This window comes from Convolutriloba macropyga, chromosome 3 (genome assembly GCF_964194025.1).
Source record: "Convolutriloba macropyga chromosome 3, txConMacr16.3, whole genome shotgun sequence".
Classification (NCBI taxonomy): Eukaryota; Metazoa; Xenacoelomorpha; order Acoela; family Convolutidae; genus Convolutriloba; species Convolutriloba macropyga.
Genome location: NC_134470.1, coordinates 22080030 through 22146219, shown reverse-complemented (window position 1 = coordinate 22146219; position 66190 = coordinate 22080030). Strand labels below are relative to the sequence as shown.

Genomic DNA, 66190 nt, shown 5'->3' with positions numbered 1-66190 from the left:
GGATATCTGCGATTTCTGAGTTTTTAAGCTCTTTCATTGTTTCCTTGCCGCAACAAAAAACTTTTGGCGAGGTCGCTTTGGCCTTGAACGTTTGCATAATGGGGCTTATAATATTTTCAGTGCATAGATTATCAAGTCAACGGCTGCAACACCAGTTTCTTGCTTAAAATATTTGATTTTTTTAAAAAGAAGTATTGTCAGTTTTTGTTTTTCTTTTTGTAGTCGTTAAACATTATGTGGATAATGACAGGTCTGAATGGCTTCCTTAAGAGGTATAACTCAACAGGTTTCAATTGCTTCCTCAATTATACATCATGAAGTATAAATGAACCTTTTCAATGATTTGTCGATACCTAATTGTTTTAATCGCTTAGAAATAGGTTTTCAAAACTCTTTATGGTTTTCCAAACAAATTTATTTTTGAACTTCGCATTTTCTGCAGTTATTTTTGTAATTGTTACGAGGTCTCATTAAGGAGAGGTTTCGCCTTTTATTAAGCAATGTAGGGGTCAATTTGTTTAGTTATGGTTTTATCTAGTGCCATTTTAATTTTGTTTTCTGAAATATTCTGTTTTCTTTTAAACATAGACATCTAGTTTTCCAGTGTAATTAAATTTTGTGTTCTTTTATTTTGCGTTCGTCATGTCTCGTAGTCCCATCAATCGCAGGTTTTATCAATCCTCCAAAACGGCCTTATTTTCATTGAGTTGTTTGTTTAACAATATGTGACTCTTGAAAGTTCTCTATCTTTTCCTCATTTGGTAGACCATTATGTCGAAAATGCAGATGAGCGGGGTCAGAACATTATGCGCAAACGCACATTACCGAGCCTCCTTGTTAAGAATTATGAAGACAATGATCAGTTTTGCAACTACGACTTCACGTTTCAAAAGATTAATTTAGCTCACGTAATTACCAATAAGATTCCAAGAATAAAGTTTTAGGCTAATTGAATGCTCAAAATCAAACAATGGTTACGAGACCTATCCGCCAATACAAGTGGCAAATTGTGACATAAAAGTGCTTTGTCCTGCCACTTCTGTCCATGGCTAACGTAGAGCTTTCTTATCGTGCACAACAATTAAGTTAGATGAGAATTTGGCGAAGTATTGTCTCTGCTGTCGACAAAATGCCGCAACAAAAATTCTTTGTTGTCTCAGTTCAAAACAAAAGATATAACTTCTCAACAAAAATATCCAAGGTTTGTCAAAGTTATGCACAATGAAAAAACAGTTGTTCAGCTTATAATTGATATAGTCAGAGAATAAATTACTTCGCGGAAATTCACTCGATCAGCGAATTTTAAGATAACAATTCGATGGTTTGGTACAGTTCAGTCATAGTTAAGATTAAACTAGCGATGTTTCAGATTAAACAAAATACAAAACCAAAACACAAAATTAATCCTAGAACAATTTTAAAAACTCCCTTCCAATAACCATTTGTAATAAAATTGGTCATTCCAATAAAAATTTGTGAAATGCCGTTTCTCAGTGTATTTTTCCACCTATTGTATGGAATAAGATTGCTAAAGGTGTCCCCATAGTAGGAAATAGAAATGCAAATACGCACACCATTAAGCAATAAAAAGATTGTAAAGAATGATTTGCCGATGGATTTAGATGAGTGATCTCGAAACATGCTGAAGCATTGCGATAAAAAACTTATTAACTTTTTATAGCTTTTCAAACAATTGAGCTGAGCAGGCATCACATAAAGCTGGTAAGCGCTATATCACAAACAATTGGGGAAAACTCGTTGGGATCAACAACTTTGTTGGGAACAACAAAATTTCGAATAATTTTGTCCTGATACAATAAAATGATGTTTCATTAGGAAACAGAGTTAAACAAAAACAGGCACAAATTAAGCTCTTTCTTTGTGAGAAGCTGAATTTACTTTATTTGCTTTCCAATACACCATTATTTGTTGAATCCTTTGGTCAACGTTCAAAAATCTTGCCCGAAGAAAAACAATGAGTATTTTTCTTTAAATATATATTTCAACAGTTCTTATTCACACCTCTTCCACTACCCCTTTTCCGCGCAGAACTTTTGAATTCTCTCAATCTAGAGCAGATAGAATGCCCTTTATGTAAATGAAATATATGTCAGTGCGTAAAACTATACAATTACAATGAAAATGATATCCAAAAAATTTCAGACTTTTTTTCACAGTTTCCAATATTCAATTTTGACATTTTTCGCAGAGAATTTGTCAGCGGGTTGCCAATATAGCTTTCATGCAAATCCCGTATTTGAATCGACAATTTAAACTTTGCAACAATATTTTCCATGATCTGTAGCTGCAAATTAAGTTGGAATGTTCGCACAGAAATTAAAATTGCGGTAACTTTTATCACTGTTTTATTCTTGTTATTCTAAATGATGTCACAAATTTCTCAATTCAAACTAAAACAGCGCAAAATTGTTGCGTAGTAGAAAGTTATACGAGTAAAATTTCCAGCTGGATATTGTTCTTCTTGATCCATTCCAACTTTTTGAGAGAATCTCCCCCAATTTAACTGCTTACGTTGAAATAGTTATTTTACATCGACTGTTCTGTTCCAGGTTCAGTTAATATCAAATTATTTGGACAGAACAAAACTACCGTTGCAAAAACCTGTTGTTCTTAAGCAAACCTAATGTCAAACATCTCAACAAATGGAACCAAAAATGCACCAACTCATCAAGTGTCTGATGTTTAGAATTGAAGTTTGAAAATTGAAATAAAACTGTTTTATCAACACGTTTTCATTGCTTTTTTAAAGAAAATAACACAGTTCTTCGTGAAAAAATGCGTATCATCCATTAGTTTTGAGTTCCACAGTTGCAATTGGGTGGAATAACAAAAATTTAAAAGATGAATTCAACAACAGGAATAACTATAGCGAAAATATAAAAAGGAAAAATACTGAAACTCATTGAGGCTGTAGTCTTAAATATCATATAATCAGAGTAAAGGCCTTAAAACCAGAAAAATTGCGGAGATCTTGAAAACATTTTTAAAAAACTATGATTAAAAGGCAGAGCAATTTCTCTGAAAATAAATCTGAGTTTAAACTTACTGAAATCAGGGCCAATGAACAATTGCTAACTAAAACAGACTGTTAGCTTGTTCTTTTTATAACCATAAATCTGGTACCAGGAAACGCCATGTTAATATAATTAGTCTAAACGTCATCGTCATGTTAATAGGCAACTTTACTGGTCTCTCAACTAGTCACAGAAAGCAATACAACTCTGCCAAATCATTATATAGAATGATCTAATTTAGAACTTTATGTTAATTATTATCACTACGCATAATAACAAAGATCTGCAAATTCAAACAACGGATTTCAAGAGAAATCATTATCAAAATAATAGTAGAATGAGTCTATCCAAAAACCTTAACTTATAATCGAAAACAAACAGCAATCAGGGGGGGGGGGGGGGGACGATTTGCTCACTTGGATTTTTTGTTCAAAACTCTTGGCCTATCGACTCGTCTCAGAGAGTCATGGGTGGTATCAAAAGACCATACAGCATAGAATGTACAATTTTGAATTAATACTTTCCAGGCAGTAATCAAGGTTTAGAGTTAAATAAACATTTGAACGATCTCCGTACTTTTGCTCACACCCCGTAATTTTTGTTCAACTTTTAGAAACATTTTAGCATTTAGATTTTAGCTATACCTTGATAAAAATGTTAATATAATGCAATTGGTCTAGCCTTAAAGATATGGAATACTACTGAACTGTTCGATCCGACTTTTTTCCAAATGTATCAAATATGCTTCTTTAGCCCACTGTTTGCAAAAGTACAAACCCAAAACATGCAACAATAATGAAAAACTCAGATTAAGGCTAATTTTGTTTCTGTCAGTTTTACTCAGTACAATCGAGTTTTCGCTAATTTAAATCGATAATTATCCAAAAAGCATCATTTTTCGTTTAAAAAAAGTTAATAAAAGTTTTGCACCAAACTATCTACTACGCTAACATTTGGAACAATTACGCGTAGCAATATTAAGGCTAGTTTTCGTCCAAGAGAGGAATTTGACAAAGAAGTATTCGAATTGTATTGGGGCACTGTTTTTTTTTCAAATAATATTCTAGCATTTTTCATTTTTATGTAAATTCCGGATCAGAATAATTTTATATCAAGGCTCATTTAATGACAATAAACAGATTTTGTTTTCAGAGAGAAGCTCAAGAATTCAATGGCTTACAAGCTGTTATCGTAAACCTTAATTGACTTCTTGTATTTTGCCCGCAATTTTTGTTTTCTGCCCTTGCATGACATAGGGTCAAAAATCAGAGATCTATTTGCATTCATTAAGTGGTACAACAAAACTATAAATCGCTTTCAGTTGATATCTAATGGGTCTCAGCACTGAATAACACTTGTTGAAAATATCAGTGAATTTGTGAGCATGACTATTTTTTCTTATTTCTTTTATTGCAGCCCAGTCTAAGTAAAGACAGGTATCACCTTTTTTAAATGCATATCTAAAATTCAATCTTCATAGCAGTTTCGTTGTAACTAATGGTGTCATTGCTTTGATACTTGTTTCTTGCCATTTTGGAGGTCCTTTTTTGTTGTATTGTAACGTCATGCCAAAAATGACAGGTCTCATTCTCAAAGAGGGCGTTGAAAGAGCGCATAATATACAGAGGGCGTTGAAAGAGCGCATAATATTCAGACTTCCTATGGATGTTAAATAAAACTGATTTAATGACTTCAATTGCTACCTAGTGGTTTTAATGATCTCGAAGCTGATTGCTTTCAAAAATATTGATTTTTTCGTTTGACCTTTTTGTCAACTTGTAATTTAGTCTCCTTTATAACCATCAAATTCCGATCAAATTTAAGGTGGTTTTATGGCTTCAACGCTGTTGTTCATTTTAGAAAATACAATCTCTTGACACTGGCCAATATTTGTGATTCTTCTTGTTCTCTTTTTCACATATTTCTGCTCAAATGGGGTCCATTAATTTTCAAGTGGACAAAAAAGAACATTTTTAAAATCTTTCAGTTTAATAGCTTAGTTTAAAGGCTTAAAATGGATTCCAAATCTTTGAGTTTTACCTTTATTTGTTATTTTGAAGTCCTTGGATTTAATGTCAAAAATTACAGGTGAAACTGGCTTTATTTTACACTTTTTTGTTACTTCTGTCAACTTGTATGCCTCCTGTGGAGGTATAAATGAAATTATTTCATGACTTTAGTTGATAGGGGATGGTTTTAGTGACTTTGAAACAAACGTATTTTTGAAATGAGCCTATTTTGTGCTTTTTTATTCACTTCCTACAAACTCTCAGTAAGGAGAGGTCACAAATCTTTTCTAGTGTATAAAAAGCTATTTCTTTTAATTTAGGTTTTATCTGATGCTATTTTGACTTTCTTATTAAGTGTTTGTTAGAATATAGACATAAGTTTTTGTCGTAAATAATGTTTGTCTGTTATCAGATTTTGTTGGTGGTCCTGTCGTTAGTCTCATTAATGGTAGATCTCATCGGTCCTCAATGCTTTATTACTAATTTCATACAGTGGTACCTTTTTTACTCATACTAATTTTTTCCAACAGTATGTGAAGTTTGCTAACTCTTCCTCATTGGTTAGACAATTAGGTAACAAAATGAACAAAATGTGGATCACTGAGGTCGGAACTTTATGTGAGAATGCACATTTACACACCGAACCTATTCATTCTACCTTAACATTCGATCTCTCATTCCATCTATCCATTAACAAATTGTTATTCTTCACGTAAGTCTTTTTTTCAATATGTTTACATTGTACAAGATAAGCTTTGCATCGAACCCGAACTGACCATTTCTAAACGCATCAACAAAGAAACTCGTTGCTTTCCAACTTCATTCCTCTTTATTTTTTAATGCAAATTTATAGCTGAACAGATCCTCATTAGCAAAACAAAAACGGAGAAAAAGTCAAAAGACCGGTAAATTTGAGTTTTAAAAAAACTTGTTGTCATTCAAGGATCAATTTTCTTTTCCAAATGTGCTTGTATTTCCAATGTGCATGACACTCAGTGAGTACTAACAAACTATTAGCTTCCAAAAATTAGTAAGGAAAATTTTTGGTAATCGAGCACAGAAATTGAGAAATCTGTCTACCCGTTTTATTTGTCGCCATCAACCTTTATAGTAACAACTTGATAATCTATGCGTGTCTTTATTCACTGTGAGCTGAATTATTTCAGAACTCCACTCTCGTCTAAAGTTGTTTTCTAAGTTTGCACCGCCAAAATCAAAGCTTCTGATTGCTTTCCTTAATTAGGTAACATTTTCTGAATTGGTAAATTGTTAATTTCAGCCTTTGTTCAAGATTCCTGTTGTTGGAAAGAATAATCAAAACGACAATCACGCAATCCTTGATAATTTGGTAGAAACAGAGAACCAAAACGAAAATCATGCAATCCCTAGATAAATTGATGCGAAGAAAAAAAAGGTGCCAAAGAATTAAAATAATTACCTATTCAACTAAATTAATGACGTTTCCTCGTAACTGCAAAATGTCTCGTAAACCTACTAACGGTAAATCCATTGCTCTCAAACGACAGGTAGGGTACAATTTAATTTAGTGGTGTAGCTTTTTATGGGTGCAAAAACTCATAGGGGTTCAAAGCCCTATTATAAAAGCTCAAGGTCGCTTTTATAATAGCAACAAACGAGGAGAGCAATTGAGACCACTCAATATTAAACTGGGGCGTGAAGGCAAAAAAAACCTAGAAAAAAGGGCAAAAACAGTCAAGCATAAATTTTGCATTAAAAAAACACGTTTACAATACTTGTCCCAAACATTTTTCGAGAGCAATTACTAAGCACACTAAATTTTTATGCATCCAACTTCATTAACAAATTGCACAATTTCGCAAAAATCGCATTTGTCATTGTCTCAAATTTGATTGCTTAATTCAGAGTGCACTTCGGCCAATCATTTTATGAAAGAATATAATTTAAAAATTTAAACATTAATGAGTATAAACATTAAACATGTTTAGGAGAATTTCGTGATTTATCGAAAACCACTGACCGTAAACAATTGAAAACATAGGTCGTGTGTTGCGGCGCCAATTCGTAACGTGCCGTATTCTTAATTTGAAACTAGTGAACCGGACGCACTTTTGAACTCAAACATTGACAGAAATGGACTATTTGATATAGTTTTTCTCATATTTTATTAATTCGATCTCAATTGTGAAACGCGAAACGGATCAAACAGCTGAAAATACACATGGAAAATTTGCATAAAATAACTGAAAATGATCAATAAAGCGCATCAAGAAAGACGTCAAATAGATCTCTTCCCAATTGTTGATCCCCTCAGAGGCGGAGAACCATTTAAATTGAAACAAATTAAGTAACTCTTAATGGCCCTGTGTTCGGAAAATTTCATCCTGGTAAAGTTCCAAGATTTTGAACCCACTGAATTAAATGTTGTACTTTTTCTCTGGATAATTGTTGCAGGATTATTCAAGCAAAATAGAATCTTCACAATGGCTCCATTCCACCCGTTATTAAGAATTTCCAGACCCCCGAGTTGTTGAGTGGGACCAACTGAATAATGCATTTAATTAAGAGTGCCGACCCCCTATCAAGTGAGGATGGTAATTCTGAATAGCATTCCTAAAGGAAACTACAAAGTCCAGCAAGTCACGGCATTCACGCAAAAAATGATGTGTTGGAGTACGAACAATTTGTCCACAGCTTTTGCTATATTGGCATTGGGTATAATGGCATTGGGTAAAATGGAAATGGGTAAATTGTCCTGACACCGCTGAAATAATTGGTCTTAATTATAACTTTCGTGTGAAAGGATTACTATAGTTGTATTGTGAAATGTGTTCAGCGGGCATGCGGAAATTTTGCTCTTATGGGGAGATAGATAGATAGCTGTTGGACTTTGATCTAATTGGTTGAGCAATTGAAAGCTTGGATAGACTTGTTCAGTCTGAACAATAAAATACGCATCCTTCAACTTTATTTTGCTTGGTTGTCAGTAGAAGGTTATAGTTTTAGATACAATCCAATTGGAATTCTGTTTATATTTGCTTTAATTACAGAGTAATCTTTCGGGAACATCTAAGATTTCTCAATTAAAAACTGTTCTTTAACCATTTTCAGGCATTGAAAATCTTGTTTCAGTCACCATATAATTTGAACCCGTAAGTTTCTCTCAAAAAGAAAACTATAATTTGATGAAACCTAGTGTTTAATTAATGGAGCTGACAATTGCTGCGAGAGTAATTTTATTGATGTTAAGTAATAGGGAGTTGCAGTAGGGTTTGAAACAACGGGACACAAGCCAACATCACATTGAAGTATCACAACAAGAATCCCGACATCCATCTTTTTGGTGCCACTCTCAAAAACTTTCAACAACTCTTTGCATTTCAAATCTACACGAGAGGAGCTTTTTATATGGCACCGCCGTTTTTCTAGGACTTGATAAGAATTGTTTTGTGAAAAACGGCCATGTATATAGATTGCCCTATAGCCGACAAAAATGAACATCTACAATACGCTAATTACGTCGTATCCAAACTTTTTGTCACTTTCTTTGACGTAGACTGCTTTGCAAAACTTTACTCCTGGTGGTTAACTATACACTTACCATCACTTGTAAATTCTTTCATCACTTGTAAATTCTTTACAATTTTGGGAATTGTGGGAAAACGATGGCTCGTAAAGTTTGTATTTTGAAAGAAAAGTGTAATGAATAGGTAGCTAGCTAAATTAACCTAACTTACATAAATAATTTCGTTACTACAAGTGAATAAATTATTGGACCCAAACTGAGTGGGAGGAGCATTGCCTGCAGGTACACTAACTAATAATAACCAATCTATCAATCAATTATATCTAACTGCTGGATGGAAAGTAGCCACGTTTGGAAATAACCATAGAGAAAAGTAACAGAGTAACTAACCAACATTAAGTATCAATACACATTAAAAACCTATACACTCTAAACTAATCTAAACATATTGTTATATAATAGCCCCAAACTTTTACACTTTGTTCTGCAGTTGCGATTGAAGAGGAATAACAACGCATAACTTGCGTTATTGTGTCCATTTTCCATAATTTTAAACCTTTAAACCTTTTTAAACTTTTTCAGAATAAACAGGTTTTGAAGTAAAAACAAGGAATATTTTTCTATTTTTATCTGTCCAGCAAAATCGAATTAAGTCCATTTGCTTATTAAATCAGAATGTGTGTCAAAAAGTTCAAGTTTCTTCAATTTGATCTGGCCATAAAGATGAACAGACAAATGTATCAATAATTAGTACATTTATTTGAACCATGTTTTTGCCAAAAATTGATAAAGTTTTTTTCGGAAAATGGTAATAAACAGTTAACAGTTTTTTACATTAAAATACACTTCAGCCTATCTCATTGTGAAAAAACTGTGGCAATGATTAGAGTAAAAATAGGCAAACCAATCACTACGAAGTAGAGCAGCGCTTGCAAAATTGCCATGTACTTCTTCCTGTGTTTGGACGCGTGAATGTAGGCAATACAACAACAGATTTGGTACGAGTTCCTCCCTGCGTGGAATCCAGGAAACGGGAGAGAATCCAAGTTGGCCACTGACGGAGTGCCGGAGAAACTGGAATTTCTACTTTGGATCTGCTTGGCGCGCTTGCGGTATGCATTAGAGAAACACTCTTTTAGTTTGGCAGTTAAATCATTCAGCTCTACCACGTGATGAATATACGACCTGCAAACTGCGCACTTGGTTGTTGTTGCTACGCTCTCACAAGCTTGTGTCTTCAAGCAGAAGCCACAGAACTTATGATGGCATGGCTTGCAACTAACCGGGTAGTACATAATGTCTAAACATATTGGACATTGGTGTTCTCGAGCTAAGTCTGTGGAATAGATTTCCTCGTCCGAGCTGTTTGGACTGTCATTGGATCCTGCTTCTGCTGATAAAGAAGGGTAACTCGCTGTTCCACTTGTCTGTACCTCCTCCGAGTTCTGAAGCATTCTTGGGTGACCGAGAGGACGACGTCGAGAGGAGGGTGAGTTGGAAGCGCTAACCGCCAGATCGGCGTTTCGTCTAATTCGCCTGTTCAGCTGATTCATTGTTGTTTCGTGTGTCGACACGAAGAAACTTGTGGTTGTTGTTGCTTCCACTCCACCGTGACTGCTGTTACGGTGTGCATGATCGGAACCAACATGACTCAGAGCCGCTTCAAAACTAGATAACGACATGCTATGACGACGCTGATGTGAAGACGAAGGAGCCGACACGTTCGATGTCGGAAAACAGGAGCGAATTGAAGAGAATTCCGGAGACGCGAGATGATCAGAATCAAAGTCGGATAGAAACCGAGATAGAATGATATCGGTTTCATCAGCGACTGCTTCATTGCTGCCTAATGACACAAGACTGTTTGGAGAAGACCTGACTGGCCTTAAATTATGCGGCAAGGACTCGTCCGAAGATATGCGTAAGTTGTCTGGGTGTAATGGATCAATGATAAGACTCAACTCCGCACAAATTCTATCGTAATTTTGATCAAACGTATCCGCATCACCAGTTGCTAGGTTGAGAGTACTGATTGTCGGTGATTCGGGGTGGAAAGGATCGTGCAAAGGTGACACGTTGGGCGGATTCACAAACGGCGATGTCGAATGGTTCTGATGGAATCCAAAGTTGCACCCAGACGACGAGGAGGACGAAGACGGAAGGCTGGATGGTGGCGGAGGTTGTTGACAAGGAATCGGTTGACTTGCCAACATCTCGCTTCCACTTGGCTGCGATCCAATTTCGGGGTTGCTGATACTGTTATTATTGCTATATGTGATGCTAACATTGCCACAAAGAAAGTAAATTGAAGATCCAAAAGTCTGCCTGCAATGCAAACATTTCATTTCGTTTGTAAAATTGAACGACCCAATATGGAGTTGGCATTTTTGACAGTAAAGCTTTCCTTTTGTCCAATTGCTATGCTCCAGTCGCTCTTTGATCCAGTCAGGCAAGACCGTCGGACTTGCTACGAACGCAAACGATTCGCGCATGTCATCGCCCCATTCGCATTCCTGCCTCTGGTCCGGGTCCAGATGTGCCGGTGACAAGATATAGACCCCTTCAACTGCAATCAGTTTGCAATGACTGCAGGACACATCGGCTGTCAAATGACAATCCTTCTGCAATTCGTGATCACCCAAACCAGTGCTCATTTTTCTGACAGGAATGCGACAAACCCAACTTCAATGCAACTGAAATTAATTCTGGGCGATTTATGCTAGTCGCAGCATTTACCACTGTTAAAACAAGCGACCAATAAACTTCAGCTCTCGGTTGACCTTCTAGGGCGTAACATTGGTCCTACATGGATCTGTGCAGGTCGAAATTAAAACATCTCGCTCTAACAAGATACCATCTAAATCTAAAATTGGAGATTGTGGTAGATAGCTGAAATAGATCCAGGCATTAGCAAAACATTCCAAATAGCTAATGCAGTTAGTTCTTCAGCGTTATTCAAATGTACTTAATACGACATTCCAACTAAATTTGGAGTAGCTCGAGACATCTTAGAGGCGTTACCCACTTTCTTTTAAGGTCGCTCAGACAAGAATTGAATACCAAATGTTTACAAGGCTGTGAACAAATGTTGTACCACACACAGCGAATAAAGCAACAAAGCGGATGACACATTAAAAGGTAACATGAAAGAATTCACAAAAATGCATAAGTGAGAGTAATTAGGAACATCTTGATGCTTTAACAAAGGAGGAATTAAGAAAAGAATATGTTCAAGGAAATGTTGAATTGTAACTATTTATGAGTGGTAAGATTACCATATAAGCTTGCGGAAGCTGTAACAAAACATTGATTCCGATGTCAGAATATCTAGCAGAGATATTACAATTAATACCAGCATGATACAGCGGGAAAAAGGGAGCGAGAAAAAGGAGAAAGCACCTTGATATAATCATGGTTTATTTATGCTTTTCGACAGCAAAGCCTGCGGCTTTTGTCGTAAATCCATCACTCCAAATGCCTTTTGCCATATCACGCCTTCATATATTCTCCTCTCTTCTCAATCCCACTCAAAATTGATGACGATGACCATTTTGGTACTGTTTCTTACATCACAATCACAATCACAACCGCCAATACCATTACTGCCAATAGCGAATAGCAATATATCAAACCACGGGAGTAATGGTAGATATACAGCTCAGTTATAGGTTTTGTTTGCAAACGTCATCACTACTATTACGTAACCTTCATCCAAGCTGTTCAACTCAGGTTAACATCCAGTGCACTGCAAAGTTTTGCAGACATAAGCTTCAATTATTAAAAGCTCCGTATTCGTTTCAGCATGCGTCTTGAACTTGGCAAGGAATAAGTACAGTGTCTGAACTTTTACGTTGTCATATGCAGTATTCATTTTCTTTATTGTTGTTGTAAATATCTCAATGGCATGATATAAACAAATGTTGTTCACAGTTTGCTCAGACGATAGCAGACTGCGCTGAAGCTCAGATAATGCAAAAGCAAGTCATGTATCATAAAAGCTTTCGCTCAACATGCGACACTTGGCAAAAACTTTCTGCAACTCTTTGACCCACAAAAGCACTGTTTGGTCGATAGCTTTTGACTCGGGGCACCACTGCTGAAATGAGTAAAAACATTTTCTTGATCCAATGCATGCAAAACAGCGAAAGAAGCAGCAAAAACGAAAACGCCAATAGGACCCATAATTATTGTGATAGAGTGACATCAAGAAGAAACCACAAACATCAGCAAATATCCAAAAATTACAAAAATGCTATGGAAACTCATAGTACCGAAGTCATAAAACCATTAAAGCATACCCGAAAGATTGCCGCAAAATAGCCGCCGATTGGGATTGAGGGAACAAAAAACATAGCTGGCAGATTCCCAGAAAATAGCCGCAATAGATTCGTAGATCGGCAGTCTAAAAAAACAGTAAAAAAGACAGACCAAAAAAATTTGTCTTTTCATCGAAGGCTGATCTGTTATACATTCATTATAAATATGTATTATTGCTGCCTCTATTAGCTGATCTCAAATAACCTTCACTTAGAGTGACACACACCCAAATGACCTTATCTGTTTGAATTAAAGTAAATAAAAGTCAATTTCAAAGTGAGGAAGTCAATTTTGAGAGCGAGGTAAGTCAAGTGTGACCAAAAATTTAATCACGCGAATGAACAAAAAAACTTGCTCCGCTAAGAGCGAAAAAGACGTCACGCATGCAATTCAGTTGGAATTGCATGAACGAATGAACAAAAAGTAGCTGTGACGTCATATGGTCGTAACAAAAATCAAGACGACGAAATAAAAAAACCAAGAGAAGGCCCATAATAGCCCAAGCTATAGCTGTGCGGCTATTAAAAACAATGATAAAAATTGATTGTTGTACAAAAACATTGCGAAGGTGCGAGCTATTTTGATTGGATCTTGTATTTATGCATACTCCTGTTTCTTAATAAGAGACTGCAGGGGCTAGTATCAATGCCAAAACGCATTAGAGATGTCATCAAGGACTTATAAGAACAAAGTTCAAGTGGCGGGCATCTAAAATTGGGCTTAATGGGCTTATCCCGTTTCTATTTTAGACTCCGTTATTCTAGACTCCGTTCATTTTAAATTGTTGAGCAACTACTGTTTAAAAACATTTTTAGCAGACTGATCAAAGAATAAAACTAGCCTCGAGAAGTCAAAAAGATTTCATGCAAAAAGGCGCGGCAACGTGAATAAAAAAAAGATTTTTTCTCGACAGTAAAAAAAACTTCGCAGGACATGTCCTGAAATACAATTCAGAGCATTGAATTAACAAATGATCCGACAATCGAAATTCCAACAGCAATATGAGGATAAGACAGTCAGCAAAGCCCCCGACCCCATATTCAGAAATATTAAAAAAGATCCAGAAACAACAAGACAACTTTTCTAAGATTTTAGTGTTTTAAAAATCCCTTAAATAAACGATAATTTATGAAAATAAATGATAACTTATGTGCCCTTAGAATCAGTAAAAAAAACAACAACCTTGTGGGACTCAATGACAGATAAAGGGAAAGAGGCGAAAACTGAAGAAAAATAGCAACATCGAATAGACAGACTATTACAACTGCAAACCCTCAACAACAGCATATGATACAACTTTAGAAGTAATCAAAATAATTTCTAATGGCTTAAAAAGGGACAAAAGAACTACAAAGAAAGGCAAGATTCACGAAATCAGTTGAACCTTACATAAACAAATGGTATCTCAGTGAATAAAAATAATAGCTATAAGTTGGAGATAAAAAACTGACTAAAATTAAGCTGCATTAAAAGACCAATAAGAATTTTTTGTTGTTTTTGAGACAAAGCGATAAGACCACATGAAAAACAAAAACACCGAAGACCAAAAAAAGATCTTTTATGTTTCCATTTGCAAGCGTCACAACATTTAAACAACTGCTCTGAAGCGCCTCATTACACTCAACTGCTTCTCGTTATCAATCGATGAAATTTGCCATTAATAATATTAAATCATAAAACAGCAATAAGTACAAATATAACAAAACTCAAAAATTCAGAAAAATTTTTTGAAAGCCATCAGCAAGTAAGTTAAAGACAAAAACAGCCAAAAACTGAAACGATTAAACTTAATTGAGGCATCCTTAGCAACCGATGACATTTGAATTTAAGGAGACTAAGAGAAAAGACAAATTGAGCAACAAAATCGCGCGCACGTAACAAATTTGTAATTCTTAAAAACAATGACAGTAAAGGTCATAGAAAACTTTTCTTTGAGCACAAGCAAATAAATCGGTCGCAATAATTCATATTTGTAACCTATGATAGGTGTCACTAATGAGATTCAATGATAAGACAGCAAAAAGTACAACAAATACTCTCAAAAACTTAAAGCATTAAAACATTGAGAAAGCGAAAAAGTCATAAAACCACAAGCTATAAACTCAAACGATTAATAAGGTCCATTTAAGTCTCATAAGCAACCAGTGATAATGTCATTAATGATACTAGCTGATAAGATGATTATAAAAAGGGGCAAACATCAAACTTTTAATATCATTTTATGACTACAAAGTGTCAAAGTGAAAAAAAGCATTAGCTGCCCGTCAAAAATTTGCAAACAGACACCATTAGAACACAGGTACTCATAGGGAATGACCATTGCAAATCACTTCCGAAAACATAAAATTTGTTCAAACACAAATTTTACTCCACTTTGAAGGTACTTGAAAAACGATTCAAACCTACTAGCTTATCGAAAGCTTTCAAAAGAACGTGGGTGGGACCTATTATTAGTGAAACCAAGCTACAAGTGGAAAAAAATAAGAACAAAACAGGTCTAAGTTCAAAAACCTTTGATTTTTTGAGAGATTTTCAAAGTAATAACAACTCGAAGCGTTAGATAGAATCGCTGCTTCTTTTTTTAGAATTCCAACTAAACTTTTGAGCATTGAGACAAAGTCAAAAGACTACGAAAACAGGAACAAAAGCAGGCAAAAATTTTCACGAAAACACAAAGTCGACGCCATGTGCTCTTTTCTTAAAATATAATTTTATTGATCCTCACATGAACGTTAATGGACCTGTTATTAATTCAGCCTTGATACGAAATTGACTGGTCTGAAATTGACAGAAAAAATTTTGAAACAAATTTATTCATCAAGACAGCGCCCCAGAACAATTTGAATCCGTTTGATTGCACAAATGCACGATGCGACCAAAACTTACTATCACTCCGCTTATCTTGAAATCACGTAATTATAATGTATTAACATAACCGACTAACGTCAGGCCAATTGCTCTCAAACGCCCGGCGAGCAGTCGGTTTCGTCAGTAGCTAGCCACTGTTTAGTCAGGCTACCTTTAGCTTGATTCGACTCCGCAACTTTTAGTTTTCTAGCCTTGTTAGTAAATAAATCAAATAAAAAACAGATATTTAAAAACTTTACAAAATATTGCAAAATTTCAAACAAAAGCTTCCAGATTTTGCAATGAAAATTTCCAAAAAACATTATTTGTCTCTGGAGTTATGTCAAGTAATCCACCTTCAGGACTTGAAAAGCTTCGTTGGCCAGTAGTGATAGTTAAAATCAGAAAAGGACAAAAATATTCAAAAATTTTGAAAACAACCGCAAATTTTAACAAAACCTTGCAAAAATTCAATATATTAAAATCTTCAAAACAAATTTATTGTCTCAACAGACTACCCAGTATCCCTATTTCAAGTCTTGAATAGTTTCATTGGCTCATAAAGATCCATAAACTTGAAACATGATAATTTTGCGAAAAATTGAAAAATAAATTTTAAAAAAAAGTGCTAAAACTGGAGTCATTAAAATATTGATAACCTTTCTATTAACGTTAGAAACTATGCAACAGCTTAACATAAAACCTTGGAGGAGGTCCCTAGGACCCTGGTGCCGGAAAAATGATAAAATTCAAAAGCTTAAAAAAACTTCAAAAAATTGCAAATATTTTTAAAATAGCTTTATGAAAAACATTCCATTACATCTAGAAACTATGCAGTAACCCATATAAAACACTAGAGGAGGTTCCTTGACACCTAGGGCTGAGAGAACTCAAAAAATGACAAAAAAAAGTTTCGAAAAAGTTGAAAAGAAATTCTGAAAATTAGTATAAAATTACGTGTCTTTAGCAATCGGTTGTTCGAACGTAGCCACGGGTGGGGGATGCACCGAGGGACTGATGGGGAGGGAGGGTGGGCAACAGTGGGATGGGCGGCAACAGCGTGGTGGGGCAATAGTGGGGGGTCAACAGTGTGGGCGTCTTCAAACTCCCGCCCTTCACACCATAAGTATAGATCTCCAAAACAATTTGAGCTAAAACAGAGCTGAAAGGCTCTAAGAACACTTAATTCCCACTGGGCGCTACCTGTTTATCCCGTTTTTGAGGACCAAAATTCAAAAGCGTCAAACGAAAAATCGGTCGAGCGAAAAATCGCATAAAAAGACCGACAGGACTAATATAATTGCTACAACTTCGTTTGAGAGCAATTAATAAATAATATAACGCAATTTACAATCCACATTGTAGCGTAATATATTAATTAAAACAGCAATGAGATGCAAAAAATCTTAAATTAAACAAATATGACACAAAAAATCACAATAAAAGTGAATAAAAACAAGTCAAAAATCAAATGTTCACAAAAACTTTAACCTTGATAACTCCTCGAAAAAAAAACGAAGTTCAAACATTTTTAATTTAAAATTCAGCGCCTGAAGGGATTTCTTATAATATCACTCTTAAACAATGAATGTATCGATGGGCCAAAATTGATTGAACAAAAAAAATTCGAGAAAACATTCATTCTAATTGAAGCTGTTGACCACAAAGGCCCCAAAGTGCAAGTTTAAAGACGTAATATCAATTAATTCGAGTGATTAATATATTTACGGCTAAAAAATTATAAAAACCAGCGAATCCAACGCATTCGGCAAAAAACTACTATAAGTATTTTTGTAGAGAAGTTTGTAATTTTACCTAACTCTTATTATCTAGAATACGTTTTATAGTACCCATACTTTTAGCAAATCGAAATCTTCCACTGATTGTCCAAAATAAGTTTTTCAGATCACTTTCTACGAAACTCTGCCGCTCCCCAGTCTGTTTTCACACGCCCTGTGATTTCAATCAACAAGTTTTTCAACTTAAAGTCAAATTTTCATTGATCAAACTATCTGTAATAGGATGACCGGACAAAAGATCGAAAGGACAACAGATCGAAAACAGAAAATTAGGGACATTAGATCGAAAATAAATCTCTGTTCTTATTGGTTGAAATTAAGCACTATTTGCGAGCTGCAATATAATTACCACATTATAGCAATCGCGAGCCATGGCCATGCCTTAGCGACCTGTGGGACTTGATGAATCTATCAAAACCGAACCAAATATCACAACAGAACATGTTATATGCTGTATAACAAATGAGAATTATATCTGATTGGCCAATACTCAACTAGAATAATTTAAATTTCGATCTATTGTCCCAATTTTCGCTTCTGATCTGTTGTCTATCGATCTATTGTCCCAGCACCCTGTAATAGAAGGTCTTCTGATTAGGAAAAATTCAAAGCTGACAGACGGCCGGAAAAAGCTTTAATTTCTTTGAAGGCATGTAGTTTCAAAATGCGCAGGACAATGAGACACCAAAACACAAATTTCAACTTTCATAATATTTGCTAGAATGTCTCAGCATTATTTATGGTTTAAAAAAGCTGCCCTTAAATAAATTTTATGTGGAATCGCATATCATCTGATTATATTGACACATCCAAGTTTAGTACTGAAAAGTCGTTTTCAGATTTAGTAATTTATTCTGAGAGAGAACTAGATCTTGTAGCTGAGAGTGAGCTAGATTATCACAAAATAATTGTTCCAACCCACATAGTGGGGAGGAACTATATACTTAAATAAGTTTTTAAATTTCCTTTGTTTCGAGGAGTTATCAAGGTTTAAAGCTTTAAAGAATGTTTCACATTTTTTCACTCTTGACATCCTTTTCGATCAATTTCAGATTTTTTTGTATCAAAAAATTAATTAAAATTTGTTTTTTTACGATGAAATAAGGAACAATTCGGTGTTCCTAAAAGACGAGCAGCCATTAAAAAAACAAGCTGTGGTTTCATCCCGAAGTATACAATCTAAAATATTCGAATTATATTGGAGAGCTGTTTTTTTTAAAATTTGTCGGCAAGTTTTTGTTTTTTGTCATGTCATTCAGAGACAAATAACTTTTCACATCAAGGTTCCATTAAGTGTTTTCCTGATTTTTAGTGAATTGTCGTGTTTTGCTGCATTTGTTGCATTTTTGTAGTCCTATGGATTAATGTCGTAGAAAAAAGTACAATTGCCTTCCCAAAGAGGACTAACTTAACCCATCTATTGCTTTGAATACATTCCTAATGGTTGTTAAGTCTTTGAAACGATTTTTCCAAATAAAAACCTTGACCGCTTTTTGTAAATTACCCTTTAAAAATAAATCATTTCTGTAAATTCGTTGGTATTTTCTGAATAAATCCTCTCTGTAAAATCCACTATTGACAGGCCCCATAGGCCTAAAAATGAATAATTGCCTTATCTGGTCAGCGGTTTTATCCTATAAAAAATGATTTTATGACTAACGTTACGAGTTTTAATAATTTAATTTGAATTTTTCTTTGAAGGTTTGGTTCTTTTTTGAATTTTTATCACGTTAATGCAATAAAGAAAGTTAACATTAGCGTTGAAAAAATCTTGGGTGAACAAAAACAGTTGCTTCTTACACTTTTCGTTTGACATCTATTTTTGCCTGTATTTGTTCTTTTTGTAGTCATAAGACTTATTTGATTAATCATAAATCTCAATGGATTTAAATTGAGACAATTTAGCATATCCAAACCTTTCAACTGACTGAAATTTTCAATAACTTCGACGGTTCTCTCGCATTTTTTTCCGGTTTTTGCCTGTAATTGTTTTCTTTATGTAGTCGTACCAAATTTTCTGATTAAAGACAGATCAAAATGCTTATATGCAGGGAATTAATGGAGTTATAAAAGGCCGTCAGGTGATAGCGAATGGTTTTCGATGATTTTGATCTTTTTCAAAATCTTCAGATTTTTTCCAATTTTTCCAGTTTTGTTCTTTTTGTCAACTTGAAACTTAGTCTCATCAATGAGAGGTCCCATCAACTTTCTCTTTCTTTAAATGTCAAAACCCTCTGTGAGTCTTATGTTGCAATCGATTTTCTATATCTTGGACAGCATACATCAGTAGATTATGAACAGTTGAGCATGAAAATTTGAACACAACCGGCAGATTACCAAACAACCGCAGCGAAACGGATCGTTGCGACCCGTAGTTAGAAAAATTACCCAGGCATGACACAGAAGCGTGGTACTCAAAAACGAGGTTCTGATTTTGAAATTCATCCTTATTTGCAGATTACATATCAAACACTATTGCTTCAAGTTTATACAGCGTCATACAAGCTAATTCGAATGACATCTATTGAATTTCAATTACATGACATTCTCAACTTAAATCTAATATTTGGGTTCAGGCAGGTACGATTATTTTTTTAAAAAACATTTAAAGTTACCGAAATTCCCATATCGAAGAAGGTAATAGATGACGTCATATGCATATATGCAGCTGCAAAAAAACCCACGAGGACACAACATTTGAAAAACAGCATGACAAGCCCTCAATCTAGCGAAAATAATGTACTAAGTAAGAGAATGATCATCAACCTCATTTCATGGTGGGCAATGAAAAGTCAGTAAAGCTTATAAACTTATATACAGAAAAGCGCTTACTCAAAAACAATTTTTTCAGTGTACGCTTTTTCGTTCAATTACTTGAGTTTTCGTAAATCTTAAGGCGCGATTTCAATCTGTTCACATTTTTCTAGAAATCAGATAATGGTTTCAACTGGCAACTTTTTTTGCAAGAATTTCTTTACGTTTTGTTATTAAATGAAAGGTCTACGATCAATAATTAATATCGGAAAAAGTTTTGTAGTGGTGAAAAATGCATCAAAACCAATCAATATATGTCAAATAAGCTTTTAGAGCAAGCGCCTTTAGAAACCATACGCAATCTAATGTTAATGAAAACATATATGGAATAATAATGAGGACAAGAACTGCTTGCAGAAACCGTTAAGTTACTAAAACCTTTGATGAAATGATAAAATATGTGAGCAGATTAAAATCGGCATTATTTGGCTAGATCAAACAGCCAGACATAAAATTGATTGAAAAGTTAAAATTAAAAAAAAATGCATGAAAGAGACAGACCAAAAAATTGCTTAAAAAGACCCAGAGCATCCAAAAAAATTGCTACAAACATTGTTCGAGAGCAATCAGTAACATAGCTAGCAGATTGCCAGAAAAAGTCTGCAATAGCTTTGCAGACCTTTTTCTCAAAATTACAATGGAAAGACAGACACCAAAATAAAGCAAAAAATTCTTTTACAAGTTAATGCTGTGATGTTTTAAATTGAATCAGATTTCGAGTGATATCAACTTTTCTGACTTCAAAATTTTCCCATTGAAGTAAACAGAAATCATTTCTACAGAAAGGGCAATTTGAGAGTGAAGTAAATCACGGGTAACCAAAAAAATTCACGCGAATGAAAAGAAGTTACTCCAATCAGCGCAAAATATGACGCCATGCACGCAATTACTTCGACAAATTGCATAACTGAATGACCAAAAAGCTGATTTCAAGTGAGCGTGATGTTACCTGTCATAAAAATTGGCATAATTGAAAGGTCATTTAAATTATTTAAAAACGCGAAAAACAAATTGCTAACTTTTGATCAGAAAATGTTTGAAAATCAAGTGACTCTTTATTAAAACCCTCTCTTGCTTTGTCCCTCTCTCTAATGCTTCGTTATGAGTTGAATTCCCACTCAAATTTGCCTTTGGATTGACTTCAGGATAATCCAAATGAATAAAGACATCGTACAAAAAACCGACAGAGCCAAAAAAATTCAAATGCTTCGGATTGTAAAAAAAAACCACGATAAGACAATTAAGACCTCACTGTCGCTTCGCGTCTATTAAAAAATTGCAGAAAAATTGGCAGGAGATGCAAAATTGATGTAAATAGATCTAACATAGCCGGCAGATTTCCGGAATAGCTGCGAAAGAATAGACCTGCGCGCCATATAATAGAGATAGAAACAGACAGATCAAAATTGAAAAAAATCAACGCCGCTCAAAAAGCTAGGTAAAAAAACATTCAGCGATAAATTAATAAAGCTTGTTAAAAATCATCCCGCAGAAGCCTCTTATTAGGGACCTTTACGGCACATATGAGTTCCTTTGACTTTAAATAAATTCAAAATAAACTTAAGTTTTAAAGTGCAGAAGTCATTTTATTGAGTGAGGTAAGTCACTTTTTTTCAAAATCTAACCACGCAAAATACTTTTGCTAAAGAGAGTGAGAAATGACGCGACGCGCGCAAACGCCGTTAGTGAGAGGAAGTCATTCAGAAAATTGGGCTTTTTCAGCTTTGCTATCTGAAAAAATGTAAAATGAAAAAGAGCGGCAGACGACGAAACAAAAAAAACCTGGCAGGACAAGTCCTGACGAATTCAAAGAATTTTTATTGACTAAACAGAAAACTAGACCTAGAACGGACTCTAAATGGATTGGCAAAACCATTTAGAAAAAACTCCGATCCAAAAAATCAAAAAACTGTAAAAATCAATGTGAAATTGCCGCTTGTGAACAAAGAACCACTAGCGAGAAAGGGAATTTGTTTCAAACACCGTTTTCTCACTATACTTTAAATTTTGAGCGAAAAAATTTTACGCACAAAACCGCTCGCTTTTTCGCTCCACTTCCTGTTTCGGCGTGACCAAAATCACTACTCCAATATGACTTCAAAAATCATGAAAATGTGTGAACAGATCTTAAAAAAAGACAGCGCCCCAATACAATTCAAATTCTTTGAATTGTAAAAAACCAAGAGCACCGCAATATAGCTCCGCTCAGCTTACGGCTTCGCAGCTATAAAAAAGTTTAAATCTAAAAGATTCTAAGAGGAAAACTAAATAAACCCGCCAAAACCATATCACAAAAAGTTGAACCAACATTATAGCAAAATCAACAACTCGGAAACGAATCGTTCATGTCTACGCGAAATATCGATCGCCCAAAATTGTCTGAACAAAAACGCTATCTGAAAATATGTTATTAAACAGTTTCCCCTTCAAGTGGGGTCGGAACACATCTTTGCATTTGTGACATACCTGTAGCTGTAGCTAAGCTCATGTCCTGGAGCAATATATGTCATTGCAAATAGACAAATCCTAGGCACCTCCCATCCACATCGAACAGGTATCGGTATCAAATTTGGATCACAGGAATGGTTAATTGACCTCCCAAAACTTTGATGAAAATCAGTCCCATCGATACACGTACATAAGCCACCCAGAACCTGATCACCATGTTTTTCATGTTGGTAATTCTCAGTGAAGATCATTACGTAATTGTGTTGATTCTTCGCATCATTTTCGTCCATTTTGGCTATTGCCTCACTCTGTTCAATCAGTTTTCCATCATAACTACATACAAAGGCTCCTTCGGGAATTGGAGAGGAAGAAAACAGCCCTGCTCCAACTTGGTCGGAGATGTTCCTAGGCACAGGGATAATCCATCATAAACATAACGCATGACAATTTCGTAAAAACCCATTGCTTCTGACGCTAAAATTGTCTACTTGAAACCAGTGACTTGATTAATTCCAAACAAATTTGCTTACAACCCCGAAAGTATAAGCTTAACAAAGTCGTTCGCAAACACGTTCTTTACACAATGGTGAATAGAGTTTGAGGGTGCAAAATATTGACATGACGTCACAAACGTTTAGTGCATGCATTTGAAAATCCGGAAAAAATAATCTCACTTTTTGAACAGAAAAGGCCAATGGTCTATGAACTGTGTCACTCTCGATGGACAACTAAGGGAACAAGGACAGTCTTCATGGCATTCGAAGACCGGTCGCTTGTCTCTCAGGAATTCAGCCGATAATTTGTGTCCTTCGTACGCAAGACCCGATCTGAAACAAGAAACTATACTCAATGAATCAGTTGCTTTGCAAACGTTAGCGTTAATTAAGAGCAACATAAATAATATCAATTAGGAATATCATAAGTAGAGCATGATGACTGGCTAGGCTATGAATATCAAAACTTCCGTTAGTCACATTTGCAAAAAAAATAAAATGCTTGTTTGATATCTAAAGCAAACTGTTATCACCTTGTGATACCGAAAAGGTATTTAAAAATCTTCGCATTGAAAAAAGCAGAAGCTAAACATTAAGTAAAGCGCAAGCTGACAATTTTCCTTCTAACAAATATAACCGACTAAAGTCGGGCGAAATGCTCGCAAACAACCTGCAAGAGCTTCGGTAGTAGCATAGCCAAATGGGGCTTAAGGATGCTAGCATTAGAGGGTGTTTGTGTGTGCGCGTGTGGTGGTGGTGGGGGGGGGGGGGGGGGGGGGGAGAGGGGGGGCGGTCGGAGGGGGAGTGGGGGTAGCGGCAAGCGATGGGGGGGGGGGTAGGTCATTTGAGCATTTGAGTTATTCATAACAGTAAATGTTATAGATGACAACATAAAAATTAAGAACAGAAAAAACTCTTGCTTTATATTAAAAACAATCAAAAATAGCCAATCGATTCAGTTTTTGAAGATATTTTCATTGATAATACGCTTAGACAAAATACGCTAAAAATATCGCTCGGCCATAGACAACGTAAAAATAAACACAACCAGCTAATGTTGTTCGATTTGCTCTAAAACGGCCGGTCAGTGGTTGGCTTTGGTAGCAGGCAACTGGGGCTTAGGGATGCTAGCATTGGGGGTGGGCTGGGTGAACGCAGTGGTGGGGGGGGGGGGGTCAAGCGATGGGAGGGTAGGGTTGTTAGGGCTGGACGAGAGGTGGGTCCAAACCATCAGCTGGAGGAGTGTCGGCGGAGGGCAAACTGTTCAAATTAACAACCAACCTTCACATCAAGATTTTATGTCTCCTAAAAACAGTTTCAATGAATCCAATAATTATAGACTATAAGATGTAGGGCTATAAGACAGCTCCTATTATTACCCTGCGGGCTTTAAATGTTTATCTCGTGTGTGAGACGCAAAGTCAAAAGGGTGAGATGAAAAACCGCATGAAAAATACAGTCGATAGAATACCGGAAACTACTGGAAGTGTACTGCAATAAAAACTCTCAATTAACTCAATTCAGAGGTATTTCTGAATTATCACGTTTCAGACGTATTATCGAATTATCTACCCACATTGACACCCTTTAATATATGAATGTGGGGGAGTAGGTAGGAGATCGGGTGGGGTAGGTATGCGAGCGTGGGCGTGTGGGCAGCGGTAGATAGTTGTCCGGGGGGGGGGGTAGATAGGTAGGGGGTAGGCCTGTGTGATCAGATAGGTGTAAGGGTCGGTGGCGAGTAGGTAGGGAAGCGGGTTTGTGTGAGGGATAGGTAAAAGGGAACGCAGGAGGTAGGGGGGTTAAGTAGGTGGGGGATACTTAGTTCGACAAACATGATTTTAAAAATTTTGAGAGAAAAATAAAAGAATTCAAAGTGTATATACTAAAAGGATCAGCGTGTTGAACACCACGGTCTATGTTAAAAAAAGAGCAGAAAATTAGGCACATATGATAATACTTGCATAGCTAATAAGACGCAACCCGACAGGCAAAACTAATAGAATAAAAAGATTCGCCATAGTTCCGTCATTTGTCATGTGTCAGTACCGCCAACGCAGCAACTTTCATATAATTCTTTCGACTATTTGAGCTCAGAAAAATTGAAAATTACAAAACATTTCAAAACTTTATTAAAAAACCGTCATTCATCACGAATTTAGCCACGAATTTATAAGTTGCTCAAGTTCTGGACGCTATTGGTCTCAAAACCAAATTTATGCCAAAATATTTAGGAATTGACCCATGCATAAGCTTTCAAAAAAAAACTTTGTTGGTACCTAGAGATCAAAAACCTCAACAAAACGACCAAAACGTGATTCAGATCTTGATATTACTATCTTAAAAATCATTTCGTTAACGCAAAAAACTAACCAGCAACTCATCTTCAAGCCCATAAACCCTTCGTTGGCCCCTATAGATTGCAAAACTCGAATAATGTTAATAACTTTCAAAAACCTGAAAAATTGCAAAAATTGTTGCAAAGTTGATAAAATCCGCGAAATTATTATTTTGAAAAACCATAACATTGTCACCAACAACTATGCACTTGCCCATTATCAGAACCTAAAACTGGCCATTGACAATAGAAAAACTCGGAAAAATGGTCTGAAAATATTCACCTTTGAGAATTCGCCAAAATTAGTGATGTGAGACTAGTGCCTTAAAAGAAAAATCACTCAAATCGAAAGGTCAACTAAATCCCTAAAACAGCTAAATCCAACGAAAAAAAACATCCTCATATGCTATCAAAATGAAAAAAAAAATTACAAAACTGCTACAAATAACATCCCACAGGACAAAAAGGAAAAATAGCTCAAAATAGCGCTTAAAAGTCTAATATTATATTTAGATGGCAAAAGGCCTCCGAACAAACACGCTAATACTAGTCTAGGTAGTTGAGACAAACCCCGTTATCCGGTAAAGTTGAGTTAAAAATAACAAGCGTTTTGAAAAAGCCGCATCTGGTCAGAAAAATTCACTCGCTTGGCGGAAATTTTTTGACAGCCATTTTCCTCGCTCTTTCTCAGAACAATGAAGGAACATAAAAGACTTAAAAATCTCGATTTTCCTTCTTTTAACTTTTGCGCAGCAGATTGATTAAAACACATTTTACGCGCTGCATTTCACTAAAAAACATCCTGAAAATACAAGACCGATTAAAAAATACATCACCATAACTCCTCTACGAGTCGTAAAAAGAGCACCAACACAATCCAAATCTTGGATTTTAAAAACCTGTGTAATACTAATACACCTCTTCGAGCCGTAATAAGACCACAGGTTTAATATAATTGCTACGAGCTTCATTTGAGAGCAATTATAAATTCTCCAATCAGAAATCCACCCAGAATTTATGGCTACAATAAAAACGATGCCTAAAAGTTAAGGTAACCAAATATTCGACTGGTCAAATACTCAACAACTAAAAAGTTCACATACACCTTCAAATAACAGTATCGCAAAACTATCAATGAACAGTTACACAAAGGAGTTTACTAGAACATAAACATGATAACGTCGGATGAATTGTTCTCGAACGACAGGTGGGGCAATTGAATTTAAAGAGGTAGCTTAGAATTTCTTTATTGGTGCAAAAACATGGCCCTCATGAGGGTTCAAACCTCACAGACTGTTCTAAAACAAAAACGCAACAACTGTCCAGCAAAAATTTTACCATAAAACAGTTGGTAGAATAAAGGAAACGACAGGAAGAGTCGTGCAATAAAATTTCTAAATCAGAAAAATTGGCGAAAGAGTCGGTGTTCTACTTATATCAGACACATCAAAAATATTCAATTTTTAATCAAACCATAGTGTTTTAAAAGCAGACGCATTTTTTAGTTCGAAGTGAGGGTGTGGGCTGCTGGTGGGGTCGCTAGGCGAGGAGTCGGGGTGTGCGTATGTATGAGTGAGGGTAGGTATGTGGAGGCGAGGGGAGCAGATACGTGAGAGCAGGAGGTAGGTATTTCGGGGCAGGGGTAGGTAAGTAGATGGGGGAAGGTAGGTGGGGGAGATAGGTGGGGTTGTAGGCAGGAGGCGTATTCTGTAATTGGGAAAGGCAGGAGGGACTGTTATGGGAAGAAGACTGCTCTACATGACCTTTCCATCTTGAACAATACCAGCAGTACCTAATCACCACATTAGTAACTAAGCTAATGTTAATGTCCATTGTTCGAAAACAGAGTTAGGTTAGATAGGTAGGAGTGATTTTATGGGCCCAAAAGTCTCGAAATGACCATTTGACCTTGAATATTACCAGCGGTTGCTTAATACTATATAATACAAACTAAGCTACTGTCAGAGTTCATCGAAAAAAAGAAGAACGTTCAAAAACAGGTAAATGTTCGAATAGAAGGAAGTCAAAATTCAAGTCTTGAACAAATTCTTTCAGCTAAAAAAAATCTGTAGAATCCCACTACTCCTCTTTTATAGATTGCAAAACGATCCATAAAAAGACCAACACGTTTACAAAAATTGCTCTAACATTCGCGAGCAATTAACAACTACCAAATTTGAACACCATACGTCTGATGCACGAATATAATCAGTTTTTAAAAATTCCATTATAACTAACTATCCATTACTATTAAAGATGCTCTTCTGATGATCCTTAAACAGACATTTTTGCTGTTTTCTAGCAATTGGTCCTCACGATTTCATGCAAATAATGTATAGGATTATGAAACTACCTCATGCATGCGCATTTTTCTGGGTCGCATTTTGAATCCGATGAAAATGATACTTCACATCCCTCAAGCATCAATTTATCTTGCAGCCGATAATGTTCGCATGCATTCACATTCAGGAAAAGAACCTTGCAATTCAATAAAGAACACAAATCTGAAAAGAGCATCAAATTAATTTATTTCCCTATCTGCAGAGATACTCGATGGCAATATTAAATTTTTAATCAAACCATAGTGTTTTAAAAGCAGACCCTTTTTTAGTTCGAAGTGAGGATGTGGACTGGTGGGTTGGGTAGGCGGCAGAATGGGGATAGCTTGCGAGAAGTGGGATAGGCGAGGAGGGTACATAGATTGGGTGAGTGCAGGTTCAGTGCGGGTGGGGAGTGGTAGGTAGGTGGTGGGGTCGCTAGGCGAGGAGTCGGAGTGTGCGTATGTAGGAGGGAGGGTAGGTATGTGGAGGCAAGGGTAGCAGAAACGTGACAGCAGGAGGTAGGTATGTCGGGGGGCAGAGGTAGGTTTGTAGATGGTGGAAGGTAGCTGGGGGGAAGGTAGGGTTGTAGGTAGAGGGCGCGTTCTGAAATTGGTAAAGGGAGGAGGGACTTATGGGAAGAATACTTCTCTAAATGACCTTTCAATCTTGAACATTACCAGCAGTACCTAATCATCATATCAGTAACTTAGCTACTGTTAATTTCCATCGTTCGAAAACAGTGTTCGGTTAGATAGGTAGGAGTGATTTTATGGGACCAAAAATCTCGAAATGACCATTTGGACTTGAATATTACCAGCAGTTGCTTAATAGTATATATTACAAACTAAGCTACTGTCAAAGTTCATCGAAAACAGAATTGAACGTTCAAAAACATGTAAATGTTCGAAAAGAAGGAAGTCAAAATTCAAGTCATGAACAAACTTGTTTCAGCTTTAAAAAAATCTGTAGAATACCATACTCCTTTTCGAATCGTAAAAAAAATAGAATCCCAACACTCCTCTTTCACGGATTGCAAAACGATCCATAAAAAGACCTACACGTTTACAATAATTGCTTTAGACTTCGAGATCAGTTAACAACTACCAAGTTTGAACACCATACGTCTGATGCATGAATATAATCAGTTTTTAAAAATTCCATTATAAATAATTATCCATTACTATTAAAGATGCTCTTCCGATGATCCTTAAACAAGCATTTTTGCTGTTTTCTAGCCATTGGTCCTCACGATTTTATGCAAATAATGTATAGGATTATGAAACTACCTCATGCAGGCGCATTTTTCTGGGTGGCAATTTGAGTTCGATGAACATGTTCCTTCACATCCTTCAAGCAACTATTTATCTCGCAGCTGATAAAGTTCACATGCATTCACATTGAGGAAAAGAACGACGCAATTCAATAAAGAACACAAATCTGAAAAGAGCATCAATTTAATTTACTTCCCTATCTGAAAAGATACTCGATGGCAATATTAAACTTTTAATCAAACCATGGTGTTTTCAAAGCAGACGCATTTTCTAGTTCATAGTGAGGGTGTGGGCTGGTGGGGGGTAAGCTGCAGAAGAGGATAGCTTGACAGAGAGGTGGGATAGGTGGGGAGGGTACAAAGATCGGGGGAGTGTAGGTTAAGTGCGGGTGAGGAGTGGTAGGTAGGTGGTGGGGTCGTTAGGCGAGACGGGGTGTGCGGCTTATGTATGAGGGAAGGTAGGTATGTGGAGGCGAGGGGAGCAGATACGTGAGAGCAGGAGGTAGGTACGTCGGGGCAGGGGTAGGTAAGTAGACGGGGGAAGGTAGGTGGGGTTTAAGGTAGGGGGCGTATTCTGTAATTGGGAAAGGGAGGAGGGACTGTTATCGGAAAAGGACTTCTCTAAATGACCTTTCGATCTTGAACATTACCAGCAGTACCTAAGCACCAAATTAGTAACTAAGCTGTTAATGTCCCTTGTTCCAAAATAGTGTTAGGTTAGATAGGTAGGAGTGATTTTATGGATATTACCTGGAATATTACCAGCGGTTGCTTAATACTATATATTACAAACTAAGCTTCTGTCAAAGTTTATCAAGAAAAGAAATGAACGTTCAAAAACAGGTAAATGTTCGAATAGAAGGAAGTCAAAATTCAAGTCATGAACAAACTTGTTTCAGCTAAAAAAATCTGTAGAATCCCACTACTCCTCTTTTATAGATTGCAAAACGATCCATAAAAAGACCAACACGTTTACAATAATTGCTTTAAAATTCAAGAGCAATTAACAACTACCAAATTTGAACACCATACGTCTGATGCATGAAAATAATCAGTTTTTAAAAATTCCATTATAACTAATCCATTACTATTAAAGATGCTCTTCCGATGCTCCTTAAACAAGCATTTTTGCTGTTTTCTAGCCATTAGTCCTCACGAGTTCATGCAAATAATGTATAGGATTATAAAACTACCTCATGCATGCGCATTTTTCGGTGTCGCAATTTGAGTCCGATGAACATGTTACTTCACATCCTTCAAGCATCTATTTATCTCGCAGCTGATACTGTTTACATGCATTCACATTCAGGAAAAGAACGACGCATTTCATTAAAGAACACAAATCTGAAAAGAGCATCAATTTAATTTACTTCCCTATCTGAAGAGATACTCGATGGCAAAATTAAACTTTTAATCAACCATGGTGTTTTAAAAGCAGACGCATTTTTTAGTTCATAGTGAGGGTGTGGGCTGGTGGAGGGTAAGCTGTAAAGAGGATAGCTTGGCAGAGAGGTGGTATAGGTGAGGAGGGTACATAGATCGGGGGAGTGTAGGTTAAGTGCGGGTGGGGAATGGTAGGTAGGTGGTGGGGTCGCTAGGCGAGGAGTCGGGGTGTGCGTATGTATGAGAGAAGGTAGGTATGTGGAGGCGAGGGGAGCAGATACGCGAGAAACTGCTACAAATAACATCCCACAGGACAAAAAGGAAAAATAGCTCAAAATAGCGCTTAAAAGTCTAATATTATATTTAGATGGCAAAAGGCCTCCGAACAAACACGCTAATACTAGTCTAGGTAGTTGAGACAAACCCCGTTATCCGGTAAAGTTGAGTTAAAAATAACAAGCGTTTTGAAAAAGCCGCATCTGGTCAGAAAAATTCACTCGCTTGGCGGAAATTTTTTGACAGCCATTTTCCTCGCTCTTTCTCAGAACAATGAAGGAACATAAAAGACTTAAAAATCTCGATTTTCCTTCTTTTAACTTTGCGCAGCAGATTGATTAAAACACATTTTACGCGCTGCATTTCACTAAAAAACATCCTGAAAATACAAGACCGATTAAAAAATACATCACCATAACTCCTCTACGAGTCGTAAAAAGAGCACCAACACAATCCAAATCTTGGATTTTAAAAACCTGTGTAATACTAATACACCTCTTCGAGCCGTAATAAGACCACAGGTTTAATATAATTGCTACGAGCTTCATTTGAGAGCAATTATAAATTCTCCAATCAGAAATCCACCCAGAATTTATGGCTACAATAAAAACGATGCCTAAAAGTTAAGGTAACCAAATATTCGACTGGTCAAATACTCAACAACTAAAAAGTTCACATACACCTTCAAATAACAGTATCGCAAAACTATCAATGAACAGTTACACAAAGGAGTTTACTAGAACATAAACATGATAACGTCGGATGAATTGTTCTCGAACGACAGGTGGGGCAATTGAATTTAAAGAGGTAGCTTAGAATTTCTTTATTGGTGCAAAAACATGGCCCTCATGAGGGTTCAAACCTCACAGACTGTTCTAAAACAAAAACGCAACAACTGTCCAGCAAAAATTTTACCTTAAAACAGTTGGTAGAATAAAGGAAACGACAGGAAGAGTCGTGCAATAAAATTTCTAAATCAGAAAAATTGGCGAAAGAGTCGGTGTTCTACTTATATCAGACACATCAAAAATATTCAATTTTTAATCAAACCATAGTGTTTTAAAAGCAGACGCATTTTTTAGTTCGAAGTGAGGGTGTGGGCTGCTGGTGGGGTCGCTAGGCGAGGAGTCGGGGTGTGCGAATGTATGAGTGAGGGTAGGTATGTGGAGGCGAGGGGAGCAGATACGTGAGAGCAGGAGGTAGGTATTTCGGGGCAGGGGTAGGTAAGTAGATGGGGAAAGGTAGGTGGGGGAGATAGGTGGGGTTGTAGGTAGGAGGCGTATTCTGTAATTGGGAAAGGCAGGAGGGACTGTTATGGGAAGAAGACTTCTCTACATGACCTTTCCATCTTGAACAATACCAGCAGTACCTAATCACCACATTAGTAATTAAGCTAATGTTAATGTCCATTGTTCGAAAACAGAGTTAGGTTAGATAGGTAGGAGTGATTTTATGGGCCCAAAAGTCTCGAAATGACCATTTGACCTTGAATATTACCAGCGGTTGCTTAATACTATATAATACAAACTAAGCTACTGTCAGAGTTCATCGAAAAAAAGAAGAACGTTCAAAAACAGGTAAATGTTCGAATAGAAGGAAGTCAAAATTCAAGTCTTGAACAAATTCTTTCAGCTAAAAAAAATCTGTAGAATCCCACTACTCCTCTTTTATAGATTGCAAAACGATCCATAAAAAGACCAACACGTTTACAAAAATTGCTCTAACATTCGCGAGCAATTAACAACTACCAAATTTGAACACCATACGTCTGATGCACGAATATAATCAGTTTTTAAAAATTCCATTATAACTAACTATCCATTACTATTAAAGATGCTCTTCTGATGATCCTTAAACAGGCATTTTTGCTGTTTTCTAGCAATTGGTCCTCACGATTTCATGCAAATAATGTATAGGATTATGAAACTACCTCATGCATGCGCATTTTTCTGGGTCGCATTTTGAATCCGATGAAAATGATACTTCACATCCCTCAAGCATCAATTTATCTTGCAGCCGATAATGTTCGCATGCATTCACATTCAGGAAAAGAACGTTGCAATTCAATAAAGAACACAAATCTGAAAAGAGCATCAAATTAATTTATTTCCCTATCTGCAGAGATACTCGATGGCAATATTAAATTTTTAATCAAACCATAGTGTTTTAAAAGCAGACCCTTTTTTAGTTCGAAGTAAGGATGTGGACTGGTGGGTTGGGTAGGCGGCAGAATGGGGATAGCTTGCGAGAAGTGGGATAGGCGAGGAGGGTACATAGATTGGGTGAGTGCAGGTTCAGTGCGGGTGGGGAGTGGTAGGTAGGTGGTGGGGTCGCTAGGCGAGGAGTCGGGGTGTGCGTATGTAGGAGGGAGGGTAGGTATGTGGAGGCAAGGGTAGCAGAAACGTGACAGCAGGAGGTAGGTATGTCGGGGGGCAGAGGTAGGTTTGTAGATGGTGGAAGGTAGCTGGGGGGAAGGTAGGGTTGTAGGTAGAGGGCGCGTTCTGAAATTGGTAAAGGGAGGAGGGACTTATGGGAAGAATACTTCTCTAAATGACCTTTCAATCTTGAACATTACTAGCAGTACCTAATCATCATATCAGTAACTTAGCTACTGTTAATTTCCATCGTTCGAAAACAGTGTTCGGTTAGATAGGTAGGAGTGATTTTATGGGACCAAAAATCTCGAAATGACCATTTGGACTTGAATATTACCAGCAGTTGCTTAATAGTATATATTACAAACTAAGCTACTGTCAAAGTTCATCGAAAACAGAATTGAACGTTCAAAAACAGGTAAATGTTCGAATAGAAGGAAGTCAAAATTCAAGTCATGAACAAACTTGTTTCAGCTTTAAAAAAATCTGTAGAATACCATACTCCTTTTCGAATCGTAAAAAAAATAGAATCCCAACACTCCTCTTTCACGGATTGCAAAACGATCCATAAAAAGACCTACACGTTTACAATAATTGCTTTAGACTTCGAGATCAGTTAACAACTACCAAGTTTGAACACCATACGTCTGATGCATGAATATCAGTTTTTAAAAATTCCATTATAAATAATTATCCATTACTATTAAAGATGCTCTTCCGATGATCCTTAAACAAGCATTTTTGCTGTTTTCTAGCCATTGGTCCTCACGATTTTATGCAAATAATGTATAGGATTATGAAACTACCTCATGCAGGCGCATTTTTCTGGGTGGCAATTTGAGTTCGATGAACATGTTCCTTCACATCCTTCAAGCAACTATTTATCTCGCAGCTGATAAAGTTCACATGCATTCACATTGAGGAAAAGAACGACGCAATTCAAGAACACAAATCTGAAAAGAGCATCAATTTAATTTACTTCCCTATCTGAAAAGATACTCGATGGCAATATTAAACTTTCAATCAAACCATGGTGTTTTCAAAGCAGACGCATTTTTTAGTTCATAGTGAGGGTGTGGGCTGGTGGGGGGTAAGCTGCAGAAGAGGATAGCTTGACAGAGAGGTGGGATAGGTGAGGAGGGTACAAAGATCGGGGGAGTGTAGGTTAAGTGCGGGTGAGGAGTGGTAGGTAGGTGGTGGGGTCGTTAGGCGAGACGGGGTGTGCGGCTTATGTATGAGGGAAGGTAGGTATGTGGAGGCGAGGGGATCAGATACGTGAGAGCAGGAGGTAGGTACGTCGGGGCAGGGGTAGGTAAGTAGACGGGGGAAGGTAGGTGGGGGGGATAGGTGGGGTTTAAGGTAGGGGGCGTATTCTGTAATTGGGAAAGGGAGGAGGGACTGTTATCGGAAAAGGACTTCTCTAAATGACCTTTCGATCTTGAACATTACCAGCAGTACCTAAGCACCAAATTAGTAACTAAGCTGTTAATGTCCCTTGTTCCAAAATAGTGTTAGGTTAGATAGGTAGGAGTGATTTTATGGATATTACCTGGAATATTACCAGCGGTTGCTTAATACTATATATTACAAACTAAGCTTCTGTCAAAGTTTATCAAGAAAAGAAATGAACGTTCAAAAACAGGTAAATGTTCGAATAGAAGGAAGTCAAAATTCAAGTCTTGAATAAATTGTTTCAGCTAAAAAAATCTGTAGAATCCCACTACTCCTTTTTTTATAGATTGCAAAACGATCCATAAAAAGACCAACACGTTTACAATAATTGCTTTAAAATTCAAGAGCAATTAACAACTACCAAATTTGAACACCATACGTCTGATGCATGAATATAATCAGTTTTTAAAAATTCCATTATAAACAATTATCCATTACTTTTAAAGATGCTCTTCCGATGATCCTTAAACAAGAATTTTTGCTGTTTTCTAGCCATTGGTCCTAACGATTTCATGCAAATAATGTATAGGATTAAAAAACTACCTCATGCATGCGCATTTTTCTGGGTCGCAATTTGAGTCTGATGAACATGTTCCTTCACATCCTTCAAGCAACTATTTATCTCGCAGCTGATAATGTTCACATGCATTCACATTCAGGAGAAGAACGACGCAATTCAATAAAGAATACAAATCTGAAAAGAGCATCAATTTTATTTACTTCCCTGTCTGAAGAGATACTCGATGGCAATAATAAACTTTTAATCAAATCATGGTGTTTTAAAAGCAGACGCACTTTTTAGTTCAGTGAGGGTGTGGGCGGGCGGGGGGGGGGGGTCAGCTGCAGAAGAGGATAGCTTGGCAGAGAGGTGGGATAGGTGAGGAGGGTACATAGATCGGGGGAGTGTAGATTAAGTGCGCGTGGGGAGTGGTAGGTAGGTGGTGGGGTCGCTAGGCGAGGAGTCGGGGTGTGCGTATGTATGAGAGAAGGTAGGTATGTGGAGGCAAGGGGAGCAGATACGCGAGAGCAGGAGGTAGGTATGTCGGGGCAGGGGTAGGTAAGTAGATGGGGGAAGGTAGGTGGGGGGGGGATAGGTGGGTTTGGAGGTAGGCGGCGTTTTCTGTAATTGGGAAAGGGAGGAGGGACTGTTATGGGAAGAAGACTTCTCCAAATGACCTTTCGATCTCTAACATTACCAGCAGTATCTAATCACCATATCAGTAACTAAGCTAATGTTAATTTCCATCGTTCGAAAACAGTGTTCGGTTAGATAGGTAGGAGTGATTTTATGGGACCAAAAATCTCGAAATGACCATTTGACCTTAATATTACCAGCGGTTGCTTAATACTATATATTACAAACTAAGCTACAGCCAAAGTTCAATGTTCGAAAACAGAGGTGAATGTTCAAAAACAAGTAAATGTTCGAATAGAAGGAAGTCAAAATTCAAGTCATGAACAAACTTGTTTCAGATTAAAAAAATCTTAGAATACCAAAACTCCTTTTCAAGTCGTAAAAACTTGTAGAATCCTAAAACTTTAATTGATTGCAAAACGATCCATAAAAAGACCAACATATTTACAATAATTGCTTTAAACTTCCTTCGAAAGCAATTAACAAATACCAAATTTGAACACCATACGTCTGATGCACGAATATAATCAGTTTTTAAAAATTCCATTATAACTAACTATCCATTACTATTAAAGATGCTCTTCCGATGATCCTTAAACAGGAATTTTTGCTGTTTTCTAGCCATTGGTCCTCACGATTTCATGCAAATAATATATAGGATGAAACTGTACCTCATGCATGCGCATTTTTCTGGGTCGCATTTTGAGTCCGATGAACATGTTACTTCACATCCTTCAAGCATCTATTTATCTTGCAGCTGATAATGTTCACACGCATTCACATTCAGGAAAAGAACGACGCAATTCAATAAAGAACACAAATCTGAAAAGAGCATCAATTTAATTTACTTCCCTATCTGCAGAGATACTCGATGGCAATATATTTCAACTTTCACATCTCTAATTCAATAAATGTCAAACTGGGAGTTAAGTGGGGAAAAAAGCTCGCGGTACTGTTTTGTTGAGATAAGCACATATTGTGGTAATAAAAATGCCTCCTCTCAAGCTAACTATCCGCATAATTGGGGACGCTTATGGAATTTTTCCACACCAGTCCCACCAATTCTGTGTTGAAAGATGAATAAAAAACTGGCTCCATAGGCACAAGTGTTACAAATACTCACGGCCAAACTTAAGCTAAGAGGCGTCCAGGATAAAACAGAAATATTTTACAAACCGAACCGCTAAAAAACTTAACGCAATAACCATTCACGCGCAAACGCATGCGTTAAATTGTTATTCAAGCTACAGTCTATAAGCCGCCACAAAGTAGCATCAGACATACTGAGCTCTATTATATACAAAACAAAACAATTGAATAAATAACCGTTACAAAACTTAGCACAAAACATCAAAAGAAATGAATTCGGAATCTGTTACATCAAAAAACGAAGAAAAATATCCAAACTTACTATACAATGGACATTCGCCGAGCAACTTTGATTCCGAAACGAGTTCAGCTGAGGAGTTATGTCGTAGTTACACAATTCCACTCGCTTCTGACGATTCGCCTATTTCTACAAATCGGAAGTGCTTCACGCCAACCCCAACACCCAGTTTAGCAAGTAGTGCTGATGAGACGATCACTGCAAAACGAGTTCTTTCACGGCAGGGTTTCATATCATATGACTTGATTTCCATAAATTTTGGACTAATGATTTGAGCTTTTTCAGACAAATTACAGAGCGAAGTAATGCACTTTATGAAAATACATACTGATGAACGAATTGATAATCCCATGCTAAAAGTTAAAAGCATACAAGAAAACGAATATTAACAAATATCGACCAAATAAAAATGAAAGTACGCAAAAATTACAAAACACCTAAAAAATTTCTTTATCAAAGCAATAAGCCTTTACAGAACAGAACTACAGGTTTTTGTATCAAGCTACAGAAATAGGAAAACGTCCTTGACATTATAACTTCTTTTGAAAAATATAGAAGGCTTCATTTTTCGAATTCTTTCAATTTGGAGTAAAAAACCGTAATAATAACAGCCTCCAATCTCAAAAGCAAAGTTGTAGTAAAGCAGAAAACTTACGAAGAACCAAACGTTCAAAAACTTTGTTCCTGTCAAAACACAACTCTACCAAAAACTTTACAAGAAAATTTTCGATTCCGGGTGCAATTCCTCTCTGCGAAACATTAGAAAGATAGCAAAAGATAGTTTTTTATAAATTGATGTCAGTAAAGGGACTGTAAACATAGGTGTAGAGATTTAGAAACGCAGTAACATTTCCCTGCAGTAAAATAGATCTGATGAAAAAACAGCTACCAGCCAGGTCATCAACACGTCCTCTGACCTGATTAATCAATGTTCTAATAGTAAAAAAAAGATTCTACAGCATTTATCAGCATATGCAACAATTAGAGACCCACGCATATTTTGATCTGCAAATAGCAGCACATTTTTACAGTAATTCATGCAGCTTCTTCTAGGAAAAAAACACTGAATGGAAAATTGCTCCCTCAAATTTTTCATAATCAGAGTTAGATTTTGACAGAGATAATGTCGCATCCTTTGACTAAAGATTTTTAATTACTTTTTATTTTCTCTGTGTATTGAAAAGCCATAGAATCAGAGGAAATATTACTGATAACAATTACTAGGGTTTTTATGAAATAAGACGATGCTGCTAGAAAAGAATTGATAATCAAACCTAAACTTTTCTAAACATTTATTTTTGGCAATTTATAAACAATTTTCTATTGCGTTAATTATTTCTCACAAAATTCAGAAAACAATTATACAGAAAACAGATCAATAAAAATGGCCTGATGCTCTTTAAACAGTTATAGACAAAAAATTCCAGAATTTCATAATACTGATCTTCCGCTCCTATTTCATTTTTACAACTTCAAAAATTTTGATAATAATAATAATAAATTAGTTCTCGAGTTTGTTCCATTGCTTGCATTTATAAATTTACAAACAACAAAACAAAACTCGAAAGGACATCAAAAGGTCACTAGACCTGTCAAGTGATGCCTATTACTTCTTCTCAAAGTCTACTTATTTGGTAATTGAAACCCTCTCAAATCACATTTTACCCTGGTAAAACTTTTCTAATGAACCTTTAGAAAAAATCTAATAAGAACACCAAATTTATATTTAAAAAATGCAGATCGATAAACATTCAAGTAAAAGCATTAGCCCCAGAATCTTACTCCTTACCAGAATAGGTTAACAAAAAATCTGTTGTCTATAATAAATGAGTCTCTAAAACAATGTAAAAAGTGTTTTAAATCCTGTGCATTAAATGAGCCGAGTTTCTGAACAATACTTTCATCCATTTGAGTTAAAACATTATATATGCGTCTTAATCTATTTATGAATGACTTGTTTCTTTACTTCGTTTGCAACAACTTTGTTTTAGATGAGTTCTTTCATTTACTTGGATATTCTCCAATTAATTCAGGAAATGAGTTGCTTAATAATTTGCTTGAATGTTCATGGCGGAGAACTCTTGACATTAATTTTATCAGTTAATATATGTGTAACTCTTTAACAGAAAACAATGTGTTTACATCGCAGTTCGTCAATGCTTTGCAGTCTCATAGCTGAAAATAACAAACGAAAAATTTTGCTTTGCCGCCACTCTAATTTTTGAAGATCGCTTTTATTGGCCACTCCATACTGAATGGAAAACCCCGTACTGTAATACTGGTTGAACGTAAACTTTGTATAATCACACTAGTCTGTGTCTTTTAAAGAAGTTTTTATACTGATAGATCGCCGCTGTTAACGAATTCATCCGACTAACTATTTTCTCAATGTGCGATTTGAAGCTCAGTTTACAATCTATGTATACACCCAAATACTTTATGATGTCGACAAATTCGAGGTTATAATCATGAATTTTATTTCGTGTGACTCATTAGTACCACCAAAACTTATAGCCTTGCATTTTTTATTTTTTGCTAACTTCTTTGATTCCATCCAAAATGACACTTTTTCTATTGTGTCATTAATTCCATCATCCACCTTTCCGTAAATGAAGCAATTCAGCGTTATTAGATTTAACCAGACTCAAATCTGGTTAAATCTGATATCAAACTATAAAATCCTGGGCAAGAAAGTACGAACGTGTGACGTTACAGGATTGACAGCATCAAAAGTAAAGTTAATAAGGACAGCTACTGCTTGTTTTCAAAAAACTTCTTAAAAACTCATTCTTAAAAAGCTAATTCTAAAAAAGCTAAATATGTCTTAAAAGACTTCTTAAAAAGCTAATTCAAACATTGAAAGCAATGCAATAAATTATCAGAATGACGTCAAGCGTCTGGTCTGCTTGTTATGAGCAAACAAAATGGGCGAAGCGAAAAATGGGGAAAAAAGTTTTAAAGGTTTGTTTATTTTTGACAAATTTAAATTACAGATTCCTTACAGGTTCTAATACTCCAATGTAAAAACTGTACAATAACAGATTGTATAAGAAAATTAACCAAAATTCCTCCTCTCCAAACTCTAGTTGATTTTGATTTTTCGCCCAGTCTTTTTGCAAACTTTGGAAACTGTTTGTAAACAAAAAAAATCGAAATCTTCCTCACATTCTCCGTTTCTTTCATTTTTAAACTCTGGCATTGTTTTGACAAGTTTCATTCCTTCGAAGAAGAACATTAGCGTAAACCGTACCACAGTCACAAGTGAGCCTTTCCCCTTTTTGCCCAACGAAAAAAATGGCAGTTTAAAATTCTCCATTTCAACACAATTAAGACTCAAGTTCAGTTTTTATGTTCAATTTCAAGAATCTAAGACATAACGTCAATGAACGCAGTTTATTCGGATAACGATTTATAAAACAGACAAATGGATAATATTATACGAACGCACAAATTTCTATTAATGTCAACTTTCAATGATGATAAAAGCTTTTTGCTATTATTTAACAGCTGGCTTGGTTAAGATAATCAAATATTCCCGCAACGCAATAAAAACTATTACCATATAGTTCAGCCTTTCTATGTTTAAATCGTATTCCAAAAGCAGCCTCACAATACAATTCGTATATCATGAAGACTAGTAAACAAAAGATGCCCTGCCTGTTTGATAGGAAGGAAACTTCCTTCCTGAATCCGGAAGCAAAGCCAGTGATAAGAAACAGCGATGTTGACGTAGAATTGAGAGCAATCAGTGTCTCGTCTACCCACTTCACTTCAAATTCAGATGATTCAAATTCAGATTCAGTCGATAGCAACTATTACAGTATTTCAGGTACTGCTAAGTCAACATGTCGCCTCAGCAAATTGGTTTTCACCAAATATATTAGAACAAAACCAGTAATGTGTATATGGTGGCCTCCGGCTCATCGAGCCATTGCGGCATATGCTCAAATTTACTAATTTTTTAAATTTCTTAAAATTAAGCTAATTTTACTAATATTTTCATAAATTTAAAAATTCTTGCTATTTTACTCTAAAAACAAAAAATAAGAAAATAAATTTATATATGTATATATTCTCTCTAAATATTATAAAAAAAATCTAATTCATTAATATAACCTAATTCATTTGAAGAATCTATTTCATTCATAGAACCTAAACTCACCATTACTATCTTTAATACCTTTATCATCAAATGGATCTATAGCTATTTTATATTGTTCTTTTGTTTCTAAATTATGCCTTTTGCTATCAATAGTATAATTAGTTACATATTTACTTTTACCCTCATATATAGCATTAGTATAATCTTCTAAATTAATTTGGTTTCTAATAGTAGCCTTAGTTATTCCTTTTAACTTTTTCTCTTCTTAGAAAACGAAACAGATTTTGCTAGTGTTTGATTTCCCTGTTTTATCCACTACTATACATTCTCCCTATATTCGATCAAAAATCAATCAGAAATAAATTAAAATTACAAATAAGATAAAAATAAAAAAATTTAAAGCAAAATTAACAATTCATTCTTTAAGAGCGATTCACTCTTATTCGGAGTGATCCCCCAGTAGAAAATATCGCTCTTTTCACTCTTAAGGAGTGATTCCCTCTTTTTATAAATTTTTATACTTTTATTTCAAATTATCTATACTTTTCAATAAATTTATATTTTCTTTTACTTTTTCTATATTTATTCCATTATTAATAAGAAATAATACAAAATCATAATATTTACATGAACAACCTTCTTCATTTTCTCTAATGGCTAAAGTACTTTCATTTCTAGAACTTTGTTTTTCAGTTAGATTTCTACTAAATCCTTTAGTTAATTCTACACCTGGGTGTTGTTTCTTTACATGTGCTCGTATCCCATCATATCTCACAATAGAAGCACAATATGGACAATTAACTTTAGTTGAAGTACATTTTCTACATGTATACTTACTATCATCAAAATCAGTTAGTGGTTTTGTTTGATTACATTTATTACAATTTCTTATTGGTGTAACCACTTCATGGATTGGTGTAACCACTTCATGGATTGGTGTAACCACTTCATGGATTGGTGTAACCACTTCATGGATTGGTGTAACCACTTCATGGATTGGTGTAACCACTTCATGGATTGGTGTAACCACTTCATGGATAGGACTTTGTCCATCAGTGGAACTGCTTCGCAGATGTTTCACCATTGGTGTAACCATAATTGGCACAGCTGGGTTTACCACAGACAGAGTCTGTTCTCTGACTAATACTTCTGATTTAGAGTTAGGGTTAGAACTAGAGTTATAACTAGAACTATTATTAGAACTAGAACTAGTGTTAGAACTAGAATCAGTGTTAGAACTAGAATCAGTGTTAGAGCTAGTGTTAGAACTAGAATCAGTGTTAGAACTAATGTTAGATTTAGAGTTAGAGTTAGAGTTAGAGTTAGAACTAGTGTTAGAGCTTGAACTAGTGTTAGTGTTAGAACTAGTGTTAGAACTAGTGTTAGAACTAATGTTAGAATCAAAACCAAAACCAGAACTAGAGCTAGATTCGTTTTTTAAAGAACAACCCCATGGAGTAAAACCATTAGCACAAATACCACTTATTGTTATATTACCACATATACATTTATCAATTTTATCTTTATGACATGATTCGTAATGAAATTTTAAACAAGCAATGTTTCCACATTTATAGTTACACTCTAAACATTTTAAAACCATTTATAATAGGTAAATATCTATTATTGTAACAAGACCAAAGGTCCTTATACAGTCCCAACATATTTACCCAATATCTCAATTATATCTTTAGTATTATCTTTAGATTTGACACAATCTTCTAAATAATTCTTTCCAATAACATTGAGTGTATTAGTCTTATATCTTTTATCTAAAATTGCTTCAAGGTCTAATTCTTTTTTATCTTTAATATAATTTATAATTTCATTTCTAAATTCTTCATTACTTGCATATAGACTGTTTAAATTCTTTCGTCCTTCTTTATTTAAGATTCCGGTATATTTATTTGTGTATTCTTGTATGGCATTATGTTCATATTCCCTTTCATGTTCCAGATCTTGATCTTGTTCTCTACCAAATCCATAGTTCAATAATGTATTTGTTCTATTCAACATAGTACTTGCTGCAGTTGCTGCATGTCCAGCATTTCTTACTGATGAATCAGGATAAAAGAAATTATATACCATTAAACCCGAACTTGCAATACCTAAAATAGTTGATAATAATCTAAAACCATTTGCTTTAACCACTTCCTGAGTTAAAACATCATTCTGTATTTTAATACCTTTTAATGTAAGAAGTTTATTAAAATAAAACTGATAATTATCATGACTAATAGTATTTCTATCTGTTGCATTTATCATGAGTGGTTTCATATATGCTATAAGTTTATTTATATCTTCTCTTCCTAACTCATCTTTTAAACTGAGAGCTTTTAAATCAAGGAAACCAACTCTTGAATCATATATCATTGTTCTATTACTATTAATAATAAGAAAAGTATTTTCTTTCTTATTATATTTAATTATACCATAACGAAGTTCATCTGACATTCCGTCTGTACGATTATAATGGTTACTATTTAACTCATTAATTATTTTACTAAAGTCATGTTCACATTTATATATCTCATTAAAGTTTTTAAATAGATCAGGTCCATTATAAGTTGTTAAATAAATAGTATCACAACTCATTCTTGCTGTATTATTTATTTGAGCTGGTTTATGACACATTACAATCATTTGAATATTATGATGTCTACCTTCAGTAAAATAATAGTCTATATCCTTATTTAACTTATCACCCATATCATCAAGTACTATTACACAATTTTTAAATTTATGCATATTCTTTTTTGTGATCATATTCATATCACATTTATTAAATCCAGTATAAAACTTACTAGTCTCAGGATTTATCCAATCTCTGTCATCTTTACACACTATAACTATACTTTTTGGTTGATCAGTGAAACTGCTTCGCAGATTTTGATTTTGATCTTGATTTTGATTTTGATTTTGATCAATATAACTGGTTCCCAGATCTTGATTTTGATTTTGATCTTGATCCTGATTTTGATCTTGATTTTGATCTTGATTTTGATCTTGATTTTGATCTTGATCTTGATTTTGATTTTGGACTGAGTATAATTTTAAGTATTGTCTAACAAAATATGTTTTACCCGTACCAGTTCCACCATAGACAATAGTGTGTAATGGTGACTTTTCATATTCAAATCTAACTAGACTCCTATTCATAAATCCACCAAAGCTTTCTTCTAGTTTTGCATATTTACTCGGTATTGAATCATATACTATAAAACAAAATATAATTAATAAAATAATAACTATAATCACACTACTCGTCTCCATTTTTATAAATGAAAACATAGATAAATATAGATATAATTAAACCTATAATTATAGCTATAATTATAGCCATAATTAGAGTTATAATCAAAAAAAATCATAATTATAGTCATAATTAAATATTAATAATATTTATAAGAAAATGCTTATCCTAACTTTTGAGGAATTCAATAATAAATTTAATATTGATAATAGTGCTATGAGTGATATCAGAATAAAAGATATAGGTAAAGATATAAGTCTAACACCAATTGAAATTGTATTGAGAGATCAAACTCCAAATAACGTAAGTGAACCCAACTCCAACATTATTGTAAATTTACATCCAACTGAAGGTACACATTGGGTTTTAGTTATAAGAAGAGAAGGTGGTCCAGTGTATTACTTTGATAGTTTTGGTGTTGAGACGCCACCACTATTTTTAGAAGAATATGTTGATCTAGGCTCTGATGAAAGAATACAACAATATGATGAATCTTATTGTGGGGCTTATTGTTTATACATGATCTATCTTATTGATAGAGGATTTAGAATTAACTCTGCTTTGAATATTCTAGTTAATCAATGTAAATATCCAGGAATGTATAATGAGTGTTTTTGTTTAAGTTGTAGTAGAGGTGGTGATAGAGATAAGGATAATGTTAATGATAATGTTAATGATAATGTTAATGATCTACGAAGTAGTTTTGCTAATATTGATAATGTTAATGATAATGTTAATGATAGTGTTAATGATAGTGTTAATGATATTATTAATGACAATGATAATGTTAATGATAATGATAATGATAATGTTAATGATAATGTTAATGATAATGTTAATGATAATGATAATGTTAATGAAAATGTTAATGATAATGTTAATGTTAGTGATAATGATAATGATAATGTTAATGATAATGTTAATGATAAAGATAATGATAATGATGATAGAGACAATTATATATATCTATTGGATGAAAAACATCAAAAGGGTAAACCTAACAATAATACCCCTACTAATAATATCCGTGAAGCGGTTCAACAGAGTTGTTTGGTTAACCACGAGCGAAGCTCGTTTGCAAATTCACCGATATCTGTAAACATAAATGATGATCTATATTCATGGCTAAATGATGATGATATAATTACTGAAGCCGCATTCCCAGATAATTTTAGATGTATAATATCAGGTCCTAGTGAATGTGGTAAGACATTCTTATTAAAAAAACTAATTCTAGCTAGTATATATTTTGATAAGCTATACATCATTGGACCTACTGGTGATCAGTACCATGGTATAGAAAGAATAAACCCAAAAGCAGATCGGGGAACCCGCTTCGCGGATGTTGAATTCATTAAAGATATAAAAGATTTACCATCTCCCGATAAACTACCCAAAGACTTAAAGAAACTAATGATATTTGATGATGTTAGAGCCAAAGAACCAATTATTAATGAATACTTTTGTAGGGGTAGACATAATAATTGTAATATGATATATCTTAATCAAAACCTGTTCTCTCTGGATAGGCAGAGTGTTAGAGAGAACTGTAATCTATTTATTTTATTTGAACAGAGAGGTAAAGCCCTCATATCTATATATCAAGATTTCTTTAATAATGTGGAACTTAGTTATAATGATTTTGCTAATATATGTAATAAGGTATGGAAAGAACCGTATAATTATATTGTCATTGATATAACTAAAAATAAAAATATTAATGGTAAACTAAGAATTAATTGGGATCGGAGAGTTTTGTAGTTTAGTTTAAGTTAAGTCAAAGATTAAGGTAAAGATAAAGATAAAGACTAAATTAGATGTAGAGTAAAACTTAATACATCACCATTAAAGTCTATAGGTCTTCCATGCTCATCTTTAATATGAAATTCTATATATTCTATTCTATCTTTAGTTACATTTTGATATAAGATATTAGTTGGTATAATATTTATCAAGTAACCTGGTGGTTCAGTTAGATTAAAAGTATATAGTATGTCTGTATCCTTACCATTATCTTTAACGCCAGATATAATATTACAATGAATGTTAATATTACTAAAACCCATAATATCAATAATTTTCTGAGATTTATATCTACCTTTTTTATAAATTATTTTTCTAAATCCTAGTAATGAGGCTAGTGAGTTTTCTATATCAAAGCTGAGTGCTCCTTCTTTTATTTCCATTAAACATTTCATCGTATTCTTATCAGGTTCTATTATAACATTACCATCAGTTTCTTCTTTTATTAATTCTGCTATGTCAGTTAACTCATATGCTCCCGGTGTAATAGTTGAATATAGCAATGGGATTCCTTTATAATTATAATTAAGTATAGATGTAATGTTTGGGCTTGAGGTAGAGATAGGATTAAGGTTAGGGTCAGAGCTAAGAGCCCGAGGTAAAGTTTCATCATCTTCTATAACAGTCCTAGCATATAAGAATTGATTATTTTTCCTATTCACATTAAACACCGAATTATAAACAGATAATCTAATTAAACCTAATTTTGTTGTATTAAGTATAGGTTTGCTAAAGTTAAACTTTTCTGTTGGCTTTATCATTCTAAAGTTAAGTGTATGCTCTTCTTTAGTTTTTGTTAAAGCTTCGTGTATATTTTGTAGTTCTCTTAACATTAAACTATCGGTGAAACCGCGTCGTAGATCAGTCATTTTTTATCTTATAAAAATGGATTTTAATTTGGATACAACTTATGGTTATAATGATGATATACATAAAAGTAAGATTATAAAATATAAACCTAATAATCTAGCAACAATGAATACGGTTAATACTAACATTAATATCATACTCAATAGAGAAGAGAATCACTTAAATTTGCGTGATTCATATCTAGAGATAGAGTTTGTTGTATCAAATGATGCTGGTGGTGTATTTGCTAATGATGCTAATATCAGATTAGTTAATTATGGTATGATGGCATTGTTTAGTTCAATTAAGCTTGAAACTAGTGGTGGTAGGACTATTGAATATATAGATCATTGTCATCCTAATCTATTGATGTATAAGTTATTAACTAGTACTGATGATGAATATGAGAGTGGTTTTGTTAGAAATATAGATAATAGAGATAGTCAACTTAAAGGTGACCATATTGCTGCAGAACGAGGTCATATGTATATGATGATTAAGATGAGAGATCTGTTTGGTTTTATAAATGATTTAGAAAAGATTATATATGGTTTAGGATTTAAACTATTATTAAAAAGAAACAATAATGATAGAGCTCTATATAGAGTTAATGCTAATCCTGGTGCAGTTGCTAATGATGGTAATATAGAAATTAGAGATATATCATGGTGTGTGCCTAGTATTGATCCTAGTAATGATAATAGAATTATTGTGCAGAAAGGATTAAATAAAAAGAATAATGTAGACTTTGGTTATTATGAAAGGAAAACATTTTATAAGAATGTGCCCAATGCTACTAACTTCTTGTTTGATCTAGGTATGGAAAGTGGTATGGAAAGACCACAATATATTATAGTTGGTTTTGAAAATAATAATGTTAATGAGCAAACTCATGATGCAAGTACATTTGATGCAATGAATGTTACTGAATGTTATTGTAAGATTGGTAGTGAGTTTTATCCTGAGGATAGAATGAATATTAATTATGGAACCAATAATTATAATGAGGCTTTTAAAGAGATTATTAGCTTTAATAAAGATTATAATGGGCTACCACATAATATAAAACCATATATAAATCATAGAACATTCAAAAGTAATTATAGAATATATGTATTCGATACTAGATATCAAAGGGATCATATAGGTCCACAACCAATACAACTTAATTTTAAATTTAGTGCTGCAGTTGCAGATGTTATATGTCATGCATTAGTATTAACTAGAAAGGTTATTAGTGTGAATAGTGATGGTAATAAGATGGTAGACATAATATCATAGATATAATTTAAGTCTTAATTATAATTATAATTTTAGATATAACTCTAGCGATAATTTCAATTTTAGATGTAACTCTAGCGATAATTATTATTTTAGATATAACTCTAGCGATAATTATAATTATAGTATAATATAGTTATTGTTATAATTATATACTTATACTTATTTATAACCATATACTTATACTTATATTTATAGCTAGTCAGCTCTAATTGTTACTCTTGTTACTCTTGTTAACACCCAACTATTTCTTATTAGTATTAACAAAACCTTTAGCATAAATAATGTCTAATTTCTTTTTATTCTCTAGAGCCAAGCCTCCAGCTTCAAGCTTAATCTTGGACTTAGGTCTAACCTTGGGCTTGGGTTTAATAACAACAAAAGGATTATACTTTTTAACTTCCATTATTTTTTATATATAGAAATGAGTCTTTTAAATAAGTTCAAAACCAATTCATATTGTGTTGGTGGCAGACATTATAGTGGCACAAATAACATAAGAGGAGTTATCTCAGCCAAAGGAACTAAGATGTTAAAAGGTAATTGTGTTAAGTGTAATAGAAATAAATCAATGACAGTATCTGATGCAACAATAGAAGCAGAGGGATTGAAAGATTTCTTTAAAAGTGTTGGTAGAGCTACAGTTAATTTTGGAAAGAAAGTTGCTAATAATCCAATAAGAGCATTAGAAATAGCAAGTAAAATAGGTACTGCAGCTGCATCTAGAAACCCTAGAGCTGCTTTATCAGCCACACCTGATTTAATTAAATTTGCAACTACTGGTGAAGGTATAAAGGTAGTACAAAAAGGAAGAGGTTTATACTTAGGTACAAAGAAAAGATAATTATTTGATTATGATTATATTTATGTTTATGTTTATGATTACGATTATCGGTAAATATTTATACTAATATTATTATTACTAAAGACATTGTTATTACTAAACACTAATAACTTTAGTTTAAAAAAACACTTAATTTATTTTTCTTGTTCTTCTTATAATCCTCATATACCTTGACTAATTCATTATATTCATCATTATCTATTTTATTATCATTCATTGATTTAGTATATAGTTTATTAAATTTATCACTAAACTGTTTAGCTAGAATATACATTTGTGAATATTTTACAATTTTATTTCTTATTTTAGTATTAATTGTTTTTGATAATGAACCACAAACTGTTGCTGTAGCAAAGGCTGTGGGTATAGAATAAGGTAATCCTATACCTGTTAATGCAACTGATGTTGTTGTTGCTGTTGTTGCAATTGATGATAATAGTATTTCTGTTATCTCAGCTACGTTAATATAATTTTTATATCTACTTAACTTCCTATTATAATTATTAGTTTCAGTTTCATAATAATTTCTAATATCTTTTATAATGTTAATATTATTATTAAATTTATTATTGGCTAGGATTTTGTCATTGATGTATTGTTCATTGACAGTTGACAAGTTGGGATATAATAAGTTCTCACTCGGTGCTGTTGGATTGCTCATGGACGTCGTCATAGCTTCGCTTATTTTCATTAGTAAAAAAACTTTCTATTTCTTTAGTTATATCTTCTTGTTTAAATGCATAATGCATCTCAAGTCTGTCTTGCTCTTTATTATCAAGTAACTTACTTCGTAAAAGTATACAAATTATATATTGTACTATAACACCTCTAAGAGATTTATTGTATTCTTTCATTTCCCTTAGACCATTGGTAAACATATCATCTAAATGTATGTTAGTAATATTTTGATTAAACTGATTATTATCAATCTCTTGTTTTAATTGATTATATTTAGAGATAGTATCAGCAGCAACTTTATTACAAAAGTTAACAACATTTGTGACTTCATTTGCCGATTTAATGAATTCTTTAATTAAATTTTCATTAACTTGTATTTCATTTAGCTGTAATATTTTAGTTGTAACTTTATCAAATTCACCTTTTCTTAGTTCAGTTATGTTTCTACTTAAAATATCAATTTTATTAGAAGAGGATATTAAGTTATTGTCACAATACTCTTTATTAACAACATCCTTTTCATCTATTGGAGGATGAACATTTGTAATTTTATAGGTATCCTTCATATCAATATTATCATTATCTTCTAGGAATAACCCACGAGCCTTACTTAGTGTTAAGTTGTTTGTTGATGTTGATTTATGTTTAGCTTGATTGAATCTATTTCTTGTCATTATTTATATTAAGAAATATCTATATTTAATGATTCTAAAACTTTATTATTAGATTCAAAGTCAAACTCGGATTTTAATAATTCCTGTTCGTAATATTTACCTTCTATTATCTCTCCATTAATATCTTCTATTTTATATGTTGGTGGTTGTGTTTTTAGAACTTCATTAACTTTAAATAGTTCTCTATTCCAATTAGAAGTGTAACCTTTAGAGAAGATATTACGTTTATCTGCGTTTCTAACATAATCACCAACTTTAAATTTTGGCTTAATATTCTTAAAATTAAAAGTGTATTTAACCTTATCAGGATTATTAGAAGCATCAACAGGTGTCATATTAATTGTTGAATGGATGTTATTGTTATATGTTAAGACTGCATCATTTAATATATTCACCCAATTACCATCACCATTGATGAACATTGGTTTATTTATTATGTGTAATAATGTTCTATTGAATCTCTCTATGAATACAGCCTTTAAATCACTATAAGTAGAATATAGTTCTGTTTCATGTTCTTTAAGTAAAGATTTAAATGTTTTATTGTAAAACTCACTACCTCTATCTACCCATAACTTTTCTGGTTTTCGACTTTCAGAGCCACCTTGTGGATTTTCGACTAATATTAATTTAAAGCCATTAGTTATAGATAAACCAGATTTATTCTTTAATGGAATAGCCCATGCATATTTTGTGAATATATCTATAACTGTTAATATAAACTTATAATTATTATTGTATTTACTTAGAGATGACTTATCAATTAAATCAGCTGACCATGTTTCATCTTTATATAATGGTATTATTCTTTCTCGTCTAAACTTTGTTATTTGGGGGTTGAATACTTCTTTAGCTAGGAGTTGTTGTTTTTTATCCATCATTATGCGTGTAGTCAGGTTTACCCTTTATTTACCATAGTTAAAAACAAAATTATCTAGTTGTTCTTGATTAATAATATTCATAGATAATAGTTGCTTAGATATATCTAGCATTTCATCATATAATCCGTCATGACCAGCTTTTGTTTCTAGTATTAATAATTCTAGTCTTTCTACTAAACTATTTGGGTTGCTATTTAGTCCCCTACCATATACATCATCTCTTACTTCCATTATACGTTTTATTGTTCTATATCTAGCGCTTTTCTTATCCCCTTTTCCTAAATCATATCTAATATCCTTTAAAAACCTTTTAATTTTGTTTTCGTCTTCTTCGATATCATCGTTATATGTTACATTTGGGTTAGTGAGAAATTCAATAAATCCTTCTGAGAATTCGTATATATTATCCCTAACTAAAAATGCACCCTGCTCTAGGGTTATATCAACACCATTCATTTTGTATCTTCTGGTAGGCAAATCTACAAGATTTAATTTTAATTGAGGATTAGTTTGAGTACCCATTTTATGAAGATTCTTGGCTATCTTTGTATCAACAAAAACTGGTGCTATTTCTTGAGTTTCCTCTGTGGTCCCCTTTAACGTTTCATTAATCTTAGAAGTGTTTTCATTGATCCGTGAAGCGGTTTCACCCATCTGGGAACCAGCTTCCTGGATCCGTGAAGCGGTTTCACCCATCTGAGAAGCGGTTTCTCCTATCTGAAAACCAGCTTGTTCGATCATCTTAGTTTGTTTATCTAACTCTTGATTTTGCCAATCTATTGCTCTTAATGTTTGTTCATTATGAGCTAGCCATGTTTCATTGTTTGCATTTATCTGCGAAGCAGTTTCACTGATTGTTTTAGTTAAAGGATCAAATAACTCTTCTATTTCACCATAATATTCTTGTTGTTTTAATTTATCTTCTAATCTATTCTTTCTGTTTTGTTTTTCTAGATTATTTAATTCTATGAGTGTTTCTAGTTTAGTCATTTTTATAAAAATAATTATCACAATGCATTACATAATCTAATAGCGGCTTCAATAAACTTTCTATCATCATTAATTGTTAATTCTTTAATAAAATTATTATAATTAGTTATAGCTTTACTTCAATCTGGGAACCAGCTACGCTGATTGGTGAATTTGCAAACGAGTGAAGCTCGTGGTTAACCAAACAACTCCGTTGAACCACTTCGTTGATATTATATTTCTTTGCATGTTCTAAGAATCTTTCTTTTGTATGATGAAACCTATATCTATGGAGATATATGCACAACCTACAATAGAAATGTTTAAATCTATACTGAGAGATGTGCTTATTTACTTTACACATTCTGCATACTAAATATTGATTAGGATCATTATGATGCTTACTCAAATGATCATGTCTCTCTCTATAAGTTATGATTTCATTACATATATAACATTGGAATGGTTTACTCTGACAATCGTCGCAACACCAACACCATGCCTTATTTTTACATTTATCACATTTGATGCTAATCATTTTTATAGTATTGAAAAGATATATAAATAATCTTATTTCAAAATTTGGTATATAAAAATGAATCAACAAGATTATACCGGTTACATTCATTCCACTAGTGAGCAAGTCGAATCTGTAAGTGAGCGAGCCCAATCTCATGGACAAGTCCAATTTGGGGGTGGACAAACTCAATCTAGTGATAGTAGTACAGCTATCCAAATGTTAAAAAACAAAAACAAACCAAGGGAAGATCTACGAAGCAGTTTCACTGATAAGGAAAGACAAAAAAGGGAAGCAGAAAAAGGTTTAGAAGCAATCAGAAGGTTTAATCAGGTAAATGAAGAAGTAAAAGAGTTGCATGATAAACAGGTTGCTAAAACAAAACAAAGGAGTGAGGATATGAAAAATCTAATGCTTGAGGCTGAGGCTAAATATCATCCAGATTTAGATCTGCGAAGCAGTTTCACTGATCTGCGAAACAGTTTGGTAAACCACGAACAAAGTTCGTTCATTGATCAATCTAAAGATTCAGATAGAGATTCAGATAGAGATTCATCTGATGACTTTGTCTATGTCCAAAAGCCTAAAACAAATAAGTTTAAATCCGCGAAGCGGTTTCACCGATGTGAAGAATGTAATGAAGAGTTAACTCAAAAGAATTATAATAGACACATTCAATCACTTAAACATAAAAAGAATTCACGATTATACAATAGAAATAAAATTATTGAGAGTGCTAATGAGGATGGAATAAAACTTACTAATGAAGATATAGAGCAAAAGATAAATGAACAGTATACACGAAGTGGTTACACCAATTCTGAACTAGGGGGAATAAAGTATTGTGATAGTTGTGACATGTATCTAGATAATAATACTGCTTATAATAATCATGTGACAACGTTAAAACATAAGAATAATGTAAGACTAAATGATGGAGAGATAATAAAGAATGGAGATAAGTTTGATTGTATAACATGCAAGACTAGTCTAAGTCAATATAGTGTGGAACAACATTTTAAAACAAAGATGCATCTGAATAATGTTGCGGGAATAACTAAAGATAATGATCTACGAAGTAGCTTTGCTAATAATGATAGAGACAGTTCAGGTTATTGTGGTATATGTAATACTAGATATGGTAATAAAAATGAACACAATGAATCAGATCATCATAAAGAAAAGGTTAAACAGAAAATGCTTACTGATGGAAGGTGGAGAGAGAAAGTAAATGAATTAGGATTAGATCATAACATGAAGCATAATCAAATAATAATAACGAGTAGTGATCATGAAGATCCTAAATTCTTGAACATACTAGAGTCATTGCATAATATACATCCATATATTAAGTTTAACACCTTTGATGTAGTTAAGTATACTAAACCTACAGATGATCTACGAAGTAGCTTTACTAATCAAATAGAAGAAAACGAATTCACATTTAGACTAATGACTAGACAATATAATGGTCCTAATGATTTGGATATGTTGAATAGTGAACTAGAGACTAGAATGCAAGAACAAGAGATGAATCAATCTGGATGGAGTATGCAAAGATTTATCAAAAGAACTATGTATATACACAGGTTTTATCCCACTGGTGGATGTACTACTGAGTTACCATTCACATGTAGATATATACTTAATATAAAGAATACTGATAACAAATGTTTATTATGGTGTTTAATTGCTTATCTACATCCTGCTAAAGACAATCAATATAGAGTTAGTAATTATAATAAACCAGAATATATTAATGAGATAAAATTACCAAATGGGATTACACCTCCATATGATTATTATCACTTAAAGAAAATACAAGAACTAAATAAAGATAAAGTATTATTTAATGTATTCAATCTAAATAAAAATAAAACTATTAATCCTGTATTAATTAATCATAATGATTCTAAAGGATGTAATATATTATATTGGGATAATCATTACTTCCTATGTAAAGACGTATCATTCTTATTAAGAAAATCAACTAAACATAAATGTTATCCATGTCTAAAATGTTGTGTATCATTTAGAACAGAAGATGCATTAAATAAACATTTAGAGAGGTGTAATAATACTGGAAGAAGAACATTCCATAAAGATGAATATCTAAAGTTTGATAAGTTCCATTATAAAAACAGAGTACCATTTGCTATGTATTACGATTTTGAATGTATAATAAAAGATGGGAAACACTTACCTATTGCTTGTGGATTATATTTAAGAAGTGACTATCCTGATATTTTAGAAGATAAGTATGAATGTTATTGTGGAGAAAAAGTAGTTGATTGGTTTGTAGAAAGAGTAGATTATTATAATAAATTATTTAAAGATATATTTAGTATGAATATTCCAATGAAAGAAGATACTATTACTCCGTTATATAGTAGATGTTATTATTGTAATGAGGAAATGGGTGAAGACGTTGTTAGAGATCATGATCATCTAAATGGTAAATTTAGAGGATATGCTCACAATAAATGTAACCTCCAAGCTAAGAATAATTTTGTACCAATGTATGCATTTAATTCTTCTAATTATGATAATCACCTATTTATAACTAAACTAGCAAAGAAGACCAGAGTTAAAGTATTAACTAAAACTGATGAGAATTATATTAGTATTGATATGGGTTATGCTAAAGCATTAGATATGTATAGGTTCTTCCATCCACTTAGCTTAGATGCCATAAGTAAGACATTGAGTAATGAAGAATGTATAACATTAAATAAATGTGGGTTAGAAAGACGTAAAGGTATATTCCCATATGAATGGTTTGATAGTATAGATAAACTACATGAAACAGCACTACCACCTAAAGAAGCATTCTATTCTAAGTTGAAACAATGTGATATTACAGATAAAGAATATAAGCAAGCAATTGATTGTTGGAACGAAACTAAATGTGAGACAATAAAGGATTATATGATGTTATATCTTAAAACAGATGTATTGTTATCAGTTGATGTATTTGAGAAATTTAGAGCTATGTGTTTAGAATTTTATGAAATAGATCCATGTTACACATATTCTACTCCTGGGTTAACCTGGTTGTGTGGATTGAAATATACTATTGTTTGGCTTAAGTATTACAAAGAAAATACAGTTAATATTTATGATACAATACAACACGGCATAAGAGGTGGATTAGCTTCAGTATTAGGTAATTGTCATGTAAAATGTAAAAATAAAGAAATAGATCCTGAGTATACAGGGACAGAGAATTATTTAAAGTATTTAGACTTCAACTCATTGTATGCTTCTGCTATGGTACAACCTTTACCTACTGGTGAGATCAGAGTATGTGAAGATCTGGCATACACAAAATCTAGCTCTAATATTGGATACATCTATACAATTGATATAAAGTATAATGATGAGTTGAGACAGAAAACAAAGAAATATCCATTCTTTCCTGAAAAGACAAAAGCAAACATTGATCAGTTTACAGATTATCAAAATGAAAATAAAAAGAAAGGATATAAACCTAATGAGAAGTTAATGCTAAAGTTAACAGATAAAGAAAACTATGTAATAGATGGAGAGATGTTAGATTGGTATTTAGATCATGGTTTAAAATTGGAAGATATTACAATTAAACAAAAATTAGAATATAATAAGAGTGAATGGTTAAAACCTTATATAGAGTTCAATATTCAGAAAAGAAAAGAAGCTAAAGCTAAGGGTGATAAATTTGGAGATGTATTCTTTAAACTAATGAATAATGCCTTTTATGGAAAAACAATAGAAAATGTATATAATAGACAAGATGTAGAGTTAGTTAATGATGTAGATAGATATATTAAATTAGTAGAAAATATTAGTTTTAAATATGCTGTAGAGTTTGATGATGATCTAGTAGCTGTACATAAAACAAGAGGTAATGTTAAATTAGATAAGTTTAATTATATTGGATTTGTTATATTAGAAAAAGCTAAACTATTCATGTATAAAGCCATATATGATTACTTTGAGAAAGAGTTAGATTGTAGTTATCATTACACAGATACTGATAGTATATTTATAAACATAAATGTTCCATTGGATAGTACTATAGAAAAAGAAATGAATAAGATAAAAGGTAAATTGCATAATAATGAATTAGGTAAGATGAAAGATGAAATACCTAATGATACTATTATGGAAGCTTGTTTCCTTAAAGCTAAAGCATATTGTTACAATACTGTTAAACGAGAAGAAGAGAAAAAGTTAAAAGGAATAACTAAGGCTACTATTAGAAACCAAATTAATTTAGAAGATTATACTAATGCTATATATGAGGGTAAAAGTAAATATGTAACTAATTATACTATTGATAGCAAAAGGCATAATTTAGAAACAAAAGAACAATATAAAATAGCTATAGATCCATTTGATGATAAAGGTATTAAAGATAGTAATGGTGAGTTTAGGTTCTATGAATGAAATAGATTCTTCAAATGAATTAGGTTATATTAATGAATTAGATTTTTTTTATAATATTTAGAGAGAATATATACATATATAAATTTATTTTCTTATTTTTTGTTTTTAGAGTAAAATAGCAAGAATTTTTAAATTTATGAAAATATTAGTAAAATTAGCTTAATTTTAAGAAATTTAAAAAATTAGTAAATTTGAGCATATGCCGCAATGGCTCGATGAGCCGGAGGCCACCATATACACATTACTAAAACCATCTATCTTTTCACTTATTAAAAATTTAGAACACAAATCAAGCTCTAAATATTGAAATATATACCACATGCGTAGTAAAAAAAACTAAAACAGTAATTAATGAACATTTTGTGAACTAAAATTGCAATTCGGAGAAGAGACAGGTTCCGCGCTGCCTAATCTAGTTGGCATTCATAGGTACGTTGAAAATGTCTGAATCAGACACCAATTGATCAAAAAATGACAAATACCTACCTACACACTCAGTTGTGCATTTCCCTATGATGTAACGCAAAATTTAAATGTCGGAGCCAGAGATTACATTGAGAAAAAAGTAAAAATTGTGAACACTACAGGCACAATCATTTTGAAATTCTACATATTTTTCAGAATGATTAAGTGTGTTTTGAAAAACCGAACCAATACACTCGTATTGAAAGATAAGTATAAGGCTCTAAGCAACTCTATTGATAAAAACCAAAACAAACATCGCTTCGATGTGATAAAACACATCGATTTCAAATGCATTTTAGTCAAGAACAGATTCAAGAAAGCCCGTAATGTGCGTTTTCATATATCTCTCATTCGTATATGTCTAACTTCATTAGTAGAGCAATTGGACGGAGAGAAATAAATTCAGCGCCTCATGCTATAAAATTTTCGTTTTGGCCACAATATGGTCACATAAAAATGTGACCATTAAGTGATAATAGCAGAGTTGACGAAAAATGACGTCGGCGCACTTTTCATTTGACTTTTAGTAATGAACTGCCGCCACCTGAGTTCAGCTGCTTAAAATTGCGAATGAGCGAAATTGAGATCACGCAAAACGAGGAAAGTCAAGGGTGCAAAAGTCACACGAAAAGTCAAATCGGTCAAGCGAAAAACTTGAACAAAAAGGACCAACACGTTTACAATAATTGCTACAAACTTCGATCGAGAGCAATTACTAAAATATGTCAATATTTAGTGGGTCATCAAAACAAAGAGCACTAAGGACAGCAAAGCCCAAAATCAGCAATAAAAAGTATTGGAACACACGATACCGTTAAGATACTTAGCAATCTATTCGATCGAAATATTAAACTTTCAGCAACATTAAAAAAGTTACGTTTTTAGAAACCAAATTAAATGGCCAACAATAGCGGGCTTTTGAAACCGTTTCACAAACATAATGCATTTCTTAAGAACATATCTTAATATGGTGTCAACACTAGTATATCGTCAGCGAAAACACTTCATAGCACTGCAACCTGAAAAGAAACATGAAGTTATTACTGCAAAAAACATTTTAAGGCATTAAACCATAATAACAATTGTTTGCCCTTAAAGCTCTCCAACAAAAAGTTCATGGTTTAAAAGCAATGTGCATGTGGATCACCTCTTTAGAAATTTCTGATTAAATTGGACAGGAGCTTTTAAAATCTTAGTAAGTCAAAAGTTCGAGAAAAATTATTGCTTGCTACTGTTTTTGAAAAATACCTCTGGAGTACTTCGTTAATATTTACATCGTAAAAACTGCTAACTTTCTAGACAGAAACAAAGTATAAAGTAGAAATCTTTCGATCTCACAGAAAATTTTTGAACTCATTCGATTTTTGCGGCAAACAAAAAAAGAACGATTACTAAGAATTACGAAATTTTGTCTTTTGATAACAACCAAAATCAAAATTAAATGATAAAGAACAAAACTTTTAATTCAGCCATAAAGAAGTTACTACACATTATATTAGAACAAGGAGGCTCGCTTATGTGCGTTCTATCATTAATGTCTATCATTAACTTTAAAACTATTTGCTTTAAACAAACTGCTTCGGAAAACATTGCTCACTTAATCCTCCATTACAAGGTTATGCGACCGTTCAGCAACTTAAAGCTACCTAAAGAAAAAACCGGCAAAAACTGCAAATTCAAAAACAAGTTGAGCGAGAAAGTGTCGAAGACATTGAAAAATGAACTTTTCAGAGAAGAATTCTCTATTTTCAATTAAATTTTTAACAGCAAGGAGATTCCTCTTTGACAAATTTTTTTAACAACATGTCTTGAAAAAATCAACAATTATGAACAAATTAAAACCACGAAATTATTGAGAAAACCCGTAGTATCAACGCCATTAAATTCAATAGCTTTCAACGGAAGCCAATAAACTCGCTAAGCTTTTCCTCAATGAGACAACAAGGATGTTTGTCATTCATAAGTCATCATTAACTCATTACAATAAGTGATTGACTATGAGAACAACAAATAAAGGCAAAAACTCCATAACTTTTAAACCATAACTTTTTCACAGAAAACTTTAACTATGTTTTATTAAACGTCTTCTTTAAGCCAATGGGAAATATCAGTACTAGGAACCAATAATCAGAAGAGATCCAAAAAATTCGATATTTTTGAAATCTTGTTGCATGGAATTCCTGATACCAATAGTTAGAACATGAAACCGCTAACCATATTAATTATGGTTGCAATAGAAAGTAAGGGGGTCCTGTCATTACTGTGAATGAATCACAGTTCACTAAAATCAACTTAAGATCAGTTAATGTTCAAAAAAAATTTTTCGAAAAAATATTTTCAAAGTTTTAACAGACATTAAATTTAATAGCTTTCAAGCCAAAAATACGCTCATTACGCCTCAATGGGAGGACAACTATGTTTGTCATGCATAAGTAATCAATAAGACATCACAATAAGACTATTGACTATGAAAACAACATCAAATACAGGCAAAAACAAAAAATTCAGTAGAAAAGTGAGAGAAGAAAGTGTCGAAGCCATATAAACAATCACCTTTTTATCTGAAAACCATCCCCTTTCATCTTGAATTCATTGAATGTCTTCTCTAAGCCAGTTGGAGCTAGTAAAATAAGGATAATGCGATAAGATTTCAACAGGAACCAAAAATACAAAAATATCCAAACAGTTTTTAAATTTTAAGTTTTTTTGAAATCTTGTGGCATCGAAGTCATAAAACCAATAGTTAGAAGATAAAACCGCTTAACTGATTAGTTCTGGTTGCAGCAGAAAAGAAGGGGTCCTGTCATTTCTGATACTAACTTACGGTTCAAAAATAAGTTTAAATCGGTAATTAATCAAAAAATTTTTTAGAAAAATTATTTTTAAAGTCTTAACAGCCATTAGCTGTCAACTGAAGCACTAGATAGGATCACTTTATATTCATTGCGAATCCTTTTGCACTTTTAGTCAACAAGAGTGTGCCATAGGACTCTAAAAGAATAGTAAAACGTCGAAAAGAACATCAAAATTTCATTAAAAACTACAAAAACTCGTCTAAGCCAAAAAAAAACATGAGCGATTCCTTCAAAACGAATCTTTTTTCTCTGGGATTCATTTGGCTGTAAAGGAGATTTGTCATTAACGGAACCTCGATATGAAAATTGACTAGTCTCTAGGCGAGTTAAAGAAACAAATAAAGAAAAAGTTTTCCAAAATAAAAACAGCTCTAAAATAGAATTCAATTTTTTATAGTAAACTTCACTATGAGACCAGAACTGGTCTCTTTTATTGCCTTTTGTCTATTAGGAACACTAAATTGATTCATTTTGTGGCTGGAAATATAAATTTGAATTTATATTTTCTTGAAAAACTGATAATTTGAAGAAAAATTACACTAAAAGTGAACAAAATCATGCGAAATATGCGGCGTTCACACAAAACTTCAATCCTCGATAACTCCTCAAAAATTATGAAACTGAAACAAATCTTTTTAATTTCGAATTCTACGCTGGGTGAGCTTTTTAATGATACCACTCACATTTCTCTACGATGAATATACCGATAGGCCAAAATTGTTTGAAGAAAAAAAAACCCATTTGAGTATATAGTTCCTCCCCCCACAAGTGGGGTCGGAACAAAAGAATGGAAAATAACTCATTTCTAATAAAATGAAATTTTCGCAATTGAGTAATTCCAGTTTTCCTTTTTGAATGAAAAACCGCTCAATTCGAGTAATAAAGCATCTGTTTGAATTTTCAAGATCATAATGGCAAATTCAAGAAAAACAAAACAATGTTAGCTAATATGTCGAACCTGTCAACTATGAAGACTCACAGAGGAAGCTTGACGGCAATCGGTTTAACATGTTTTAAAATTGGGTCATTACAGTGACGCTGCTTAGCATTTTAGGCATTGTCCGAAATGTGGGTCCTCACGAAACTCAATTCGAAGTGGGCGACAACGTTTTCGGAATCTGCCGAGAATGCGATTTATTTTCCGACTACGCTGTCACACAATCATACAACCTTTGTTTGCTACCCAAAAACATACCATTCAAAGACGGAGCCATAATTGGGCTGGATTATCTCACCGCGTGGTTTATCCTTTATGACCATCTCTCAATACCACAGGGTCAGGGTTGTTGTAAGCTCTAACGAAAATTTCTAACTGATGATTCTACATTTCGAATCTTCTTAATTCAAACTTGAGTGACATCAGACTATGTTTGTCGTCCTGAGTCTATGTTTACTCTTTGTTTGTACAACATGTTTTTAGTACAATGACTGGACAAAAGATAAACACCAAGACAGCAACCAAGCATAATCTGATCTCAGTCACGTTCAGATTGTGGAGAGAGTATCTTATGAGACTTGGTATCACATGTCTATCAATTTTCAAGAACTATCGGTTTCTGTTCCGTTAGTTATGCCCCCCCCCCCCCCCCCCCCCACACACACACACACACACACACACACACACACACACACACACAAAATCAGCCAATTATCGGAATTAACAAATATATGACAAAACAACATCGTAAGTTTTGTTGTTATTGGCTATATGCGTGGTTTTTTCCGCTTTATTTTTGTAGCTTTCAATTTTGATGTCAAAAAAGCCCTCACTTTACTAATGTTAACAATTAGTTGCCAAAACAAAGCAAAGTTGTTATAAAGAGGACAATTAATCTTTTTTGGGGTTGCAAACCAACTGACATAGTTCGCTGAGGGAGAAACAACCGAAAAGATACCAGCTTCCGATAAATAGCTAGCGCACACTCTAATTCCGAGTTTTTCGGTGACTGGATTTTTTTGCAAACTTTAAGGCGTCCCTCAAAAAACGCTCCAAGTTCTGATTACCTTGAGAGCAGTCTATTGCTCAAAATACAAAGAATGATTATCATACAAATTAAAACCAGTATTAAAAATGTCCAAACAAACAACCCTGATCCCGAACTATAATGAATCGCAGGTAGCAGTGTTCTTGTTAAGAATGCTGAAGTTAACATTGGATTAGCTGCATGCCAATTGGGCCAAATAGTCAACAGTGCACTGCACATAGTGGCTCAACCATCTAACACAAGCACATCATGCTTAGAGTTCATTCAAAATACAATTGGGATTAAAGACGTTCTTATTCCCAGCAATAGACCAAATACTACCACAACCACCAGCTCTGCCGATTTAAGCCCAGCTAACACAATAACTCATCCGAACAGCAAAGATTGTTCCCATTTATCCCTTCAACAAGAACTGCATAGGCACCATAACTCATCTTACTACAATGCGAATTATAGTCAAAACAGAACAACGCCTCAAAGCCTTACCTTACCGACTAAATTCACCAATACCACCACCGCCACAATCACCCCAGATAGCGGCTTCTATGGTAGCGATTGTAGTTATAGTAATAATACTACAACCAGCGCAATTACTTTACAAGAGTCCCAAAAAGGATACATTTCTAGCAGATTTAAAAGCAACAATACCACAGCTCATTCCGTTCAAAGCGCCAGCTACTCTAAAAGCATCGGGCAAAGTGAGCATGACAATACGCCCAACAGTAAACAAGATGATGCTTCCCAAATGAAAAGTAACGGAAAAGGTCAAATCAATAATGGCAACGAAAACGGCATTAAAATTGAGAGCGCAACGCAAAAAGACATCACACGCCCTAATACCCTACAGCTTCAAAAATCAAACAATATTTATTACTACGTCACAAAAACAAATCCAAATGGTGCTGCTGTTTATTCCCCTGAGATTTCGATTCGCCCTAGTAGCAGTGTAGGTAGTAGTAGTACTAATGGCACTACAGCAAGTTATAACTACTCTTATAACTCATCATCTTTACTAGAGGCAGGTAAAAGAACGTGCGGTTATTTTCGATTTCAAATTGACAACTCTAGCTACAATGCACACTCAGGTAGTAAATCTAATGGTCAGAAAGAGCCTCAAATTGACCTCTCTTGTATGGACAAAGGGGGAAAAATTATCCTCACCAAAGCCGCTAATGGACCACTCAAATTATCCAACAGTGCCCTATTGTGTACCAGAAACATTCAAATATCAGGAGCATCAATTGCCCAAATTTGCCCGCAAAGTAGGGCAAAAATTCTCAGATATGTGGCAAATTATTTCGCTGAAGGGCTCCTCAAAGCACATGTAATGAAAACGTATCCAATTGAACTGTTAAGTGTGAAAGATGGAGTCAAAAATCTCAAGCTTAAGAAACTCTTGTTTGGAAATGCAGTCATTCTGTATAATACATCCGCTGAATTATTATAAATTGCATTATAGCTGAACCATTTTGTACTTAGTTTTCTTTTTACTAGAGCAGTTAATTCACGCTTACCCGTCAAGTTTTCAGAAACTCCCAGAAAACAGAACAAAGATTCTTTAAAGCATGTGCACGTAGGTGAGCTAGACGAATCAGTCGATTTTGGCGAGCTTGACAGAAATGACGGAGAAAGAACATTGCCGTTCCTTCAAATATGACTAAGATTCAAATTAAAGTAGACAAATTTCATCGTGACAGCGAGCTAAGCCATTTAAGGTAACACTATTTACAAGACTGAACCAAACTGAACGAGCTATTAGGGCAAATAGTGTTGAAATTTTTTAACCAAATTGTGTTGAAAAAATTAACCAATGAATTGACAATCAGAAAGTCATAAAATGATTTTAAAAATTGTTTTTTTCTCATCGCAACGAATTAAAAGTCAACATCGAGTTCATTCATCTAAATTGGAGTCCATCTGACACCAACAACATTTAACTTCTCATACTTACCTACGTCATAAAAAATACCACCTTATTCATATCAGGCTTGCATCCCTTTTACAATTAATCAATTTTACTCCCAAAAAACATTGGCAGCTAATTGGGTTGTCACAAAAAGAGCAAGTTCAATTAGTCGTTAATTACGAACTGCTGCATTTTGAAGCAAAAATTGACTTATTTCAACAAAAATATTTTTTCTCTCATTATTGAAACCCAGGCAATCTAATAGGACGATCACCAAGGTTTTGTTCAAAAATAAGCATGGCTCAGATAACCAAACGCTACGTTAATTTGAGAAAAACAATTAAAGTTCGTTTGATGGCTTTCTCACGACGCAAAAGAATTATTGTTCCGACCCTCTTGAGGGGGGAGGAACTATATACTCAAATGGGTTTTTTTTTGTTCCGTGAATTTTCGCCGCTCGATATATTCATGGTAGAGAGTTGAGACTGGTATCATTAGAAAGCTCGTCCAGCGTAGAATATGGAATTAAAAAGATTTTACTAATTTTCGTTTTCTACAGGGAGTTATCGAGGTTTAAACTTCTGAGAAAAGAAGAGTGAATTCACGTTAATTTTATTCACATTTTCCGGAATTTTTGACTAAATTTTCGTCAATTTTGCTAAAATTTGTTATAATTTTAAGAATAGTGTCGTTGATTTTATTTTTGAAGACGAACAAGCATTGTTGATTGTTTTGATTTAATTTTTTTGGTCAAAAATCTGGATAAACATTTCAAAATTTAGCCTTTTTCATCAAAAACAGCACGAAATAAGCTACTTTAGTCCACTTTGATTGAATTTGCCGACAGTACACCCCCAAACAACACTCATACAATCTTTTTAGACTCAGAGGGGGGCTATTTCTACTTGAGAGTCCGCTGAGAGTGCACTGTAGTTAAAACTTTGCCGTTTTTTGTTCACTTTACTCGTTGATTATCAAAAATGCAGAAATTATTTTGAGTTTTCAACTAACAAATTATCTATATCTACACCATTCGAAAAATCAATTGTTCCTAAAGGACAATAAGTATTAGCAGGGCTAGTTTTGGGCCATTCTTGGACTGTTACAATCCAAAAAAAATCGGTTGTAATCAGTCGGTCTTTTTTTTTTCAAAAAAAAAGACTTCTTTTGAATAATAAAGAACAGAACATATCAAATCAAAGCTCAGGAGTGATAGGTCCAACCAATTCGCTTGCTAAGCAGCTCCAAGCTAATGCATTTAGTTTTTAAACTGAAAGTTTATGGTCGTTTCTTTTTTAAAAAATAATTGACTTTTCAATAAATAATGGCTTAATTAACTTTTCCTCTATTTTTTTCTTAATTTGTTCAAATTCCAGCTTAGTGTCAGCAAAGAAAGACTGCTTTTTCTTTCTACTGATTTAACATTTATTCTCGTTTGCAGTTTCAAGCCTGAAGTTAATGTTTTCTGGTTTTGATACTACAAGATTTCAGATTT

The 66190-nt window shown here is 33.9% G+C and overlaps 3 protein-coding genes across 4 annotated transcripts; 1 reads left to right on the top strand and 2 right to left on the bottom strand.

Moving 5' to 3' along the window:
- Positions 1-9253: 9253 nt before the first annotated feature.
- On the bottom strand, positions 9254-11638 carry LOC142336063 (uncharacterized). The gene has a single exon (XM_075384565.1). It carries the CDS (start codon positions 11201-11203, stop codon positions 9407-9409), a length of 1797 nt encoding a protein of 598 aa, XP_075240680.1. The 5' UTR covers positions 11204-11638; the 3' UTR covers positions 9254-9406.
- Positions 11639-11778: 140 nt separating this feature from the next.
- Positions 11779-36679, bottom strand: LOC142336064 (histone-lysine N-methyltransferase SETMAR-like). 2 transcript variants are annotated; one of them, XM_075384566.1, is made up of 4 exons: positions 36490-36679; positions 23449-23601; positions 22793-23179; positions 11779-12645 (listed from the first exon to the last, which is right to left on the bottom strand). In XM_075384566.1, exons 1-4 carry the CDS (start codon positions 36558-36560, stop codon positions 12555-12557), a joined length of 702 nt encoding a protein of 233 aa, XP_075240681.1. In that variant the 5' UTR covers positions 36561-36679; the 3' UTR covers positions 11779-12554. The 2 variants fall into 2 exon arrangements, with proteins under 2 accessions (XP_075240681.1, XP_075240682.1); XM_075384567.1 differs by lacking the exon at positions 36490-36679 and adding an exon at positions 27960-28054.
- Positions 36680-36925: 246 nt separating this feature from the next.
- LOC142336062 (uncharacterized) lies at positions 36926-64567 on the top strand. Its single transcript, XM_075384563.1, has 4 exons — positions 36926-37425; positions 40874-41034; positions 61859-62080; positions 62921-64567. The coding sequence occupies exons 1-4, from the start codon at positions 37178-37180 to the stop codon at positions 64234-64236; spliced, it is 1947 nt and encodes a 648-aa protein (XP_075240678.1). The 5' UTR covers positions 36926-37177; the 3' UTR covers positions 64237-64567.
- Positions 64568-66190: the final 1623 nt, after the last annotated feature.

Coding starts and splice junctions, on each gene's coding strand:
- LOC142336064 (XM_075384566.1), bottom strand. CDS start 36,560: ATGCTTGAAGGATGTGAAGTAACATGTTCATCGGACTCAAAATGCGAC. Junction 23,602..36,489: donor GAAAAATGCGCATGCATGAG/GTACAGTTTCAT, acceptor TTCTTGTTTCAG/ATCGGGTCTTGCGTACGAAG. Junction 12,646..22,792: donor GAGCTTAGCTACAGCTACAG/GTATGTCACAAA, acceptor TACTCATTTCAG/CAGTGGTGCCCCGAGTCAAA.
- LOC142336063 (XM_075384565.1), bottom strand. CDS start 11,203: ATGAGCACTGGTTTGGGTGATCACGAATTGCAGAAGGATTGTCATTTG.
- LOC142336062 (XM_075384563.1), top strand. CDS start 37,178: ATGAATTCGGAATCTGTTACATCAAAAAACGAAGAAAAATATCCAAAC. Junction 37,426..40,873: donor GCAAAACGAGTTCTTTCACG/GCAGGGTTTCAT, acceptor CCTGTTTGATAG/GAAGGAAACTTCCTTCCTGA. Junction 41,035..61,858: donor CAACTATTACAGTATTTCAG/GTACTGCTAAGT, acceptor TTAGCATTTTAG/GCATTGTCCGAAATGTGGGT.